Source organism: Quercus suber, unplaced genomic scaffold (genome assembly GCF_002906115.3).
Source record: "Quercus suber isolate HL8 unplaced genomic scaffold, Cork oak 2.0 scaffold_676, whole genome shotgun sequence".
Classification (NCBI taxonomy): Eukaryota; Viridiplantae; Streptophyta; class Magnoliopsida; order Fagales; family Fagaceae; genus Quercus; species Quercus suber.
The window spans coordinates 8,722-74,770 of record NW_027070117.1 but is presented as its reverse complement, the minus strand read 5'-3'; the positions used below and the strand labels follow the sequence as shown (position 1 = coordinate 74,770).

At 32.3% G+C, this 66,049-nt stretch overlaps 5 protein-coding genes across 6 annotated transcripts; all 5 read right to left on the bottom strand.

The window, feature by feature from the left end:
- Window positions 1-6,026: 6,026 nt before the first annotated feature.
- Window positions 6,027-22,706, bottom strand: LOC112016589 (catalase isozyme 1). Its single transcript, XM_065766044.1, is given in 9 exon segments — window positions 6,027-6,288; window positions 6,415-6,508; window positions 6,613-6,680; window positions 7,067-7,156; window positions 7,320-8,096; window positions 8,642-8,814; window positions 8,817-8,918; window positions 10,368-10,464; window positions 22,625-22,706. Coding segments are annotated over 9 exon segments (1,476 nt in total). The 5' UTR covers window positions 22,640-22,706; the 3' UTR covers window positions 6,027-6,228.
- LOC112031912 (catalase isozyme 3) lies at window positions 16,806-22,741 on the bottom strand. Of its 2 annotated transcripts, XM_024064618.2 has the most exons (8): window positions 22,625-22,741; window positions 22,289-22,385; window positions 18,886-19,163; window positions 17,897-18,673; window positions 17,627-17,716; window positions 17,345-17,412; window positions 17,142-17,235; window positions 16,806-17,048 (listed from the first exon to the last, which is right to left on the bottom strand). In XM_024064618.2, exons 1-8 carry the CDS (start codon window positions 22,637-22,639, stop codon window positions 16,989-16,991), a joined length of 1,479 nt encoding a protein of 492 aa, XP_023920386.1. In that variant the 5' UTR covers window positions 22,640-22,741; the 3' UTR covers window positions 16,806-16,988. The 2 variants fall into 2 exon arrangements, with proteins under 2 accessions (XP_023920386.1, XP_023920385.1); XM_024064617.2 differs by lacking the exon at window positions 22,625-22,741 and having other exon boundaries at window positions 22,289-22,418.
- Window positions 22,742-42,534: 19,793 nt separating this feature from the next.
- LOC112031936 (uncharacterized) lies at window positions 42,535-48,608 on the bottom strand. Its single transcript, XM_024064637.2, has 4 exons — window positions 48,463-48,608; window positions 46,146-46,890; window positions 45,954-46,037; window positions 42,535-42,983 (listed from the first exon to the last, which is right to left on the bottom strand). The coding sequence occupies exons 2-4, from the start codon at window positions 46,843-46,845 to the stop codon at window positions 42,904-42,906; spliced, it is 864 nt and encodes a 287-aa protein (XP_023920405.1). The 5' UTR covers window positions 46,846-46,890; window positions 48,463-48,608; the 3' UTR covers window positions 42,535-42,903.
- A 5,246-nt stretch (window positions 48,609-53,854) lies between these two features.
- LOC112031926 (U-box domain-containing protein 15) lies at window positions 53,855-56,544 on the bottom strand. Its single transcript, XM_024064627.2, is given in 4 exon segments — window positions 53,855-54,910; window positions 55,246-55,671; window positions 56,001-56,117; window positions 56,206-56,544. Coding segments are annotated over 4 exon segments (1,938 nt in total).
- Window positions 56,545-61,450: 4,906 nt separating this feature from the next.
- On the bottom strand, window positions 61,451-64,651 carry LOC112031938 (uncharacterized). Its single transcript, XM_065766047.1, is given in 4 exon segments — window positions 61,451-62,213; window positions 62,216-62,304; window positions 62,427-62,710; window positions 64,385-64,651. Coding segments are annotated over 4 exon segments (984 nt in total). The 5' UTR covers window positions 64,559-64,651; the 3' UTR covers window positions 61,451-61,776.
- Between the last annotated feature and the right edge of the window lie 1,398 nt (window positions 64,652-66,049).

Here is a 66,049-nt window from a genome sequence, read left to right as displayed (position 1 = left end):
TTTTTTTTTTTTTTTTTTAAAAATGCCCAGTGGAAGTCACTGTAAGATTTTTGAGATTCCAAGGATAATTCTAAGACCCCCACTTTCATACTCTTTTTGTTACAACTAATTTTTTTTATTACAACTAATTTATGTGACACAAAATGTGATTGATTGTCTGTTATTTTCACATAAATTCATCAATTTTTCTTCACTGCTCACGTTTAATCACATAGGATAGTTGTAAATCTTGTGACAAAGGATGTGTAAAAGTGTTTTGAGCTAGAATTGTTTGAGATTCCAAAATTAAATAATTCTAGGATTACGCACTTTCATACTCTTTTTGTTACAACTGTCTTCTGTGATAAACTGTAATTATTTATTTGTCATTGCTATATAGACCTAAAATTTTTTCTTCACTACTCACAGTTAGTTACATAAGATATTTATAACAAAAAATGTACAAAAGTGTGTGGTCCTAGAATTAAGATTGGAATTTTTTTTTTTCTTTTTTGCTGAATAAATTAAGATTGGAATTGGCATATAAGAAGACTATTCTGCGAATAAATTGTTATTAAAAGACTTCCTAGTTCACTTTAAATAACACTACCTGAAAGCTCCTCAATTATTTGAGCTGTGTGACGCCACTCCTTACCACTCGTGAAAACCACTTCAACTAAAACTAAATAGAATTAAAAAAATAAAAGAATTCGCCATACTATATATGAATCTAGGCCACTTTATATAGAAAGTTTTGAAATACTAAATTACTAATGAAACCCATTAATAGTAGACCACACAAGCTTCTTTTTTGCCGAATCAACAATCAAATTTTATTTGTTTATTTATTTACTTTTGGCTAACATTGCTGCTGAGGTTCTTAGCATCTACAACAGGCTTTTCTATCTACCCTTCCCACTTTATTGTTTAAGACGTCACTTAAAATCATTGATCTAACAATTTCTTAAACACTTTCTAAATTTTTTTATTTTGTTATAGTGACTGTTCACACCCAGAAAGTCATTGCAGCTTTATCTTTATCCATTTTTGCCAAACAACAACCTAGAAAATTGATCCCAAAATTGTTGATAACCGTAATTCAATCTAGAATCCACTACATCCAATGACACATACAAAATTGATCTATGGAAACCACATAATCCATTGCTAATTAAGACCCAAATTTGATTTTTTTTTTTTTAATAAAAAAAATGCACAATTGATCTAGGCCGCATGACCTTGGAGATGTCTCTCTCTCTCTCTCTCTCTCTCTCTCTCTCTCATTTAAGTAAGGTGGAGAATAAAGGATTTAATAAATAAAAATAAAAAGATTTTGGTAGAGAAAAATTAATTAAGAAAAAGAATAAAAACATTTATTTTAATGAAATAGAGAAAAAAAAAAATAGAGAGGCTATCGGAGGGAAAAAATTAGAAAAGAAGGGGGTTTTTTTTGGGAGGGGGGTGGGTAAAATTTAGGTAAAATTATAAAGAGAATTTAGCATTTTCAACCTTTTCGCTCCAAATTTTGGATTTTTATTCCATAAAATAAACTCCAACAAATTATTATCAAACATTCGTTTTCCTAATCAATCATCAATTATCTATATATATATATATATATAATCAGAGACCTTATGCAAGAGAGTATGAGATTCTGCTATATGGCGCATTTTATGAAAAGAATTGAAATAATCTTAAGCCACATTAGAGATAAGAACAAATTTAAAAATAGAGACTCATTATTCCTTTGGTTCAATATTTCAAGACTTCTTTTTGTTACATTTTTTATTCAATGTCTTAAGATTACTATTTGTTTCATTTGGTTCAATATTTAAGACATTTCCTCTCTCTCACACATAAAAAACTCTTTGCATTTCCATTCACCTTTTTCAATCCTACTCCTTTATATACACATGCCCACAGCCCCTTATACCATCTAATCTCAAATACACTTAGACAAAAAATGATGTCATTTACCTTCAACCTTTCAACGACATCTACATAACTCCAACATTGTAATACCATTTGATCCTAATTCCTAACCCGTATGAATAGGCTATGACCAAGGAAAGGGGCTTGCATTTTTTATTCAGTGACGGTAACTTACAATTTTGATGTTGAAATAGAACATTGTGGATTTTGTGAAAGTTGTGATTCACTTTGGGTCTTTGGGTGTTTGGAAAAGTCATAAATGTATTTTGTTTTAGATCTAAAGAAAAAAAAAACATTCTAATTGATTATTTATGAAGTTAGCTTTTTTTATTTTATTTTGTGTTAGAACTCATAATTTGTAGGTTTCTTTGTAGATTTTTTTTTTTTTTTTTTACTACTATTTTGTGTAATATGAACCATAGTGATTAAAAATAAAAATTGATGATGATTTTCCATTTTTTTTAAAGGATACGAAAGCCCAACTAAAAACAATTAAATTTTGATAAATTGATGTGTTTTTAGCCAATTTCTCTTTGTTTAATCACGTTCTCTTTATATTGATACTAACAAATGATTTCCTTAATTTCATTGAGATAATGAATTGAGTGTTTGTGATTGAGGTCTCCATATTTGGTTGTGAGAATAGAGTGGTTGAGAAAGCGTTTGAGAGGTTGCTTAAATTTATGTAATTTTAGGATATAAAAGTATTTTATTCTTTAAATTATTATTTATATATTTCATAATCATTTAATAAGTTTAAAAAATAAAATCTACATTTAACGGTAAATATTATAATATGTTAGTCTTATAGTCTTCTACAATTTTTTTTTTTTAATAAGGTTATGTCATGATGCGCATTCCTTGATGTTCCCTTCCTTTAGCCTTATACTTCAACAAAGTTTGTATTTATATCAAAGTATCAATTCATTGAATTAGCCAATAGAGTAAATGCATATATTAATTATCTATAGTTGTGCACTAATTATTTATATTAAATGAATTTATATGATTATTTTTATAAACTCTATATAAGAAATAATTTTTAGTTGGAATAATAATAATAGATTTAGAATATGACACTCTTTCTCATGTTTAGTTGCTCTGACAATAATTGACACAAAAACCACTTAAAAAATTTGTGAATTTACTAAAATTAATCTTAACCCTTTAAATTTCCTAACTCCTTTTAGTGACATGTAATATATATGTGTGTGTGTGTGTGTAACTAAAATTGTAGTATTTATTCTATGTAATTAGAAAGATAACAAATAGAATAAATATGTTTATTTATATGAGAAACAATTGATTTTTTATTTTATTTTATGTGGAGAACAATTGATTTGAAATATGATATTCTTACTTAAATTTAGTTGTTTTTGCAATAATTGAAATAATGTCCAACAAAAAGGAAAAATAAATAAATTTAGTAAGACGAAATCAAGAATGCAAAAAAAAAAATAATTGAAGGATATTTGTAATTTTTTTTTTTTTTTTACTAGGCATGAAACATACCTATCCTATCTATATGAGCCACTATATCATGCAATTTTCAAATTGTAAACACACACACACACACACACACACACACACACATAGTATGATTAAATCCCAATACTATTCTGAAGTGTCTTTTATTTTGTCTGTAAAATATCTAAAGTTTATGATTTTTTACAATGAAATTTATTTAAATTTTTTTTTTATACTTTGATAGTTAAGGGTGAGAATCTGAATCCCGAATGTCTCTATTGGAAATTGAGGTACCAACCAGTTAAGCTAAATCTTATTGAAATATTGTAGAAAACTAATAACAAGTTGCATTGTACATCGTGCAAAAACTTTGTGATAGCCACACCAAGAGAGCTATTGTAGATGAGCCATTTGTTTTTGCAAATAAAATTCATCCATCTCCCCTCTCTTCTCACTTTCCAAAAAAAAAAAAAAATAATTAATGAATATTTAATTGAATAGAGAAAAGAATGAAGAGTTTGTTAGTTTTATTTTAAAAAATAATTAGATAAAAGAGAAAAAGCGATTTTTTAATTAAAATTTGGATGAAAAATTTCCTGATTGGAAATGCCCTTAGGTTTAATTTATTAGCAATGCACTAGTCCAATCCAGTTAAAATATTACTACCCAACCCAAAAAAATTATCAAACAATCAAGCCCAAACAACTTCTACAATTAGAGAAAGAATAACTATTGCAAACTTTGCAAAATCAATATAACAAAATCTCAGAATAATAAACTTAATATAGGATGAATGACTAATTTCCATGTACTCTGAAGCATAAGCAACTGCATTCCGAATGCCTTTCTTACTCTGGTCTCATTTCCTGTACACCAAATACTATCAAAAGCATACATGCAATTTGTATTAAAAAAATTTCCAATTTCAGGTTTTTGTAGACGGTTCAACAAGTTATCTACTGCATTCAAAAACAATATTATGGACTAAAGCACCAATTCTCTTTAGACCAGCTTGCCAAACTTCTGTAGTGTATGAGCAAATCAAAAGAGCATGGGTGAACGTTTCAGCCTTAGCTCCGCAACATTCACAAGTCGAGTATCAAAGTATTTTCCGTCTGACCAAATTATCTCAACATGCTCATCACTTGAGGATTTTCAGTTTGTTATTAACCCGCACACCCCACAGTTTCCTTCAAAATTGCTCACCTTCCCTATGATTTAATGATTAACCCTGTTGTGTATTAACTTGCTGGAAATGAAGCACATTATACGCAGTCCTCACAGTATAAATCCCACATATTGTGAGAGGAAGGTCTCACGAGACTCTCTTAACTCATAAGATAACTTTTTTTTCCCTATTAGACAACTCCTTAACAATGGCACTCTCATTTTGAGCTTGATCCCTAGGCAGGCACCCTCCTCCTGGATCCCACTATTCCAATAACACTCCTATGGCCTCGGCCACTGGCCAAAATCCAATAACGACAATGATAAAGGATGAACGACTAACTCCATCACCCAAGTCTTGAATTTGTGTTGCTCTAAAAGCAAGGTTCTAATGACTAGACCAAATACCATAGAAATGAGTTATGGCAGCTATCCTTCAAGATTGGGATACACAGCTTTGGCAGATAAAAAGGCTCGTGTGACAGTTCTTCTAGATTGGGATACAGCTATCGGTGGTCTGTTCCACAACAAATTTCTATGGTCTTTGGACGAGTCACTTGATTGAAAGTTGAAACATAGTCTCTGAAACTAGCCGTAATCTTTCGCTGAATCTCTTCCATCCCTCTATAAAAATGACACTATTCCTCCTTAAAACTTCAAATGCAATCCATCATAATTGTTGCTTCAAGACTAGACACTCCCAAGTTAACAAGATCATCTGGTGGTCAAACAATAAATACAATGAACTCAAAAATATTTCCAACCTTAATTACCTCAAAAGTGAAAGCCCCATTGACAACCAAACCATGGAACAAACCAGACAAACCTTTTAAAATGAATTGTGAGATACAGCTTTGGCTGATAAATAGAGGGCTTTAGTGACCACAGTTGTCCTTCGAGATTGAAAGGTCGGTTTGTTAAGAGATGGACTAACCTGAATCTTGCTTGTTCTCACAAAACAGTTTACTGTGGGGTCGGTTTGTTAAGAGATGGACTAACCTGAATCTTGCTTGGAACATGCATTCATATCCGGTTTCTTCAAAAAAATTTATTTTACTATCTCAAAACCTAATTTATCAATTATATCATACTATTTTACAACACATCTAACATTTTAGCTTTTATTTTCCTATACAACACATTAAAATAATACACCTACACAATAAAATATATAACCCAAAAAGTAGGAAAGAGAATTTTTGTTGGAATTATTAATAAAAAGTAGGAAAGAGACCATTCAAAAATGATTTTTAAGAATACCATTGTGCTACAGAAGCATCATATAAATAAGATGCTACTGTAGCACAATTGTAAATTTTTTTACAATTACAATACTGGATAATGAACACTTGTATGGTTTTGATGCTAAAATCCACTAACATATACCATTTGCAAGACCCAATGGGAACGCATCAAATATTACTTAGCCCAACCGCACAGTATACAAGGAAATGAAAGGACAATTCAACTCCACGTAACCATAGATAAAATATGCACATACAACCGGCATTTATTAGATTGAATATCAGGTTAAATAGTGGAACATGCAAGTTTTAGTATATGATAATATTACACAAATTGCAGGATCAACACTGATTTATCCTTCCAAATGACCAGAATCCTCTCACATGTATTCTTTCTTACTGTACTCTCTCCAATTAAAAACATTGCTTGCACCACCCTTCACATGGTTGGCCTCACATTAAGGCGAGATGCTATCTTCTGACCCAGAGATTTGTCAGCCTGTAGACAATGCCAGCAGAGAATATCAAATCAGTGCAATATCAAAATTAATCCAACGCTACCATTCAAATTTTGACATTTCAATAATCACATCTATAAATTTTGAAGCAATAGAGAGAGACTAACCTGAGACCAGTATGAGATCCAGATGCTGCGGATCTCATGAGTGACACGTGGCTCAGCTAACGCATCAACCCATCGGCGGATAAATCGCTCTTGCCTAGAAAAAGATAACAAGAGACGCAAAAGAAAAAATATATATTAAATTGACATTCATACATGGTATCCAAGTATTATATTAAAAACATGGAGGAACACAGGTACCTGTCTGGTGCCCAGGATCTGTATCTCTCTCCTGGTTGCTTAAAGTTGTTCTCCTTCTCAATGATGCACTGCATTAACGAACAAATTCAGTGTGAACTCCAATTCATTTTTTGACCATATTTTCATGTTTGTTTGTCAAACTTGAACTAACTTATGCCATAAAATCCAGGAAAGAAGATAATTTCAATTTTTCAACATTCCTATTAGTTGAGGACAAGGAGAAGGAAAAAGAAACGCAACTTTATTTTCTTTTTCACGTTTCTTATCATGCAATCAAGAAGATCAAGCACATGCTATACTGCTTGAAGATGATCTCAGCAAGGTAACAGCTTTGCCAAACCAACAAATGTGTAAGGCTTATACAATTGTGAGTAACATGGGTGAACGCATTCAACAACCGCCCCCAGTCTAAATTATACTGTGACAAACAAAGATGCAATAGGTGGAAACTGACCTTCTCACGCTTTCCAGTGTAGACAGCAGGAGGAACTGGAAACTGCTCAGCATGACGAACAGGATCAAACCTCGAAGGGAAGTAATTGACCTAAAAATTGTGATCATAATAACTTTTCAGAGTAAATCTATATGAATGAAACAAGCATAAAATTGCAATACCACCTTAGCATCTTACACCATTTGTGGGCCTAAGGCACCAAGGTAGCATACAAGTCTGACTGACTAAAAGATGCAGTAGCTAGCTTAAGTACCTCCTCATCCCTGTGCATGAAATTCATGAAACCCTCATGGTGATTGTTGTGATGAGCAGACTTGGGAGCATTAACTGGGAGTTGCAGATAGTTTGGTCCGAGACGGTGCCTCTGAGTATCAGAATAGGAAAAGATACGAGTCTGGAGCAGCTTATCATCTGAGTAGTAGACCCCAGGAACCACAATGGCAGGGCAAAATGCAAGTTGTTCGTTTTCTGCAAAGAAGTTATCAATGTTCTTATTCAAGACCAAGCGCCCAACTGGCTGCAGGGGCAAAATGTCCTCAGGCCAGATTTTGGTTACATCAAGTGGGTCAAAGTCAAATCTGTCCTCATAATCTGGATCAATTGTCTGAATGTAAAGTTTCCATTCAGGATAGTTTCCAGCTGCAATTGAGTCGTAGAGATCCTGTGTGGCATGGCTGTGATTAGCTCCTCCAACCTTAATAGCCTCTTCATCCAACAAGCACTTGATCCCACAAGTGGGTTTCCAGTGAAATTTGACATAGTGCGCCTTCCCAGCCTTGTTGATCAATGTGTAGGTGTTAACACCTGCACCTTCCATGTGCCTGTAATCTTGTGGAACACCCAAATCATCAAATAGGAAGGTGAACATGTGCAGACTTTCTGGATGGTGGGAGAAGAAGTCTACAATCCTCCAATTCTCCTGAATGTGAGACTTAGGGTTGGGTTTGAGAGCATGGACCATGTCAGGAAATTTCATACCATCACGGACAAAAAAGACAGGGAAATTGTTCCCAACTAGATCAAAATTACCCTGAGCGCACAAGCAGTAAAGGTCAAGATATGAACAAAACAGGGAACTTGAATGCTTATAAACAGTATTAGAAGGTAAAGTGAAATAAATTCAGTCGTATGTATATAAAATTTATAATTTTATTCAAAAAGCGACAACTAATTCCAGGATGATTTTACACCTGGATAAATCTTGGAACATTATTTTCTTTAAAATAAATATTCACATGCTGTAAAAACCATCCCCCCCCCCCCCCTCTATTGTTTCCCAAAAAAAAAAAAAAAGATGTAACAAAATGCCAATATGAAAACTAACAATTATTGAAGTAAAATATTTATAATTTTGCAAGTACTATAATTCAGTGGCAAATCGTATTGTCGCTAGAGCCCATTTGAGGAGCAGCTACATACACTGCTAAAAAATATTCATCAAATCTACATAATACAACACACACGCACGCACGCACAAAAAAAAGACTACCACTATCATCAATAGGGTCAAACACACACAATGTCATCCAATACAGTCAGAGTATTAATAACATCCACTATTAAATGAACCCTAACCTCCCTGGTGTAAAACTTCACTGCAAATCCTCGAGGATCCCTCAGGGTTTCAGGGCTACCACGCTCGTGGATAACAGTGGAGAAACGGACAATGACAGGTGTCTGAACTCCAGGGGCTCGCAGGAAATCAGCACATGTAAGGTTAGATATATCATGGGTGACCTCGAAGAACCCTTTGCACTGGCTCCCCTAGCATGGACAACACGTTCTGGGATCCGCTCCCTATCAAATTGTGCAAGTTTTTCCACCAGATGATAGTCTTCAAGGAGAATTGGACCTGTAAACCAGAAACAGAGTTCAAATCTTAAATGCAGCTTCTCAACCCTATTTGTTTATGGGGAAAAGAAAAGTACACCTGAAGGAGACCAACAAAATTCAACATTTTCCAATATGATGTAGCTAGATGTAACTAAATATATCCTTCCCTTATTGAAACATAGTTTAGCAATATTATAAGCTACTCAATCCATTATGCCTTTTTAGAACAAAAGTACACAGAAATGAATTCCCAACAAGAAACAACCCAAAAATAATAATAATAATAAATCCCTAACCATTTGGGCCAATGAGTGTATACTTCCATTATGCTCTATTCAGGAAAATTTTCCTGTTAAATTATACAGAAAGAAGGCTTTTCTATCATTACATAACTCATCCCTTTTGTCTTACAGCATCTGTGCAAATCCCTAAATTTGAACCTAATACTGTTCAGTGCACTTTGCTGAACCATTCTCTTTTCATGAAAAGTAAGAAAACATACAAGAATGAAATACCTAAAAGTGTGCTGGTTTGGTAACGCATTTTCAAACCGCACTTTTTTAATGTACCACTTTTTAAAACTTCACTTTTTCTAGATAAAACCTTTTCAAAAAGTTGAAAAATAAGTAAATGTGATGAATTATAAAGTGAATAGTTAAGAAATAGATAACTGTCAACAACAATAAAAACAAAAAAACCCAGTTAAGAAAGGTCGAATATTTCAAAACAGAAGCTGTTCTCAATCTCATAATTGGTCCAATCTCAGTCAGATAGTCCTTAAAAATGTTTTGGATTTGAACACTAAATTAGCATCTTATTCCACAAAAGTTGAGCACATCCATCATGAAAAATCCAACACCTAGCATTAATAAAAGTGACGATATTAAACTAGGAATAATCATAGCAAGAGTAACAAGAAGTACAATAGCAATAACAACAATAGTGATGGTAAGGTGCCACACAGAAACTAAAATGGTTTGAATAATCATTCTATTTCACAACAACATCATCCAAGCCCTCAACAGTCAAGGTTATATTCTTTTTGGTAATACTTTCTAGTCTATTCTATCAAAAAATAGAACTTTATCAAAAATTTCTATTCAAATTTGAAACCCCAGATGAAAAAGGATTCAACAATTTCAATCTAGCATAAAAATCCATCACAAATACACATCCTACTCAACAGTAAAGGTTATATTCTTTTTGGTCATATTTTCTATTCTATTCTATAAAAAAATAGAACTTTATCAAAAATTTCTATTCATATTTGAAACCCCAGATGAAAAAGGATTCAACAAATTCAATCCAACATAAAAATCCATCACAAATACACATCCCACTCAATCATAAGAAAAATTTCATAACTTTAAAACACATATATATGATTTAAAAATTAAAACATTCACTAGCTCATAATCCAAAACAACAACAACAACAACAGAAAAAAATAGTGAGACCAAATTTATACCTCTGGATCCAACGGTCAACGAGGAGTTGTTGTTCCAAACAGGAGCACCAGAGTTTGTAGTCCAGAAGGGTGAATTGTAAGCACTTGAGGGACGGTACTAGTAAGGGGGGTTGGAGAGGGCTCTTATGGGGGGGTGGAGTGGGAGAAAAGTCTCCTCGGCCATGAGCCGAGGAGCATCCCCTAGTTGTAAACCGTTCTAAATACCTTTTTCAATAAAAGAGAAAGGAGTTCATACTTCGTAAACGCCGGCTAGCACCTAAACCTTCGATCCATTCTCTACAAATTCATTGTTCTGGGTTCGTTGGGCCTTTGACCCATATCCTTTGGGGCTAGGGCTACAAAAACAGACCCCACAAGTTTATATATATCTATATATTTAAATTATTAATTTCAATTTTGTTATAAATTAATTTATTTACATTCAATGAATTAGTACATAAAAAAATAATATTCCAACTAGATCACTCTTAACTGAATTGTATCTATAGATTCAGACTCACCTCACAAAGGTAAGTATTACCTCTCTATGTGTGTGTTTGCCTATTGTGTTCTTGGAAAATTTTAAGTTGTGCTTAAGTTCAAGTTATATTATGCTTGAACTTAATTTTGATATTAAACTCAATCTTAACTTGATAAATGAATGCCAAGCTCAAACTTTTTGAATTTTGACAAATTCAAGTTCAAACATTGTTTATAAGCTTAACCCAAGCTTAGATTGAATTTGAACATAACATTTTTAATGTAAAATATATTATTATTTAATATTCATGAATTAGGAAAAAAATCCAACATTTTTATATAATTTAATACATTAATTGGGACTATTTTCACATATTTATAAAAAGTATTTTAAAACTTTTAATTCTAAAAATATCAAAGCAGTCATTATTAAAATAAATATCATGAAAATCTCGAAAAAAAAGAAAAAGAAGAAGAAGAGTGTGTTGTGTGTGAAAGCTGCTAATTGCGTAATATGCCGAATAGATTAGAATGGGCTGGATTGGGGTGAGCTTAGCCACAAAGAGTCAAGGCTGTCTTTTATGGGCCCAACATTTTTTATCTTTATTCAGTCTGAGAATAAATTAAGACAAATAAAAAGATCTCAGCAAAATTAAATAAGACAAAAAATAAAGCTGAAGCACAAATCACAAAAAGTTTAGGGACACTCTCTTGCACACACTTTACCACAACTAATACATATGTTTAGCATTGATGAGATTAATTTCACAACAATGGTGGTCTTCATGTGTATGTGATGTAACCCTAAGGGTGTACATAATGTCAAAATGTGTGAAAAAATGTATGTCCAGAAAAAATTGCAAAAATCATATTGGGCCCGGTTAAGAACTACAACCTTATACAGTTATACTCTCTCTACTCTCTCTATTCTAAACGTACCCTTAATTGAATTGTATTCCAGATAGATAATGACCTAAATTTCAATAAAATTTACTCTTAACTAAATTGTATCCTTAGACCCAAACCCCCTTTCTGTATGTGTTTTGTGTACTTCTTGGAAAAATCTAGGTTGTGTTTAAGCTTGAGCTCAATGTAACAAATAAATCAATTTGAGCCAAGCAAAGCTCAAGCTTTTGGAATTTTTGAAAAGTTCAAATTTGAACATTGTTACAGGATTGAATCATTTGAATTTATTTTGTCAAATGAAGCTCAAATATTCACTACTTGACTCAACTCAACTTGATTACAACCCTAACTACCTTGAGTATTTGTGTTTGAGTTTAATTACAGGAACTTGCTTGCCAAGTCTTTGTGAATAAATGCACCTTACACAGAACAATTGGCAGCGAATGGCGAAACCTTAGAAGAGCACATTTTCTTCTACGCTGAGCCCTAGTGAATCCAAACTTCTGTAACACAAGTCGGCTAAGAGATACTACTTATTCTATAGTTTAGAGACCAACATGTCTACTTTAATATCATGAAAATTCTATGCTTGTATGTTGTGTAAATGAACAAGAGAAATACACAACATTTGCGTGAAAGAAAAAAAGCACAAAGTTTACACAAAAATATCTGAATTATAGTTGGATTTATTAATAAAGTTTGGCGTCAGTAGTCATATTCAGCCTCTCTCTTTAGGCAAGGAAAATCTACCACGTCGCATCATGCCTTGTGGCTTGGGGATTTTGGTTGCCTTTTTTATGTTTCAAATCTAGACACTAGAGATGTTAGGGGAATTTTTGGTGGTGGGTAGAAATTAGTTGAGGCGAGTAGCTTTAATTGTCTGTGTAAATTTGTTGTTTGATTGTATATGATGATTGAATGAGCAATAATATGAAAAAGAAAGCACACAAAGGTTTATGTGATTTAGCGTGACAGCTTACGTTCATGGTGTGAAAGTCTTGGACTAATCATAAATTAACTCAAAGTCAAGTTGTTTGTTCTACAAATGCTTTAGCTTACAATTGGTTTGAACCACTTGTGCCATAATATATCTAACCGTCTACATTATCATGAGAGAGAGAAGCTTGGTCTGGTTAGGTGGCTCCCCATGAGAAAGAAAAATGAAAAATTAGGTGGCATTGGGCTACCACAGCCACTGTTCAGTATAGAGGTGTATAAATTTTATACATCTATCCAAAAATATCAACCAATAAGCTAAAAACCTTGAGAGCTACTAGAGTTTTTTTTTTTTTTTTTTAATGAAGAAAAAACATCTAGAGTTTTTGATTCCTTCAATATCAAATATCTATCTATAATTTCAAAATCATTACAATTTAAACAAATGGTAAATTTTTATTAAATAAAAGTAATATAAAGTTAGAGTTTGGCTAACATCCAATATTCCAGTACACTTGACATGACATAACATGATGCATAAAAGTGTCACATGTCCTCATTATATCTCATCTAATAGAGGGAGCACTAAACAATATCTTTGTTGAAGTATAAGCTACTACTTTTACAAAAAAATATTACTACTTTGAGATTTTTTTTTTTTTTTCCAAAGTATCACCTACCATTCTTTAAAAAGGTTTATTGTTTGTACTTTGATAAATTTTAAGTAAAACTTATATAGACTTTTGTTGTTATTAAATAATGATAAAGACTTTTTCCCTTCCAATGATAAAGACTTTTTTTTGGAGAAGATCAATCATAAAGACTTAATAAAGGTATATATTGCAACAATTCTAAAATTATAAGGTTAACATTGACAAAAATTAAATTTTAGTGTTTAATTAAAAATTAAAGTCAAACTCCAAGATTTAATTATATCATTATCCATTTATTTTTTGTATGGATTACCCCCCCCCCCCCAAAGAAAAAAAAAAAAAGAACAAACAAACAAAGCATATCTTTTCTTTTGAATCCCCATCTTTTGTTTGAAGATTAAAGGCAAAAGACCAATTAAGCCTCTGAGTCTCTGACATCCACAATATTTATAGTTTAAATCTATAGAATAAATTAAACTAACAAAATGTTTGAATACATGTTTTTTTAATAGAATCGAGTTCATGTTAGTTCATTATTAACCTCTCTAAATTTAGCTCAAATTATATCTCTTCAAGGCCTATATGACTCTATGAGGTGCCTTTTGCATATGATTTTCTAATCTATTTTAGTGTTGTTCTGGTGGTAATTATTATCATTTGCATTCAGATCTTATAGAGGCAAAAATTGCAGGATTAGCATCCTCTTGCCTGCATAACTCAGCTGTTCTCTAATCTTTGCTTTCAGTTGGAACTCTTTTACGCGGTCACCCTAAATTATTACTTCAATCTTTTAGCTGTACTGTAATTCATATGAAAATTTTGTGGTCTACATGTAGGAATTGATATTGGCAATAAGCCAATAAGATAAGATAACCTGATTTTTTTGTTTAGCTTTTTTCTAGAACTTAATTTAGTGTTGTGGTTTTTTTTTTTTTTGGTTCCTAAATGGCAGGTTTCCCATAACATTTGGCAGAGCTAACAAATGGAAGATTCATTAAGGCTAAACATAAAAATGAGGCAGTTTCATTTACCTGGTCATCAGCAAACTTCACGCATTCATATCCAATTGCTTTTCACTTTTTGGACTGAACCATTCAAGATATATTAGAACCTTCATCCTTTCAACCTCTTTCCCTGCAATGGAGGAATACAATGAATTTGCTAAAAGTGTACAAAATGGAGACTGGTGACAGAACTAGAATATGTCTTTTTGCTCAATGCAACTCAACAACTTCATATTGTGTTATGCTGTTCTAATTTTAGTGACTAGTTACAGCCAACTGTTATAATAATCTTTCATGAAAAAAAAAAAAAAAAAAAAAAAAACTAACAACAACAACAACAGCAACAATGGATCAATGAGAAAGGCTTAGACACCAAAAAATGGCAACTAGAGTTTATCTTTTCTATGATCATAACCTTTTTTTCCTCTCAATGTTGTTAGTGAAACAGTAACCTGAAGCAAACTTTCATGGTTATGATTTCTCAAATGCAACAGGTTTAACAATGAATATATCTTGTAATTTATAAAATCTATCAGCATTGAGCAACATGGCACAATATCTCACTTGTAACTACAAGATTTCCTCCACAATTTGGCCCAGAAATAAAAAAGAAACCGCATTAAAGAAAGTTAAATTATGTTAAAACAACAAAGAACAACTGTTAGAAATTTAGAATGACAGTGATGGTAGGGAGATATTACAAATTTTATTACAAAAACATTTTATAATTGATGTGTCAGTGTTACCAATCACAAAAAATAATTCAAATACTTATTTATTATCACACTTAATTGGTACAATCACATTCAATGAAATTCTTTCTCAAACAAAAAAAAAAACATCCAATGAAATCCTAACGCTTATCCATAAACCAATAGGACTAGACGCATTCTTTGAAGGGCCTAGAATTTACTTTGAAAGCCCAGCTTGCTAAGTAGTGGGCCGCAATGTTAGCTATTCTTGGGATTTTTTGGGCTACATATTCTTTGAAAGGCCTTGAATTGGGCTATTCCATCTCTGAAACCCCACCCTATGGCTAGGATTGAGGATGGATTTGATCCAATCTTTCATACATAGATGTGATAGGCTTTGGGTGTTAAGGCCTTAAGGGGCAATGTTGGAGTTTTCCACGGTACTTGGGCCAAGATATTTTGTAAAAAGATGACATAGATGGGCTGTCTTGTTCGCTCGTCAGTATCACAAAGAGGCTTAAAGTTACCAAAAAGTACTTAGATGAGGAGAATTTTTTCTGGGTTTAGTTTTAATTGTCTAGCTAGTTTGGTATCCAGGGGTCATTCCAAATGATAGATGGGCTGGCTTGATGGTTTTTTTTTTTTTTTTTTAATGCCCAACCATAGCCAGGAGGCTTTGCTTCTTAGAGCTTGTTTGCAACAAAGACTAGCTACCTTAAAAAAAATTCCGGATTACTGTTTTGACCCAAAGGCGGTTTTCGTTTACAAGTTCACCTACTTCCAAATCTGTTGTTACTATGGTCACGTTTAGGTAGAGAAACTCCTTACCCTTTTTTATTATCCAAAAAATAAAGAAAAACTTCCATTTTGCTTGATAGCCCAGCAAAGCTTGGTTACGAGGGCTCTAGTCTGGATATTATAATTCTCTCTAGTGGCCCACTTCCTTGGAAACACCTTTGGAGTCCCACGCATTGCACCTCTAGAGCTTACTTAGCCCAACCCTACGGTAGGCTTTTGTTTCTGGACCCTACTTAACCCAACCTTACATTATGTCGTAGAGTGATCTTAAAAAGCCTGAAGTGTATGTATCATTTGAGATGCCAAGTACTTGTATATCATCCGAGGTATTAGACTATTAGGCATAAAAAATATACTTGTCCAACAGTCCAAGTGAAGTGAGAGCTAAATTCTTAGTTAAAGTTACTATATGTAATGAGCTTGAATCATACTATCTAATGCATTATAATGTTTTAATAAAAATAAACAAATAGAGAGAAGGAAAATAATGAAAAAGGAACGAATCATACCTCTCGTAGACTGCAGATATAGCCTTGAAAGGATATAGGGAAGAAGAAAGACAACCTTTTGCTTGGCATTTGCGGTGTCGACTAAAAAATCCCCTTTTTGTTCTGTTTCATAAGCCTACGGTTTCTGTTTTTAATTTTTATTTCCCCTTGAATTTATTGAGACTCTTGCCTCTAAAGATGTTGAGTATGTTAAGGATCACAACATTTTTCACAAAACTTTTCACAACTGCTGACATGGCCTGTTGTGATTGTTGTAAAAACATCACTTTTATCTAAATTCACCACTGACACCATTTTTATTATGCACCAATCACAACAGGCCATGTCAGCAGTCGTGAAAATTTTTGTGAAAAATGTTGTAACCCTTAACTTACTAGTTACTGAAAAGTGCCTAAGCACCTTTGATTACATCACAGCATACAAGTAAATTGACGGAGCAATTCAACTCAATAAATCATAAATAGAACTTGCAAGTTAAAAATATACAAACGGGATTTATTAGATTGAAGCATGAAGTTTAAGAGCTGCATAACACCAAAGTATAAGTACATAATATTACACAGCGATTATTGAAATAACACTGATTTCTCATTTCCATATCTCACTTGTGCTCTCTTCAACTCAAAGATCCAGCTTGCATCACCCTTCACATTTACATTCACATTCACATGGTTGGCCTCACATTAACACGAGATGCTACCTTCTGGCCTAGAGATCTGTCCGCCTGTAGCGAATTCCAACACAGATCATTAAATCAGCACACTATCACAATTTCAATGTTACCGTTCAAATTGAAGCAATAGAGAAAGAGGCTCACCTGAGACAAGTATGAGATCCAGACGCTGCGAATCTCATAGGTGACACGAGGATCAGATAAAGCCTCAGCCCATCGGCGAATGAATCTTTCTTGCCTGGGAAAATATCACAAGAGAAATGCAAAAGAAACAATACATTAAAAATGACATACATGATACATATTTGTCATCCATATATTTTATAACAATGGAGCAATACAAGTACCTGTCTGGTGCCCAGGATCTGTATCTCTCTCCTGGTTCCTTAAAGTTGTTTTCCTTCTCAATAACGCGCTGCATAAACCAACAAATTATGTTTTGAGTTCCAATTCATTTTTATGCATCTTTGTCATGTTTATTTGTCAAACCATCTCCTTAACTTATGTCACAAAATTCATGAAATTTGATAATAAGGTATATGGCTCACACATATGTTGAATCCATTCCACAACCCCATAGTAAAATTTACATTGTGACAAAAATGAAGATTCAATTGGTGGAGACTTACCCTGTCACGCCTTCCAGTGATGATAGCAGAATTAATGGGGAACCTTTCAGCAGGACGAGCAGAATCAAACCTCGAAGGGTAGTAATTGACCTAAAAATTATGATCATAATTACTAATCGGAATTATTTTACATAAATCAAAAAAGAATAAAATTGCAATACCACCTTAGCATGCATCTTAATTACAACATTTCATTTGTGGTGCACAACCGTACAAGGCAATGCAAGTCTGAATAAAAGATGCAGTAAGTAGGCTTATAATAATTAGTACCTCCTCATCCCTGTGCATGATATTCATGAAACCCTCGTGGTGATTGTTGTGGTGAGCACATTTGGGAGCATTAACTGGGATCTGCATGTAGTTTGGTCCAAGACGGTGCCTTTGGGTATCACCATAGGCAAAGATACGACCCTGAAGCACCTTATCATTGGAGTAGTAGATACCAGGAACCACATAGGCAGGGTTAAAAGCAAGTTGTTCATTCTCTGCAAAGAAGTTATCAATGTTCTTGTTCAACACCATGCGACCAACTGGCTGCAGGGGCAAAAGGTCCTCAGGCCAGGTCTTGGTTCCATCAAGTGGGTCAAAGTCATATCTATCCTCATGATCAGGATCCATTGTCTGGACATAAAGTTTCCATTCAGGAAAGTTTCCAGCTGCAATTGAATCAACGAGATCCTTGGTGGCATGGCTGTGATTAGTTCCTCCAATCCTAATAGCTTCTTCCTCCAACAAACACTTTACTCCACAAGTTGGTCTCCAGTGAAATTTCACATATAGCACCTTCCCAGCCTTGTTGATCAAAGTATAGGTGTTGACACTGGAGCCATCCATGTGCCTGTAGTCTTGTGGAATACCCACATCATCAAAAAAGAAGGTGAATGTGTTCAAACTTTCTGGGAGGTGAGAGCAGTAGTCAAGAATCCTCCACATCTCTTGGATGTTAGTCTTTGGGTTGGGCTTGAATGCATGGACCACATCTGGAAATTGCATTGAATCACGCATAAAAAAGACTGGGAAATTGTTCCCCACAAGATCAAAATTACCCTGATCATTGAGTTCACAAGGAAAAAAGCAACCACCATATCAGGATAGATATTATGAACAAGAGTAATATTTCTGTTATTACAAATTTTACTACATAAATCTTATAACCTAACATCTCTGCCTTTTATTTATTATGTTATTGGCGGTAGTTCTTCTACAAATCACGTTAATTGTCACATATATATATATATATAGTGAAATCATGAATTCACCTCTCTAGTGTAGAACTTGGTTGCAAAACCACGAGGATCCCTCAGGGTTTCAGGGCTACCACGCTCATGGATAACAGTAGAGAAACGAACAATGACAGGTGTTTGAACCCCGGGGGCTCGGAGGAAATCAGCACAGGTGAGGTGAGTAACATCATGAGTGACCTCAAAGAAACCCTTTGCACTAGCTCCCCTAGCATGGACAACACGTTCTGGGATCCTCTCCCTCTCAAAGTTGGCAAGTTTCTCAACCAAATGATAGTCCTCAAGGAGAATTGGACCTGTCAAATACAAAACAGAAACACAATTCCAAATTAATGCATGCAATACTAGCTTCTCTGAACTGATCTATATATTTTACAACATCCTAAGATATTCAATCTGTTATGTCTTTTAGAACAAAAAGAAAGTACACAGAAATGAATCCCCAATAAGAAACGAAAAAACTAATGTCAATTATCAACTCCAATACTAAAAATCTCTATCCTAACCATTTGGGTCCATTGTGTTCTATCCAGGGCCATTTTCCTGTTAAATTATACAACATGGCTTTGACTTTCCATCATTACTAAACTCATCCTTTTGTCTAACCTCATCTTCGCAAATCCTTTTATTTTTTTCAAGAGATGGGAATCAGAGGAAATTGAACTTAATTATCCCTCCAATTTTTCAACCTCCCATTTTTCAATCCCTAAATTGGGAAATTTGGAGGAATAGAAATTTTATTTTAATTAATCTTTTTTATTTTTCCTTTTACCCAACAACTAACAACTAGACCTTAATTTAAAATTTTAAAATCCTTTATGAATTCCCCAACAAAATAATCATGGTTATTGGTCGGCGAATGTTATCATATTTTTTTGATAAGTAGATAGTTGGGGAGGGGGAGGTGAGGCTCAAATCAATGACATAATATACTATAGGAAATGTTATCATTGTTGGACTATCACTTAAATTACAATTTTACTGTATAACTTATTTTGATGTGATAAAAATAATATGGGTATGATTAATCTGTAACTTAAAAAAAATGTAAAACCTTAAAAATTGACCCATAATTTTTGTAAATTAATTTATAAACCATAACAAACGAAGACTATTTTTTCTAATGTGTGAAGTCCCCCATCCCAAACATGTCAAATAATTACAAGAATGAATCCCTGACAATGGTCCCAACGTGTGTGTTCAACTTTTTAAAGTCTTGCTTTTCTAAGTACAATTATATTTATAACTAACTTCAACAAATAACTAAATAAATAAATCAGCAATAGAAAGCTGAATCTGCGCCCAAATAGACACATGTTCTTCTTAACTAATCTAGGCTAGATTTGGATTGTACTTCGGCTTGACCCAAGATGCTTGGGCTGCAGCCCATAACAAATGACATGTTTCACTTTAACGGAAAAGTCCAAAAACGTTTCCTTTTAGTTCAACAATTTTAATCTTGTTATTTCACTAAATAATAAGTATGGAACTATGGATCAAGTAATTCCAATGTTAATTCTAACTATTGGTTAATGTTATGTCACTTAATTACGTTGAGTTGAATTAATATTTTAAAAATAATATTATTATTATATATTCTTTTTGTTCTTACTACGTATACCAAAATTTATATAAATACATATATTATTTATTATTTAATTTATAAATTCATTTCTTTTGAATAAATATTAAAAAAATTGAAACTTAAACATATGTAAATGAAATAGTTATTTTATCTTTGATCATCTTAATATTTTGCAAGCATGAATAGTGTAAAAAAATAAATAGTATAAAAAAACAAAATAATTCGATTATGGGTTTGGAGAAAAAAATCATTCTATAGGATTTTTTTTTTTGTCATTTTTCATGGACTAACTAAAGCATAAAAACAAAAACGCATGAACAGTAGTAAATAAATAGTATTTTATCTTTTAAAAAATATTTTACTACAGTATTTTCAGTAATAAATTTTCAGTTTTCAGCAAATAAGCGATATCCAAACAGACCCTATATATAATTCTCTCCCTCTAACTTTCTCATTTGTTCTCCACTCAAACTTACCATAGATTTATTTGTTTAAAGGTGAGATAAAAATTGATTTTCACTTTTTATCTCACTTTTAAGTTTTAAGTAATGATAACTTTTAACAGAGATTTTCAAAAAATATGTTATTGTTGAGTGATAAATTTTTAATGGTAAATATAAAATTATGTTAATAGCGGATCTAAATGATAACGATTAAAAACTTATCAACTCAACTAATATGAAAAATATTGTCTTTAACATTACTTAGAATGAAGATTTCCGATCTTGATGTCTCCAAAAAGATCAAAAAGATGTGATGTTACAAATTATAACTAAAGTGAATATTTAAGTTTAGAAAATTGATAACTGTCAATATGATAGAGAAAAAACTGATAATAGTAAATAAAAATAATGATCATCTTTAGGGTAATTGTTAATAAATTATTTTTAAAAAATTGATGCTATTTTCATGAAAAATATAAAAAAAAATTAATTTTTTTTTCTTTTCATATAAAAAATTTTCTAAAATATTTCATAAATTAATATCTTTATGATCTCAGTTTTTTTTTAAAAAAAAGAAAAAAGAAAAAAGAAAACCAAAAACATACCCAGTTATTTTAGATCAACAACTTTATCTTTATCAAAAACGAAAAAACAAAGTCTTCCGAAAAACAAAAAACAAAAATATCAAAAACAACTTGTAATCTCACATTTGATCTAACTTCGGTCTGAATCCCTATGCATGTCATAAATTTTAAGTTTGATCACTAACCATCTTATCTCAAATAGGTCCATCAAAGTGACAAAAAGGCTCTAAGTAATAATCAGTCTATTTCACGGGCCAAAAAGAAAGGCGCATGTATTTTGCAAAACAATACTAAATCACTTATATTTTTTTTATTAGTTTGGAATAATATCTTTTTTTTTTTATAGGAAGTTTGGAATAATATCACGTGAATCATATTATAGATTATCTAATAACATAAGAGAAAAAGTTTGGGAAGAAATTAAAACAAAAAGACGTTGGGAGTTAACCGTAGCCGTTGGTTTTTAAGTTGGCCTTACTATTGATGTGATGGTTTTTTAATTGTTTGAATTAGATCACGTTGTTGAGTTTGAGTTTGGCTTTTATTTTATTTTTAAAAAATGATGTGATACGATTCGTTTTTAATTTGCTTCAATTTACACGAGACGACGTTGTATGGATTCGTATGTATATTAATAAATACAATGACCTTCTCGCCTGTTTTTTTGTACACCCTTATTTGTCGGAGGCTGCTTACCACTTCACCGATCTCTCGCAGTTTATGCTTTTAGCAAGATACAACATAGTTGCACAAAAAATTAAAATAGTGAGACAGACAAACATTATTAACATACAGAGTCTCTAAAATACCTCTGGATCCAACTGTCAAAGCCGAGGTGTTGTTTGAAACTGGAAGACCCGAGTTTGTTGTCCAGTACGGTGTATCGTAAGCACTTGATGGACGATACTGCATCATCACCAACATGTAAAAATAAAAACCATATTTAGCAAACTCTTTAGCTTATAAACCTTAATTACCATAATGATCATAATTGCACACTTTTCTACTTAAAAATACATGACAAAGATTCAAAGATCCGCAAAACACTTTATAAATTCTCCTATAAGGTTATATTTTTTTCTCATGGATCTTATTGGTGAACCAAGATCACAGATCAGAGAAACTATAAGAATTTGAATGAGTACCTTGTAGGGATCCATGGGGATATGAAAGAGAAATAGAGAGAAAGAGAATAGAGAAGTGAGGATACTTTGAGAGTTGAAGTGAGAGCGTGATCACTGCTGGTTCTTGATTTGGAATTTATAATCGAAGTCTCAAACCCGTGGGGGTTGAACTTTCTTTTACTATTTTTTTTTTATAAAAATAAAATATAAAAAAAATAAAAATATTTCATTTATCCTTTTCTACCACCGACAAACGACAAATCCATATCGAGAAATCAGTGTCTCGCTGCGTCACGAGTTTTTGAATGTCACTATCTTCTCTCTCCCTCTCTCTCTCTCTCTCTCTCTCCAACGTACATTCTAGTGTTTGTCAATTATTTTATTTATTTTTTTGGTTTCTCCACCCACCTTTCCTCAGATCAATATAAATAATTCACCCTTAAAATATAAACTATTTGAACTAACCTTCTTTGAATAATTGAAAAAATACATAAATTTTTTAAAAGAAATAAAAAAATGATGTAAAATTCCAAATTAATTATGGTTGTTAAAGTGATATGCAAAATACAAAATTAAATATTTTTAAAAAAAATCTTATTTTAGTTACAGGAAAATAATGTAAATAATTTGCATTTTAAGAGATGCAAGTATCTTATTTCAAATTAAGAAAGTGTGGGTGTAAATGTGTAATAACATAAAAACAAAAAATTAAGAAAATAATCAGATAGCCATAATATTCCAAGTTAGAAGCATAGATATTTTGTGTAACACACAACAGCAGCAGCTCAATCAATTCATAAATACAATTATCAGTATAATGTTACATTATTATGATTTTTCATTCTAACTTCTATATCCTTCTTCATTTTTCTCTTTCGGTGTGTTTGGTTAGAAAGATTTTTATTTTTCACTTTTTGGTGTTTGGTTAGAAGGATTTTAGGAATGATGAAAAATAGAGGAGATAAATAGAGAAGTAGAGAAAAAATGTTAATTTTGGTTGTTTGGTTGAAGGGAGAAAAGTCGATGGATTTTGGTGGGGCCTGGGTGTTTTCTTCCTAGGCTCACAAAAAATCAGTGTCTCCAAATCAAGTGGAAAGCACGAGAAAACTCACTAAAAAAACACAACTACAAATTTCCCTCTTCTACCCTTCTCTAAAGTCTCAAAATAAAAATTCACTACCCTACCATTCACAACATTACAACAAAAGACAAACCCATAACTTTACCATCTCTTGTTAGTTATGGTTTCAGAAAGTTAGTTATGATTTCATAAAATGTCAAAATTGCTCCTAATCTAATTAGATAATTCTTATTCTTAAAAAATAAAAAATGAGATCAAAATTGTAATTCAAAAAAATTCAAAAACTAGCACATACTAAACCCAGCATTTCTCTTTTAGTATATCTCACGCACGTTTGATACATTTTTTCCCTAAAAACTAGCACACACTAAACCAAGCAATTTGCACCATTTCAAATCCTAAATTTTAGTTTCTTAAAAATTTATTCTTGTGTATCCTCGCTAACAATAGATAAATTCAAATTGAAAAATTATATTAAACTCAAAATAATAATAAAAGAGGCTCATCACACGTGTAACAAGGCGAGTCTATTTTAACATTTTAAGAGTAAAACCAAAGAAAACCCGGATTGCGATATGAGAGAGAGAGAGAGAGAGAGAGAGAGAGAGAGAGAGAGAGAGAGTATAACACTTGGCAACAAAATAAATGGCTATTCTTGTAGATTTTGTTTTTGATGAGACTGCTATACGATTTTTGTTTTTGTTTTTTTGTTTAATGTTAAAATATAGAAAGTTAGAAGAAAAAAAATAGTGCGCGTTTTTTTTTATGAAAATTAATTTGTGTAATTTAAAAAAAAAAAATGGTAGATTGGTTTGCTTAATGGATTTAATATGTTTGTAAATAAGACAATAACATAATAAAAAATAAATAAATAAATTATAATGTTTTATATGATAGGGACATGAGAGTAAATTTATATGAACTATTTTTTTTTTTTATCCTTTCATTTTTCTCTTCAACTAAACAAATGAATTTTTCATCTCTCCACTTTTTCATCCTCCCAACCAAACATACATGAAGGAAAATAAAATCTCTTTTATAGTCCCACTTAGGGCTGTCAACGAGTTGGGCTAGGTCGGTTTTGGACCTAACCTGGACTTAACCCACAAGCGTCAGGTGGAGGCGCAAAGAAACCCGAATCTGATCGCCATAAAATTCGGCGAGTCGGTTTCGAGTGAAGGTGAGCATCGGTCATGTCGGATCGGCCGCCGGAATAAAAAAGGCATCGAAATCTAAAAAAAAGCATTGCCGGAATTTAGAAAAAGTATCGCCGTAATCTAGGAAACTTGCTGAAAACTGAAAAATATCGCTAGAAACTGCATTTTTTGGCTGAAAATGGCTGGGATTTGGCCGGGTCTGGCTAAATCCCACCAGATCTAGCCGAATATGGTCGAGATCTTGCCATATTTGGTCAAAATCTCGCCGGATCTGGCTGGTTTTTGCAGGATTTGGCCGGATTTTTTTATAGCTCTGGTGGGGTTCAAGTTGCTTGGGTTTTGGAGATGCAAACTCGCCACTCGACCCGCAGGTGTCAGTTTTTTAGAATGGAAACCTACCGCCGATCGACTAGACCTTCAGTTCGGGCCGGAATCGGATCGGCGTTGGGCAGTTTGGCTGGATTCTCGGGCGCTGATCAGGTCTGGACAGTCCTACTCCCACTTTTCTATCACTTCCTCATTTTCTAACCTTCTACTTTTCCACTTCTCCAACCTTTGAGTAAGGCAGGGAAGCTTTTTTGTTTTTTTTTTTGGGTGGGGGAGGGGGGGTGGGGGAAGCATTTTGGTTTTTGAAATGCCGACATTTGGTTCTTCTCATATCATTTTCTCAAATTACTTCAAATATACTACTATAATGATAATTAAAAAAAAAATCTAAACAGTATTATGCCCCCCCCCCCCTCCCCCCAAAAAAAAAAACTCAACTCTTCAAATGTCTAATTTATTTACTTAGAAAAGAAGAAAAATAAATGTCTTTTTCTTTTATTTTTTCACGATTTTAATAAATAAGGAGTCAAGTATTTCATGAATAATCGTTAAGGAGGGAATTGGATGTTAGTTTTAGAAGTGCATAAGCTACATTAAGAGTTATAGTATTCTTTTTGGGATGGGCTTGATGATTACACACCCATATTAAAGTCACATTAATATTGATCCATATGCATATAAATTACCTTCCGGGCAATCTTCCAGCCACTTTGGCTTCTGTTTGTGAGGAAGATGCCCTGGCTTTGTCTGTTTCCTTTTGATTAATATATATTCAAAATATATATATATATATGCATATAAATTACCTTTGCTAACTTAAGTATTTGAGAGTCCTTTGATGATCCTCAATAGCTCACTTTGTATAGTGTTTCATCTCCAATACGGATGTTTGAGAGTTCAAGGTCAATTCGTTTGATCAACTAAATCAGCACTAGATATGCAAAAAACTTTACAAAATTTTATAATTTATTAAGGCGTTTTATTGTAATTGGTACAATATTATTTTCACTTGAAAAAAAGTTGTGAATTTTTTTTTTTTCATTGAGAAAATTGGATGGAAGTAATAACATTGTCCAAGCTGTAAAGGGAATATTCCAAAAAAAGGTTATGGAATATTAATCAAGTATTGCATTGGCCTCATTTGGAAATTAAAGGCACGAAATTGGTGTGCTTGTGAAGGATGAAATTTTTTTTCTTCATTTTTCATCATTTGTAAGTAAAAAATTTAAAATTTGAAGAGCCTCTTTGGCTAAGGTTATAAGTTTTTTTATTTACAGGTTTTTAAAATCTCATTCTTCTTAGTTATAACTTATTTTTTATTTATTTATTTTTTAAAATAAAATAAGTAAATGAAAATAAACTCATTTAACATGATAGTGAAAGCTAGATTGAAAGTATCTTTGCCATTTCGAAAACAAAACAATTGTATTAGTTATAAAGTTCAAGGCTAAGAAAATATGTATGGAAATATTCAATAATAGTGACAATGAATTGGTCAAACCTAAGCGAGTAAGATGACTATTTTACCTTTCACGTTGAGTATTATGAATGAATCACTTAGTATTCAAATTAAGAAAATTAAATTGGACATGTGGCGCAAAATTAGACAATAAGTAGAGATTAATTTGTTTAATTCTTATTGTGCATTGATTTTAATATATATAATTAGATCATTCAAAGAGTGATATGCGTGGAAGCCTCGGTTGGTTCACACTCACAATTTTTTTTTTTTTTTTTTTAACTATAGGTAGATAATGTGGAAGCTCGGATTCTAATAATAGAAATGGGTCACCACAAATGATATTATTACCATTAGGCTATCAGTTGGATCACTGTTAGTTAATAGTCACATGAAAATGTCTAAGGGGAGATTTTAAATTTTAGACTTTAGTTTAAGTTACTTGAATAAGGCTGAATGGATGAAAAATTTATCAATGAAATTTAATAACAAAATAAATTCATTAAAATGATAAGATTTGAGATGTTATTTAAATCCATAACCACACAAGTATTTTTATTTAAACAAAAACCTTAGGTAGAATTTGGATATGATGATTTAAAATTCAGGGGTTTTTTTTTAAAGAATAAAAAATAAGGCATTTGAAGAACAAATTTGAATTACTTTGTATAAATTTAACACATAATGCATTAGAGTGTTGAGGATTTACTAAAAAAAACATAAAGCACCAATAATGCTATGGATTTTAAAAATAACATTTAAGTTTTAACACTTAAATCATTTCAAATTTATAAATTAATGTCTTAAACTATCTATAATGTAGAAAATTGTGAGTTTATACTTTATAAATTTATTTAATTTAAACTGATCATAAAACCTGAATTCCTTTTTCAAAATACTTAAAATGAACTTAATATTATAACTCAAACCATATATGCATCACTGCAATTTATGACCAATCAGCATAGTCTTTGTCATTGCAAGTTGCAACCTAGCTCTTAAAAGTCTAAAATCTTCACTAATTTGGTCTGTCATTTCCTTTTCCTTCACAAATTCAATCTTCACAAGTTAGCGACAAGTGCAGATGCTTGATACCCCAGACAAATGCCCCAGAGACCAGGTCATCAAGATCAGCCACACACCCATGAAGATTTTTATTATATTTGCTTTTTGTTTTATTGTTGCTTTTTTTTTTTTCTTTCTTAAATATTACTTGATTGCAACGGGACAGGTCACATGTCAACAAACCTTATCTCACCTGGACCCGCTGCAATTTCTTTGCCCAGCTTTGTCCCTTTCCTTGCTCTTTTTACACCCAGAAATGCAGACCCATGCGCGTGCAATTTTAAAACACTATGATGGTACGTAGTTTCCCTTTTTGGGACTTGGGTTGGTCCGATGTCGAGTTGTTACCGGAAAAGGAAAATTCATGCGCTTATGTAAATGAAGTAGCGCGTTGAATTAGGGGTAGTAAACTCTGACATAATTTACTAACTTGATATGACTAATTTATTTATAAACAAATTATGGTTTGAGACTAAATGAATTCGAGTTATATTCGAATTGACACAATTAATTTATTTAATAAACGGTCATGCTTGTATTCAATCTGTCTGACCTGTTTAACTTATAAAGTTACTAGTTATTTTGATATTATTACTTAATTTATGATTGTTTTTATATGTTTGTTATTATATTTATGGTTGTAATTATATTTTAATTTTAGATATATGAGAATTGATAACAAAAATTATATAGGTTAGGTATGACCTATTAATCGAATAGATTATTAAACGGGTCATTTGTATTGACTTTTATATGACATGTTAATTATATGTGTTAAACATGCCGAGTTGGGTCAACCTGTTTAGTAAACAAGTTATGTTTGGGTTGAAAATTTCTGACACGTTTGCTAAACAAGTCGAGTTTGGGTCAACCTATATAGCCGAATACTCATGGCTCAACATGACACAAACCCGACCCGCGAACACGATTTGCCACCCATGCGTGGAATAAATTTTTTTTTTTTTTTTTGGGTTAGGACTAGGTTTAGTGTCCAGTTGCATTGGACCATTCAAATGATTATTTATGTCAAAAACCTTTCCTTACTTTATTTACACCCTAAAAAGGCAAACCCATGTGTTTATGTAAACGAAGTAACGTGTGGAATAATAGTTTTTCTTTCACATCATCATCGGAATGATCCAGTACAACTGGACACTAGATCCCTCACCATTTTTTTTTTTTTTTTTTTTGTTGATAAACTGCATATTCATTCAAAGAAACTAAGGTGAAAAACAATCAGGAGTATCCCCCTTACAAGCTGCCTCAATGGCGGGGGAGAATACCGTAAAAAAAAAAACAAAACGAATGCATGGAGTTTAAAGCAAATCTAGCAGCTTCATGGGCTGCAGAATTGCTGCTCCTCCGAACCCAGCAGAAATTACAAGAAGATAAACTAGAAGATAAACTACAGATAAGACCCACTTCTATAATTTGCTCGTCTGCAAAATGAATAGCCGTATATTTAGGGGGGTTGATTTTTATTGGTTTTTGTTTAAATTCACTAGTTAGGTTACTTTATAATTTTATAATTCACATCGTGTCATCTCGACAGTTTTACAATATTTTGTCAAATTTATTGTTTTTTCTGACACATACTGAATGGTAGATATTTTGTGAAATGCACTTGGATATGAGTAGCACTTTAGGGGCAAATACCTCTAAGTTACCTAATAACTCATTCCGGCAGACAAGGTCAATTGTACGTAAGTTTGAAGGATTAGAGACAAATCAAAAGAACTATTCTTTTACTTAAAAAAATTCCTTATCAACCTTAAGTGGTTGGTTTAGTGGCTCTTAAGACCTTATAATATCCATGAAATTTTAAGTTCGAAACCTCTTACAAGTATTATAGAGCCACTTTGAAAGAATTCATTCCCGTAATAATAATTGGTGTGCTGGAGAAGGTTATACTATATATATATCTAGGAAAATAATCAAATACTTGAAGATGTCTGAATATCTTTGTTTGTCAATTTTTTTTTTCTATAATCTATAGTCTAGAGTAATTGCCACAAAATCTTACCGATAAAGTGGATCATCAAATCAAATCCAATACAGTTAAAGGTCTCCTTTCATGTGCTGCTGGACCCAGATTTTTTGTCTTTAAGCCCCTGAATGCAATAAAAAATAGATTAAGATATGGTGCAATAGTCCAGCAATCCCCCCACACAAAACTTTAACTTTTATTTAGTCTTAACTTTTTAAACTTCTAGTCAATAGCTTATATTAAAAACTAACTTTTTTTTTTCTTATAAAAAAAATAAATTTTTTAATTTTTGATCTGAACAGTTTAAAAGTATTATATGGTGATCTCAATTCAAAAAAAAAAAAAAATCTGAATGAGGTTGATTATTTCTTGAAATGAGTTTTCGCCAAGAGGCGCGTGTTGATGTTGGAGTGCAGAGCCAAAGGCCGTGTCGTGTGGCCATCTTACACAGGAAATAGGTGTGAGTGTGACTCGCTAGTACACCATAGGCTTGGGTCATTAGTTACGGCGTTGGACCCCGCCGCAATTATTGCCTAGACTATTAGGGGCCTGTTCCACAACTGAGTGAAAGCCATCATCAGTGGGCCCATCCGTTTTTGAATTGAGCCAACAATTTCAAGTGCCACCTTTCTCTTGTCTTCACCCCAATTTGTTATTTGACTTTTTTCGGATCACAAATTGTGCTCTACCCTCAAAAGCTGGGATATTTTTGCATACGCCGGTCTCATGAGACTGTTTCACTTATAAGATATGTGAATCCCAGGTGTCAGTGAATCAATTATCTTATAAGACCGACCTATCAAAAAGAAAAAAAATTGTCTTATAAGACCGACGTATCTGACTAAAATCGCCTATATCAGCTAAGCTCTTACATGCTCCTTCTTGTGATGGGTGTATGTTTTCTCCCTCTCACAAGTTGGTGGGATCTATAATTAGTAGGTCCCACACGTCTATATCAGCAAAGCTCTTACATGCTCAATTTGCAAAGTAAGTACACCTTGCGATGGGTTTATGCTTCCTCTCTCTCACAAGTTGATAGGATCTATAGTTAGTGGGTCTCACTAACTGTGAGAGGAGAGAAACATACACTCGTAATAGGGTGTATTTTCTCTATTTGCATAACAATTTGTCATATTTACTTTTTTATTATTATTAAATTTATTATTAATTTTACTATAAATTTTTTAAATAAATAAGATAATTGGAGTCATATCAATAACATATTGGTTGAAAATATTTGGCATATTTTGCACTTATCGTCTGACATTATAAGCTCCATATGCGGAAGGGAGATGGAAGTAGATATTGTGAATATGAAACTAGTTATATTTTCATTTTATGCCAAATTGTAATATGGATTCATCTCCAAAAAATTTCGGACAGTTGATAATTATTTAAAAGGGGAAAAAAAATGAAAATTAGCAATCTTTATCAAACTTAAGACTACCATCACTTGCCACTAATTAAATTATAAAAACATTTGAAGGAATATGATTAAAAAAAGAAAAAAGAAAAAAAAGAAGACCATTTGTGTCATTGACATTTTGAAGTTTGAGTTAAGCTTCGATCCACTGCTAAGTGCCAAGTGCAACATTTAAGAGTCGATGTCTATCAACCAAGTCAAAAAAAGAAAAGAAAATCAAGTTTGGCAAATTTATGACTTGCACGCAATGTACTTAACTCGGAAAACAATGTAAGAAGATAAGTTCCATATCTTCTTAACTTGATTTAGAAATAAAATATATATAATTTGGATAAAGGAGAAAAAAAATCTTATCTTTTTTTTTTTTTTTGCATTATTTTACATTTTGAATATCTCGCAATAATGTACTTAACTTGGAAAACAATGTAAGAAGATAAGTTCCATATCTTCTTAACTTGATTTAGAAATAAAAAATACATAATTTGGATAAAGGAAAAAAAATAAAAAGATGTTCTTATTTATATATATATATATATATTTGCATTATGAATATCTCGTGGTATCCTTCTGCCAATGATTTCAAATTCTCATTAATGTTGGTGATATATGTAAATTATAAATGTTTGAATTAGTTGGAAATAAAAGGGTAAGACTTAAGTCTAGTGTCCTATTGCATCGGACAAATTAAAATCATGATATATGTATGATCTTGACCAGTCTAATGTAGCAAAACACTAGACCCAAATTAAGTACCAAATAAAGAAGGAAAAAACAAGAAGCACAATTTTTTTTTTTTTTAATAATATGTTGTACAAGCTAATAGCCTAATATTAAGATAATAAATTATGATTAATAGTACAATAATCATGTTAAAAACAGCACTTTTTTTATTATCTATTACGTACAAAAATACAGTGTGTTTCTTACTTTTATATAAAAGAAAAGTACAAAAATACAGTGACACTAAAAGCTATGAATTTTTTTGCCAAGTATATAATATTTATAGTGGAAAAAATGTTAAAATAATTAAGAGCATCAAGATTCGTCATAATCGAGTCCGCGTACTGTTTTGGCAACTTGGGCTCTGTGCAGAGAGTGTGGTCTAACTTATAAAAAGCCACCCGCTTATGGTCATGAGTCATGACACGAGACACTGGAAAATTGCTAAACGTGCTAAAAGATCAAAGAATATCCATCATATATATGCTTTTGGATAATAGCATAAAAATATTTAAATATCCACGTTGGCAGACGATTAGAACGGACTGTGTGATTGTGAAGATTACCATACTTGGACTCTCTGTATTGTAGGAGGTGAGTTTATCCACATTCCAATTTCCACAAGACGATAAACTCAAATTGGCCCCCACAAAATTTGTATTTTTATTGGATCAGATTTAATGAAGACAAACAAGGAAAAGTCAGTTGCACTAATGATCAACCATGTTGGAGATCAATTTGGTGCCTCAATTATCAAACGAAAACTACACTCTGGTGGAGGAGTCTTGAGTTGTTTTACTAGTATAAACTCGGTTGCAATTTTTTTCACAACTCTCTCACGTAGTATACTGTAACTAACGGTATGTCATTTTCTTGTAAATTTACTATATATATATATATATATTTTTACAGCTTACAATCAATTACAAGAGAGTTGGGACAAAAGTTTGCTATTTTATTTATTTCCTAAATTTTCTAGAGGAATCTTTGGTACAATAATGGAGTGTGGGTTCAGGGGTCTTTTCACCTTTGGCTCCACTTCCAGCCTAGTGTAGTGGATTTAAGTGCTTGGCATGTTAAAATGACCCTTAACAGCTGTTTCTTGAAATTTGATGTTTTGGGCTTTTATATCATAATATATGCTTCACTTTCGGCACTTGTCGTTGATTGTGAGGTGTTGGAAACGGAGAGGATACCCAATTTCTTATTTTAATTTTGGCTAGATGTGGATGTATAGTATTATTTATTATTTCATATACCTAAAATATTAAATGGTTTGAACCATGTGATACAACATATATATTTAAATTTAAGAAAAGTTGAAAGTTTAATGGTAAAATAAAATCTCTAAAGATCAGATGAAAAATAACTCTGATCTTTGAAATGAACGTACACCAACTATGTTGAAATTGATGCTACAACAGTTTTGTTTCTGTTCAAATGACCAGGTATGAGTGACTTTTGGTGTTGAAATGACCTCGGACCAAATAATTTGTGTGGAAACTGATGCTAAAAAATGATATATTTGAAGAAAATACGGAGATTCATGACCCCATGCATGCAATCTACGCCATTCATTCTGACTGGAGGTTCTGATCTGAAGAAAGTAATAATCACTGTGCAGATCTAGTCGCCAATGGAGGTTACAATTTACAAGTTACAAGTTCAATCTTTTGTTGTTTTTCTTTCTCCTCTGCATGTATTAATACTGAATCAACTCAAGGCTGATGCAAGAGGTTTTACTTACCTTAAAAGTCTTAAAACTGATGTACTCTTTTGTTTAATGAACTTATTCTTCCTTTTCTTAAAAAAATAAATAAATAAATAAATAAATCTACACTTTAATTAAGTTATTCCACAGTTCCAGTAAAATTTGAAGCAAAAATTCACATTAAAAAAAATATGTAGCACAAATTATACCCGGCTAAGATACACACTAATTCTTCTTTAGTTTTTGCTGTGAAAAGAAAAACACATGGGTCATATTATAGCTCAGTTTTCACAACGAGTTGCTGCATTTTATACCATCCAAATCTAAAAGAGGAGTTTAAGAAATACTTTTAAAAAAATTTTATGAAAAAAGGAAAAAAAAAATTATTTTACAACTTTTTATATTTCACATGAAAATGATATTAAGACTTTTTAAAAATAATTTATTAACAAATTTTTTATATATGAAGATGGTTAATAGTGCAAAAAAAAAAAAAAAAAGACTAATATAGTAATATATACCATTACAGTCGCTGGAATCCTATTCTGTATTAATCTATCCTATATAATTTGAGTATTAAAACAAAACGAAACAAAACAGTGGAGAATGGAGAAGTCATCCACATCTAGCATTGTACAAGCTGAAGCAACCGTCGTACTGAGAAGTGGGAACTCTTTTATCTCTCTCCATTAGCGTGTGACTGCCCGATGTTGACTGCCGCAATCTTTGGGTGTCAAACATTAAGTACAGAAAAACCACTAATTTTTTGGACCATTTTTTTTTACCAAAAAATAACAAGGAAGTCAACATCGTTGTAAAAATCATAGAATTTGAAGAACCTAAAATAATTGAAGGGAATTGAATTTCTTTGATTTTGTGTCAAAGAAGAGGATGATAAAAAAATAAAAATAAAATAAAATAAAATAAAATAAAACCTCTTGTATATAGTATATTACAAACACTAAAGTTTTTATAACTGAAAACATGACTTAAAGTCACATTTTCAATCTATAAAAACACACAATGTTCTCCCCCAAAAATTACTCCAATATATTTATTCCTTTGTATAGTTTGGAGTAATTTTGTTTGTGGAGTTATTCTTAAATGTTTCAGCCCTTTTTTCTTGTTATCAATGCGATTAATATCCGTTGAAAGCAAATGAGCTCTTACAAGTGTTGGGTGAATAAATAAAATAATGGTGCACATGATATTGTTGGGTAGTGCCATGATTGGGACCACATGAAAAGCACATGGGCATGCAAGTAGTTCTTATTGAAGAATACACATGTTGCAATAACTGTTATTATGCGATAATTGTCAATAGTTAGGTATAAATAGAAGTCGGTTTTTCTAATAAAGACACACACATTATCCGAAAACTATACTCATTCCCAATCAATTAGACAGTTATCTTCATGCTTATAAGTCATTGCCTTTCATGGACCATTTAGGAGTAGGCATCTAATCTAGGCTTGTTTACTTAATTAGGTTTTGTTTTGTAATTCTGTAAACTTGTGACTTGTTACTTGTAATCCTTTATATTATCAATATGAATATCTATTCTATTCCTTGAATCTTGGTTGTTTTGTGTATTTAAGTCCAATTAAGTTAGGCAATGGCTAAACCCAATCTTTTTGGTGCGAATTACTGTCTCGCATAGGGTTTTCTTAGTGTGAATAGCCGAGTATTTTGGTTTGTATTTCAAGCCAAAAGAAATTTGGATGGTTCCAGATAGTAAGCAACGAACAAAAAATGAACTAGTATAAAGCTGAATAGTGGCATAACTCCTTTTGTACTTTGTGATATCTCTGAGTTGGTTTAATAAAATTTTCAAGTGGATTCACAAAAAATAGAAGAAGAAATTTCATCACTATCAGAATTGAAAAAATTGTAAAAAATTGTAGTAGCAGATACAGTTTTATATATTAAATATTATTAGTCCTCTGAAAATTATCCTTTTCCTTTTTAGAATGCTCTCAAAATGATCCTACATCACTAGTGTTGAACACAATACAAAATTTCCACTAACAAAATCAGGGTCTCACTAAATGCACTGCGTTATAATTGGTTGCTTAAAACTATTTCCAGCAACCATTGTTAGCGAAGGTTTAGCTTCTCTTGTACCTTCTTATTTTCATTCAATTCGATAATAGGGGGTGAGAGGATTTGAAAACTGGTTGTCTCAATCAGAAACACTAGGAGATAGCAACTATTTGAGGAATACAAATCGTCTGTATTATTTTCTGTGTTCTATCAATTACAACATATTATGTATTTGTTTAATTTTCCTTATAAAATAACTTAAGTTTAAAATGAAAAAAAAAAAATCAAATAAATGGCATACCATGGTGGTGGAACACAAAAAATGGTATAAGAGATTTGTATTTCAAGTTAAGTTACAAGACTTTTGGCCTTTTATCCTTTATTTGATCGTTTTAATGAGATTATGATTTTGTGTATATTTTATTCTTTTATTTGAAAAAAAAATCTTATATGGCATATCAAGATATTGAATAGTGTAAATAAGGAGAAGGTATACCCTGTTACAAATATATTTTTCCGTAGATAAGAGCATTTAAACTGGATCCTTGTCTGTGAGAATTCGAATTAAAGATAAGTCATTTTGTTCCTCAAAAATGAAAAAGAAAAAAAAAAGAAAAAAGAAAAATCAATTTAAGCTCAAGAGCCCAACTCAAAACTCAACTCGGGCCCAAGAAAATAGCCAACCCGAAGTCCAGAGGAATGATGTTACACACAGGAAATGAACATCTCAGACTCAGTACAATCCAAATACTCACTCTACAACAATGAGTCAACATATATCGATTCTATCTGGAAGTCAATAAACATAAATAAAATAAACATCCAGCCATAAGTCAAGAGTTAGAAAATCTAACAGTAAAAAACTCAAAACTATTCAGTAGTAGCCAATACATTAGTGAGATGACTACGAACGAGATTACAATAATGACGAATTATTCATGGGGTTCGTAGCGAACCCAATCTTGGACAAGGGGTCACTCTCGTATCCAAGACTATATTAGTTTAACCACTGAAACGATATATTTCGGTACCGATCAATACTGAGATATCATTTTAGGTTTATCATTATTTTTTATATTTATAAATATATATATATATATATATATATATATATATTGTATGTATGTATGTATGTGTGTATGCGCGCATTATAATCTATATTTATATATTACTAAAAGCTGAAGTGTAGATTGTTCTACGCTCCAGTTGAGCCACATCAGCGGCTACATCATCCACTTATATTCTAATTTTTTCTCTCTTTTAAAACTTTTATTCTCCCTATTCTTAAAAAAAAAATAAATAAATAAAAAACACCTCTTCTTCTTCCTATGAGTTCACATTTACTGTTACATTTTTCCCAACCTTTCCCCTCCCTTTTTTCCTCTTCATCTCCCCACTACCCTCTTCTTTACCGTTACACTTAATCAATTTTCTCTTATATTTTGACTCTTCTTCTCCCCCATTTTATTTTTGTATAAATTCGATAGCATTTCTCTCATTCAATCCATATTTTTCCTTCGAAAAAATTGTGAGTGCTCTCTCTCTCTCTCTCTCTCTCTCTCTCTCTCTATGGATTTTTGTTCTTTCTTAAAACTCTGATTAAGGTTGATGGTTTTTTTTTTAATATATGTTTTGGTATTGTATTTTTTAAATTTTACATCACAAAGTCTTCTCTCTCTCTTTTGTAGCTTTGGTTGAATTTTGGTTTGGGTAAATTCCACAATTATAGACCATTATGATACAAATTTGAATGAGTTTTTTCCTTGTCTTTCCTATGAAATCCCTTCCACTGGTTTTGCAATAGGCACAAAGGGTCAAGCGCAGACATAGTTTATGGGCTTACCATTTGTTGTGGTGATATCTTAGAGAAAGATTGCAAGAGTTGTATTGTTAATGCAGCCAACGAAATTCGGTCATATTGTCCCAATAATAAAGGTGCAACAATATGGTACTATTACTGCACATTGAAGTATCATAATTTGGATTTCTTTGGCCAAATTGACCGTGACACACTGTTCTTCGCAAATACCCCAGAAAACATGAATACTAACCAATTGATTAGACAAAAGAAAGGAGAGTGTTTGGCCCAACTCGCAGGGCAAGCTTCTATGAATGCACAAATGTTTTCAGTTGGAGACAATTACAAACTCCACGGGTCAGTTCAATGCCCTAGAGACCTTTCAAGCATAGATTGTATGAAGTGCTTCAATGATTCAATTAGGTTTATTCCAAAATGTTGTGACTTGAGTAAAGGAGTGCAAATCTTTAGTGCGACTTGTGACCTAAGATTTGAGACTATCTACCACAAAGTATAAATTTGGAAGTTGAAGTATCCTGACATCAATTCTACTATCAAAATGTAATGTGTAATTGGAATATACTTTAAGATTGTGGGTGATGAACTTTTCTACTTTAAGAGTTGGTGATGAACTTTTGTCCTTTACAACTTTTATCCAAACTGGTACACAAATTTTTTTTTTTTTTTTTTTTTTTGAGGAAGAAACTGGTAGGTAATTGAATAAGATTTGCTATAGTTCCTTAATTTTATTTTTCACTAAGCATACCTTGTGCCATGTATGGGGAAAAAAATTAAACATAATATAATACTCTTTAGGTTGCATCAATTAGCTCAAATAGTAAAATCTCTTTTATATATATATATATATATATAAAAGCTGAAGTGTAACATTTATTATTGCTACACTTTTGTTTAGCCATATCAGTGACCACATCAACTTATTTTTTACCTTTTAAATTTTTTTTATTCTCCCTATTCTTAAAAAATAAATAAAATAAAAATAAAAATAAAACCTCTTATTCTCTCCGTTAGTTCACATTTACGATTACACTTCCTCTAACATTTCCCCTCCCTTTTCGCTTTTTTATCTCCCTACTACTCTCTACTTTACCGTTACATTTCCTTCGTCATTTTTTCTTTCTTATATTTTTACTATTTTTTTCCTCATTTTATTTTTTTATAAATTCGATATCATTTCTCCCATTCAATCCATATTTTTCCCACAAAAAAACTATGAGTACTCTCTCTCTTTCTAGATTTTTTTTCTTTCTTATAACTTTGATTAAGGTTGTTGGTGTTTTTATTTTATTTTATTTTTTTATATTTTATATTTTTTAATTTGGTATTGTGTTTTTTAAATTTCCCATCACAAAGTCCTCTCTTTCTTTTGTAGGCTTGGTTGAATTTTGGTTTTGGTTAATACTTAATTTTTTTGGAAATAAGAATTTGAGTTTATAATAAAACACAATCTACATGGCTTTAAATTTGAATATGCCTACCATTTGTTTGAGTAATAAATTATTATAAAGTCTATCTTTTATTCCTTTGATTTCATTTTAATTTTGGTTAACATAAATTGTAATTTTGTGATAAGTTTTTATTAAATTGATAATCTCCTTATTCTTTAAGAGATGAGAAATTTGAAAATATTAATCAAACATACAAAAAATAATATTATGATATATTTGTAGAATAAAACATCCTTGTAGAATTTTTTTTAAAAAAAAAAATAGATAATACTTGGAGTAATTATTACTTTTTATAAATTACACTCCATTACATAATATTTATATATTCCCACGCATCGTGTGGGTCTGCGACTAGTAAATATAAAAGTTTATCATAAAACATTACCTCAATCCAGAACAAATTGTTTATGATTTTAGACTTTAGCATCAATTAAAAAAAAAAAACACACAATATAAAAAATAGAAAGCTTAATTATTCATTGCATACTAAGAAAACAAATAATACTAATAAGTTAATACAAATAAGTTACCACTCTGCCTTTACAAAAATTCAAAAATTGCAAAAATTAAAAAAAAAAAAAAAAGATTTTTTTCTGTACCAGTCAGTATTGCCTGAAATTTGCTGGTATGGTCGGTACGGCCAGTATTTAAACCCTTTACAAAACGTTGGGTTATTGGTATACGTACCAGTACAATACATATTGGCCGGTACAATATCAACTACCTTGATCTTGAACTGTAAGAGGGAATCCAATTCGATTCAATACAAATGGTAGCTAGTATTGGAAAGTTTGATTTGGGAGGATGTGGGGTCGTTTTGAATTTTTTTTTTTATTTTTTATTTTAAATTCTTTTCATTCTTCTATTAAAATCGAAATAACAAAAGTTGTCTATTTGGAAAAAAATACAAAAATTTGTGTACTAAATTGATTAAAAAGAAAAGACAAGGGATCTTAGTACAACAACATGAAAATTCACCAGTCTTGGTGCATTTTACCCAAGAGAAAAATATAAGCCATCCCAACTACCAAGTGTTCAAAGTTCTGATCATCGGGGACGTATATAGGTACTAATCATCAAGAAAAGAATGTAATAATGTCAAAACCATGGGACATTGTCATATTTAAAAGGTCTTAAACTGTAATTATAAACTATGGTAAAATACAAAAACCATCCATGATGTTTTGAGCTTAATACCAAGTACCGCAAAGATTTTTTAAAAATATCCAATTTGCTCTTAGTGACAGTGCTATGATAATTATATGCGTAATGGATTGTCTGAGTAGCTAATGACAGATAAATAATAGTTAAAGATAAAGAATTAAGCAAGATAAGCGAGTGGATTATCAAACAGTGTTAATTGATGTTTGTGCTTAAGAAACAAAGTGGATATTTTTGAAGAAGTTTGATAGGACTTGACGTTAGCCCGAAGCTCAAGAATAGTTTTGTATTTTACCCCGTAAAATATAAAAACCACTTTTTAAAGCTAATTTTAGAACATTGTTATACCCCCCGAGCGAAGAATTTTTCAAAGAGCAATTTTTAGAAAATTAGCTTATTTTTCAATGTTTGGTAATGACCTTGAAAATGAGATTGAGAATATTTTTTGGTGTTTGGTATGCAATTTTTTTTTTTAAATATTTCTTGTATAATTTAAAATATGTATATTATGTAAACTAACTAATGCAACCATTATAAATAAAAAACCAAAAACGAATTTGGTTTTCATACTAAAATTCTGATAATAGATACAATCAAAATTAATTAGTTGTTAAATTTTTATGATCTCTACCCCTCATCTTGCTTATATATATAGACAATAACGTACATACATACACACACACACATATCAACCATTTGTCTATTATGGTCAACCACAAGTCTTCATTATTACTCTAAATTATGTATTTAAATAATGTACTGCATAATATATCATTATTGCATAGTATCTGCCAACAAAAAAAGTATTTGCCAACAAATGCAATTCTCCTAAACAATTCTCATTCATTATATAACAATATTATTAGTCCTCGGTAAAGATTGTCTCATGTAAAAGTAATTTAAAGCAATATAGGTATTATGTTTAAAATCTTAATCTTTTACTTCATTCATTCTTTCTTCTTCTTCTTCTTCTTTTTTTTTTTTTTATATTTTATTTTATTTTATTTTATTTTTTGCACATTATGTACGAAAAAGAAGTAACCTCTGCCTGGAATCCATCAAACCGGAAATTTCTTAGAGAAAAAAGAAAATCGAGCTTGAAATTCAAAGCAAAGAATTGGGATTTTAGTAAAAATGAATGAAATAATTACTGCTGCAAATTTGTTCTCCTTTACAAGTCGAAGTTATTGACCGATCAGTGAAGGGGAAAAAAAAAAATCTAATCAGAGAATTGTGTTACAGAGGGGAAGAGAAACATGGAGAAAAGAGAGAAGAGAGACAATTAAAGAAAGAGATCTATAGGAAGAGTAGAGACCAGAGTTAGTGACAGTGAGGGTGTGAGGAGAGAAAAAGTGAGAAAACTTACCATGAGAGAGAGAATGCGCTAAAAAATTATGTTTCCCACAGCTATAGATGAAGATAATATTTGAAAGAGATGCAATGCGTGAGAGAGAGATTGTTTTCCCAAAAAAATTTGGAAAATAACCTATAGAAAATAAACTTTATTTTTATTAGAGTTTTCCGTTGATCAAAGATGGTTTTCCATTGACTAGGTTTTTTTTTTTTTTGGTGCTACCAAACACTGAAAAATGTGGAAAATTATCTTTACAGAAGGTTTTCTAGTGAAACAAACAGAGCATTAGTCATCCTTGCTACAATGGCCAACATTTAGAAAAGCCGGGTATTAATTTTTATGCCTTTGTCTAAAATATCAGATCAATAAGTAGTCATTGCCTTGTTTTTGAATCCCCTCCTTTAGTGTAAACAAAACTTGTTCTAATTTGAGCACATAAATAAATTTTACCAAATGAGCCAACTCACACGCATATGTTTATGGCTTTAAATCTAACAAAATAACTTGAATTAGCACAATAGTTGGAAACATATGGAAAAATTACACCATCTTTTATCAATGGTAAACATATATTTAGTTTACTACTAAGTTCAATTCACAAATATGGTATGATATAAACTCTAAAATTAGTTCAAATTATTTCCATTCAAAACCCATGCGATGCTTTATACATATGATTTGTGAACCTATACAGGCACTTTCTAATTTTTGCTTTCAATTGGAACTGGTTTATGCGTCACCCTAAATTATTTTTTTTAATCCTTCTGGCTGTGCTGTAGTGTATTTTATTTTATTTTATTTTTTTTGAGAAGTAAGAAAAATTTAATTAAATAAGGCTACTTCATGCAAGGAGCATGAAGTAACAAAAATAAATATACAAAAAAAAAGAAAAAAAGAATGGAATCAATAGACGTGAATTCCAAAGCTCGAGACCAATCTAACAATGTCCCCGTAAATAATGTTATGAGCTGATCCATCGAATGCTCCCAATTCTAAAAGATGTGACTATTACACTCCCTCCAAATAATTCACATAACACACAAGGTACCAACTAACACGAACTTGAAGAGAAGTGGGGAGAGCATTATCCATGTTTGCAGATCAGTCGTTATTCTAGATAGTAAGGTAACCCACAACTACTTTCACATGGTATCAGAAATTTTTAGTAACAGGGTGTTAAAAAGACATTACAGTCTTTGCACTCCATTATCCATTTGAGACGAAATATTTATTTTCACTATAAAATTTTTGACATCTAGCTGTAGGAATTTTGATATTGATAAGACTACCTGATACAACTATCAGTAGAAGCAAAAGATGACAAGTTACAAACTTACAATTGATAAATAAGTTCCTAATAAATATCAGGTTTGCACGGTTGGTAGAGCTACCAAAAAGGTAGATTCATTCCAAGGTCCAAGCCAAACATAAAAAAAGAAAATGAAAAATGAAGAAACTGAGGCAGATTAATTTACCTACCTGGTCATAAGCAAAATCACTAAAACTTGTTTAACTAATTTATTTTCACTTTTTGGACAGAACTTGTCAAAATGTTGGCAAGGGATTCTTTGTTGGTGAAGACTTCCCAAATATGTTTAGAGCCTTCATCCTTTCGATCTCTTTCACTGCAATGGACGAACACAATGAATTGGCTTAATCATCATCCGAAAGTCATTGATTACTAAACTCGGTTAAACTTTAATTGAACAAAAATGTAAACATGTACAATCAGATATCATCTGGGATCAAGGAAATAGAAAGAGAACAAAAAAAGGTATATGAGGTCTATGATCTTAGAAAACTTGCAAATAAACTTTTTTTTAATCATTAAAGGTCTGTTTGAATATCGCTTATTTTACTAAAACTGAAAACTTATTGCTAAAAGTATTGTAGATAAAGATAAAAGTTAGTTAAAATAGTACGACTCATGAATGGTACCAAAAAATACAGTGGGGCTCATAAATAGTAGCAAAAATAAGCTGAATAGTAAAATAATTTTAATTTTTCATTGGTCTCCAAACACACACTATTTTTTTTTTTTTTTGGGTGTTATTCAATGTTTGGTACAATTGAAAATTTAAGTAACAAAAAACATTATCCATAGTCGACAGAAAATTGTTTACACTTTTAAAAAATGTAAACAATTTTCCAGAAAAATCCTTTGCCTTATCCCTCCCACTCTTGCCCCTTTTTACTCCTCTATGCTGCCACTACCAACTTCCTCCATCACCAACCATCCGACCACCATAACAAATCACCCAGCCCACAAGCCATTGCTGCCACCAATCACTGGCCACCTGCAGCCACTCAACCGGCCTCCTATCCGGCTATCGCAGCCACCTACTGCCAGCTGCCACCGGTTTCCTATCATTACTAGTTGCACCAACCATCTGTCATATTATGATGTTTCTCCACTCCATAGTCTAATCCTTCTACATTACAAAGAATGCATAAATAGCTGGCACACAATCTAGTGCAGTAATTATGACAATACATTTCTCTTTCTGTTCAGAAAGACCATCAATAAGCAAAACTCACGCTCAATTTATAGGGTGTGACGCATTGGCAGTATTATACTCTATTGTGTCATTATCTACTCAACTGTGTTCAGACTGGAGATTCAAACCCACAGCATGGCAAACATTGTTGCATGACATGTGGCATAAGTTTACTTGGGCAGGAATCACTATTTTTGGAACTCATATAGGATTTCATCAATAGAAAAAGGATAGAAAATATTTAAAATGCAATTATATGTAGAAGAACTAAAGCCAAAATTCAGGACATCCAATTTCAATATCATAATTTGTTCAGTTGGGAAAGCTGCAATACAGGGTTAAATACTAAACAGGGTATTAACCACATAAAGCAGATCTCATAGACTTACACTGTTGATACTCATAATGTAGACAAAAGTTTCCTCACTGAATATTTCTAGTTTACATCATTTAAGCTACTCTACCAGAAGTAGAAGCGCTAGATAGAAGTTAGCTACTTAGAGGTAGCAATTCTGTGGATACATTTAGCAACCCTCGACAATGAACAATCTATTAGGTATCATCTTGATCATTTGACACACAAGAGTAAAATATGTAATTTTCTGGGTTGTCATAATTATAATCATAAGCATTTCAATTCAAAAGCCCCTTTCATAATTAACTTTCAGTTTACAGTGAACTTAGTGCTACTTAAGGTTTTATGCTAGCTTCACACACAAACAAATGCAGAAGAAGAGGAGGATAAAAAAAGGAAATGTGAAAATACCCCACAGCTTTGGGTTGATTTTAAACTGACCCCTTGAACTTCCAATTTGAAAATTTTGACCTGAGGTTAGGGAAATCACCAAATTTATCCTTCCATCTCACTTCTGTCAGTTTTGTTTGACGGAAAGTGATTTCGCTCATCCACATGATTTATTTTCAATAAAATTAATTTTAAAGTAAAATTTAATTTTTCAAAAATCCATTTTTTGGTTCTTCTTCTTGATCTCATCCTTCTCTCACTTTATCTCTTCCTCATCATCTCACTTACATGATTTAACTATTTAAGTAATAGGCCCATATGGAATTGGTTCTCATATCAATATTTCTTGAGCTTTGTGCTACCCAATAATTACTCCATGGCAGTGTTTGGTTGAAAATATTGGAAATCTAAGAGGGGTTGGGCTTCAGTTGGCAGCAGCTGGTTTTGGAGGGAACGGTATAGGCTAACAATTTTGGCATTGTTGTTGGCTGATTGGGGGCTTACCAGAGGTGGTTGCAGCTGGGTGGACCTCGGTCATGATGATTAATGGCTGAAAATGGAGAGTCAGGTCATGTTATTGGGTTTGCTAGTGGTGATTGTGGTTGGATGCCACTGCTTTCAATGCTCCTTTACCAATGGTCAGCTCTAGAGTGGCAACAGTTTGGTGGTTTGGGGCTTTGAGTGAGTGGGTGATGAGTATATTTTGTGGGTTCAATCATGGCCAGCCAACTTTGCCCTAAGTGGTGGCTACTTGGGGTTCGGCCAAGGGGATTTTGGCAGTTTAGAATGATCTAATTGGCAGCTTAGTAATTTCAGCTGTGGTCTGAGTGTTGTGTGTTTGTGAAGTTTGAGGCATGGGTTTGAAATTGAGGCATGAGACAGCAATGCAGCTGGGCTTTGCTGTGGGTTAAGGTTGGAGAGTTGCTGTGTACGGCAGTCTCAGTGAGAAGATAATTGAATCAATAACATGGATTTAAAATGAAATTTTTATTTAATTTTACTTCAAAATAAATTTTTTTATTAACAATGAATCATGAGTACAGGTGATCACTTTCCTTCCAGCCCATCTAACAACCGATTTAGCAAATTCCCTAACCCCAAAAATTTAAAAATTGTAAATTATAAATCAGAGGTCAGTTTCAAATTGAGCCAAAGTTGGAGGGGTCCTTTTGCATTTTGTGAAACCAAACAGAAAAGAAAAGATTCATGCTGACATTTCATGTATAAGATCTTAATATAACACCTAACTCCATACCTTATGTATTATGATACGTTTATTGAAAAAATAATTGAAATTTCATTTCCTTAGAAGAATATAGTACTCAAACGTTGCTATAAATTCATTTAACTACCTTCCTCAACTGATAGCTGGATTGATCTTTTCTCCAACTCAACAGCATGTCTGCTAAGCTCAAGAGGAGACAAATGACAAAGCCCTGAAATTCACAAACAAAAGAAAACATTTTTGGAACTGTCGGGAAAAAAAAGATTAATTTAGAACAGATAATGTTCTACAGCGGCACCACTGGACTACAGTGTCTTACTTTGGATGTAATCTCTCTGATCATACTTATCACAGTGCTTCAGAAACTTCTGCACATGAAGGAGCTGTTCTTTCCTTTTCTGATCAGTGCTCCCCTTAGTATCAGCTAAATGAGGAACTTCGTACTCAGAAGTAAACCTAGGGTGATTGGATTCAGCAGCTGGCAAACCATTACCAGACTTTTCGAGAAAAACAGGAACTGATTGTCTATCTGGGGAAAAGGCTATCAAAGAAGCCGTAGGAATTGGTGCAAATGCAGATAGACAAGATGTATTTTTCTCCTGCTTGTCAGAAGGTTGTTGAGCTAGTTGTGGCTGATTGTGGAAATATTTTCTTGAATTTGGAAACCTGCTTTTATTCTCAAATGTCTCTTGAACTCTTGTCCTGCCTAGTTCTGAATCAAAATTCTTACCATCGTGTGTGAAATGTTTATTTGCTCTATTACTTCTCCAGGACTGGTGATAAGGGGGGTTTGAAGAGAATTCAGGGGTAAGTCTCTTAGCCCCAGAGACCTTAACAGCATTGGCATCATGTCTTCCGAGAACACAACTCTCTGGATCATTACGTATTAAGCTCCTGCTATCATTCTGCACATCTCTCAAAGCAGTCTTCTTCTTGCCTATTGGTGATTGCTTACGGTACAAAGGCAAATCAGTCCCACAATAGCCCAGCCCATTGTTTTTAAGAGTAGAGTTAATCATTTGTGGAACCAGCAGTACTCAGTATCCTGCCTTAGCTGGAGAGGCCTAAATCCAAGTTGAAATATGAAATCATTAAGGATGTCCTTGCAATGAACAAACCTTATACATCAGACTTACAGAGACTACACAGGAAAGTGACCAAGAAGGTAGTTTACACTTCTATACAAATATCAACAGAGTCCCTAATAGGCTAATACATTTCAGTGCTGCCAAGACAGCCATATCATTATCAAATTGAAAAATGAAAATTAACACTCTTCTGCTGCACAACTTGAATATTAATTACAACATTCACTTATTGTCATAAAGGAAAGGTATGTACACAATAATAATAACAATGTAATCTTCTTCTTCTTTCTTTTTTTTTTTTTTTTTTTTTTTAAATAGCATAATTTCCTCCACGTGCTAGTATAGTGAAAAGGGTAAAAATGAATAAACTGAACAAAATCAGGGTACGTATTTTAGTCTAATGCAACTCAACAACTTCATATTGTGATCTGCTGCTGTAAATTAGCAACTAGTTACACCCAACTACTATAGTAATCTTTCGTGAAAGGAGATACTCAAAAATGCCAACTAAATACAGCTAATCATTTAGCTACTCTGATATCATAATCTCTTTCAATGTTTTTATTAATGAAACAGTAACCTGCAACAAACACCGATGCTTTCAAAGTCTACAATGCCACAAGTATAACAATGAATCCCATAAAAATCCAATACAGTCAGTAATGCCACTGAATTAATTTTTTTTTTTTTTTTACATACAACTCCTAAGGCCAATCCATAAACAATTTCGACTCGACACATGGTAACATGGTAGGAGAAAGACTGATTTTTTTTTTTTTCTTAATGACGTGGAATCTCACCAAGACAAAGTCCTTTGGACCATCCCTATGGAGCAAACCACAGATGCACAACCCCACCCACCAGAACCGTGTATTAGGTAATCCAGAGGAACTCCTAATAGGGATCAAGCCCAGGATATTTGAGTCTACAGCTCATTCCAAGCCTCCAACTACTAGGCTGAGTCTGAGATAGACTGATATTCAGTTACACAATTACACTATATTCAGTAACAAATTATATAAGTACATGTTTGTTTACCTATACCATATATATATATATATATAAAGCTACGAATATTATAATATAATATACCGCAGCTAATTTAATTTGTTTTATTCGTTCAATTTGAGAGCAACTGGCGGGTTTATATTTCAAAATTTCATAACACAGCTTATTCTTAAAATAAATATATATTAAAAAAATGGACAACAATGGGTTTTATTTTTATTTTTTTCGGGTCCACCACGGGACCATTGGGCGCCTATGAGCTGCTGAACTACACAGAGAATTATGATTATTAATAATTAAAAAATAAATAAAAATTGTACATTAAAAAACAAACGGTGCTGCAAGTTTCTCCCGAATGCAGTATTCAAGAATACAAACTAAAGTAGTGAGCTGAACCTTAAATATCAGAGAACAAACCAACCCAAACCAAACCAGAATCCATACTTTTATTTTCAAGTGAAAAATTTTCAATTGAGGGTTTAACTTTAACATGGCAAAAATAGAGTAGAAATAACAGATTTGGAGGAAAGAAATTAGTACCCTTTCAATTCAAGCACAAAGCAAAGCTTTGACAACCGACCACAACCAGCGACTGAGCGAGAGAGAGAGACAGAGATGTGTGTGTTTTTTGTTTTTTTTAAAAGAGGCAATGTTGGCTCCTGCGAAATGTGGAGGCGTGGAGGTTTCTTTCTTTTTTAACTTTGTTTTTTTAAAAAAAACATGTAGCAGGAGGGCCCACCGTTACATTCGGGGTAGACTGGTAAAAGTAAAGAGGTGGGCATCGAACGAAATCTTCTTGTACTATTTGTAACTGTGGATAATGATATCTTTTTTTTCTTTTTCCTTTGTTGAAAGAGGTATATATCGACTCCATTTGAGTCAAATGTCATTAATGACCCTGGCTTGTTTGGTCAAATATGCAATATAATAAGGATGACAATGAGACCGATAGAGATCGGATCATGGGTGTTCATCTATGTTAGAGCTAGAGTGGATAATGGAGGTATTTAGGTATGCCTGAGGGTGTCCACGGATTGGGTTGGGTTAAGTTGATTTTGGACTCAACCTAGCACTCAATTGGATCACGTTAAGTGGTAGAGGATGAAACTTGACGTCAACCTAGCAAAAATGATAGCTTGAATAAGTGGGTGTTTAGGGGTAATAGTTGGATTCATTCGAACTAGCTATAAACAACAACAACAACAACAAGCAAAAACGTCGAAGTTTTTAAGATCTCCACCAAATATAGATGAAGATATAACTGAGAATGCATATGTTATTGATTAGGTCAATTTGGTCAAATTCCCAAGTGGGAAAACTTTTGAGGTAGGTTTTGAACTATGAGACTTATCACCGACCTTAGTTGCTATTAAAATTGTTGGACCGTAAGCTGTACCATTCCACCTTAAAACCAATTGGTGATGAGAAAGATACATCAAATCTTTTATGACCTTCAACATCACACCACACGGGTTTGTTTTTAGAGTGGTTGTAGGGAGTCAAATTGTGGTCTGCCCAACAATCCCTCCCTCACAATGACACTCCTGTGACTGGAACCCATGACCATGGCTTTGATATCATTTGTTAGACCGTAAACTGTGTCATTCCACCTCAAAACCAATTGGTAATGAGGAAGACATACTTAAATCTTTTATGGCCTTTAACATGACACCACATGAGCCTGTTTTTAGAGTGATTGTAAGGAGTTAAATTGTGGTCTCCCTAACAGAAACAAACCAAATCTTGATAGGTCAATCTGGGCCGAATAAGACGTCATCAACATTGATGAAATTGATCAATTAAAACCAAATTGTTGTTAGATAATACTAAGTTCATGTCATCATTTACAGCTTCTTTCCAAAAACTAGATTTCTTGAAGACGTTGTTTCACTAAAAGTTTTAGAGTCACTCTATGTATAAAATGCAATATGTATTTTGTCTTGGACTACATTTCTATTACCTTCTACTAAGTATACAAGAGCTTGATATGAAATGACTTTTGGACCACAATTTTTTTGTTTTTCTTTTCTTGTTCAGTGGCTCTTACAAATTATGTTAGGTTGGGTTGTAATTATTTTTTGAATTTTTGGCTGGGTCAAGTTTAGTTTGGCAAAAGTTTCAACTCATGTAACTTCATCCAACTTATGATATTAATAGTTTGAAAAAATATATGCATTTTAATTTTTTTAATTTGAAATTTTTTTGGTATTTTATAACTTTATTTAAATTTGTTAGTTTGAATTATTTTGGTATTTAAGACTTAGCTTTCATAAAATTGAAATATTAAGCTCAATTGTGTAAATCATAATCATTTATTGAATAATGAGCATAAATAGTTGAATAAAAACCCAATCTTTTTATTAGACTTGACAAAATGACCTCGACTCAATGACCTGACCTAACCCATATTGGTTGGATTGGATTTTAGAGATATCATGAGTTTGGTTGGATGGGTTGGAGATATTTCTCAACTCAAGGAGGTTGGATTGGGTAATTCAACCCATGCACATCTCATAATTCCACTATAACATTGGACTAAAATGTAACAATCTATGAGTATTCAAAATTTTTGCATAACCTATAAATAAACTTTTCATTGCTCTTAGTCCTAACTTAGTCCTCTTTGAATCTGAAACTTTATTAAAGGCTATAAACCTCTATACTTTAAAATAATTGAGGTTTTTTTTTTTTTACCATTCCAAAGCTCATATAGAGATACTTTTGTTTTCTTAGGTGGCGTTTGGATCAGAATGATTTGCGTTTTGCGTCTGTGTTTTCAGCTTTTTTTTTTTTAATTTTTATTTTAGCCGTGAATGTTGACTTTCTGCGTGAATAGTGCACCCGTGCACAATTCATGAGACCCACAAACAAACATCACTTTTTAGCAACTTTTTTGTTAAAAATAAGTCACATGATACTATTCACACATTCAAAAATTATTTTACTACAATGTTTTCAGTTTTCAATTTTCAACTGTATCCAAACGAACCCTTAGATGAAACTCTATTGCATACATGACACGTTGTGAGGAAAGCTTCTCCCCATAATTTAAATGGCAACTTTTCACTTAAAATCATGACATTAACCAAGTCTAACAAAAGTCTGAATTTTCCTTTTTATCAAACTATTTTGTTGAGGTGTATTAGGATCATATTTTTTGGTGTATTATTGCATATTCTTCACAAAATGTAGTAAACTCATGTGAAAGTCATTCTTCACTCTATCACTCCTAAACGTTTTAATTTTATTGTTTTTTTCTACATTAGATTTATAACATTGAACGTGTTAAAAGATTCATCATTATTTCTCATAAGTACACATACCCTTAAGTGGTTCCTCCCTGTAATAACCTGGTGTGTGCGGGACAGGAGGATTGCACATGCCCAAAGGAATAGTCAAATACTCAAAGAGATCTAGATATCCTTGTTTATCAAAAAAGTAATCTATAGAAATCATCACTAAATGTAATAAAATATGTTTATCCTTTGTAGTTAACACGATTCAATCCGCATACATCAGAAGATACAAGTTCTAAAATTTGTGATTTCTTTGTGATGTGGGAAATGGTTTCTTAGCCATTTTTGGCTTGTGTACAAATTTCACACTTATTATTTTCATCATGCTTATGAGAAATTAAACCATACGTAAGATTGTTAGACATATATCTCAAATGCTTAAAATTTAAATGTGCTCAATGACCATGCTAATGCTATAAAGATGATGAATCAATGCTATAAAAAGAATTAGAAACATCGGTTAGCAAAAAGAATTAGAAACATCTTTATAATAATAATAATAATACTTAGTTTGAACATGTCATTAGTGTTTGAACTGAGTCTTATCATTGTACACATGCACCATTGCACTGGGATTGGAAAAGCAGTCATTTGCACTTCTGTGATTATATTAATATACACTCCACTCACTATGGTTACAATTTCTTTAACAATAGTTGTTGCATTTGCTTTACTTTCGTATTGAGATTTTTAGATTTACTCTTCTTAAAACTGTTCCTACTTTTGTTTACTTAAGTGCTTTGTGTTTTATTCCCTTTGCCTTAAACACTATTAACATTCACGTTAGAATCATAATTGGTACCGTCTCTTATTCTACTTTCTTCTTCGATTCAAAGATGTTTATCAAACTTTTCCAATGTTTAATCTTTTGTCACATGCAAAAGTTTTTTCCGATGACTATTCCAACCTGGTGGGAGTATTGCAATGATTGATCCCACTTGAAACAACTAAGAAATTTGAATTGATAAATTACAAAGTTTATTAACAATATTTTGTAATTTATGCAAAAGGAAAAATTATCAACCATTTTGAAGTCAAAGTACTTTTGAAAGATAAATTTGTCTATATCTATTTTCTCCATTTTGTACTTTGCCTCTCCAAAGCATTCTATATGTTCCTTGGTATCTTCAATGGAGTGAAAGATCATAGAGATGATCCAGTAGAGTATTCAAAATGTGCCCCTACACAGAGTCATCTTCTTTGCATTTCATCATTTGAGCCTTGATTACATCGTAGTTTTAAGAAAATGGTTGCAAGTCTGATCCAACATATAGAAAACCTTCAATGTAATAAGAAGAAACTTCATTTTGTCATGATAATGGGTGAAATTTGAACCATCAAAATTCACCAAATCTTGAGTCATCACTTTCAAACTTGTTACTTCAGTTTTTCCTTACATTTCTATCAAATACTGTCTTGTTGGGGAAATAAGGGGAAAACAATGGAAGAATGAAATAACAATAAGGGTTTTGAGGCACATAATAATTGTTACATTTAAGATGATATTTGCCCCCACTCAATTGAGTTTGTTAAAGGGTTGTAGACAAATCAGGTTTGATATATAACTAAGCCAGGATTCTACAAGTAGCAAACTCGGAGATTCTTGTGAATTTGTCCATATAGTGAGTCAAAAATTTGTAAAAAAACTAAATATAAATGATCAGTTATAATCAATGAGGAAATACCATTGAAAGGGACATTGGAGAAGTCACATGAGAAGAGGCATATACTTTAAAATGTTATTATGACCATTACTAGTTGCTAGGTATACAAAAAGTTCACTTTCCCTCAGGTTTTTTACACAACTCTGTAGATAACTTTTCATTCTGTCACAATTTTGCTCAAGTGAAATACATCTCACTCTAGCAAACTTTTCAATAAAAATTTAAATAATTAGATAGTAAGTTTGCTTGGCACTCGATTGTAACTCACTCAAGCAAAATTTTGTAAACTAGTCTCCTTTAGTTCTTAATCATTCTTCATTCTTCCATTTTCAAACAAGACAACTATTGCAATTACAAACACATGTTCCACAATCATCCTCTACAATGCCTTCTGAACCTAGATGTATCAAAAAACTTATATAATGCATAATTTTGATTTGAACTAGACAACTAACCAGGCTTCCATTTTTTTGTGGGGGGGGGGGGGGGAGGTGGGGTTTCTAGTGTAGCAATGGGAGTATCTTCACCCTTGAGAGAAATATTGTGGCTTGGACTTGGAGAACTTGGTTGCCTTGGTCACAGGCCAAGTTGCATGGTTGTGTTACATAATGATAAACTAATTCAGTGGGCAGCTAGAGAACATCAAGCATCCAGAAATGAAACAGAAGTTGATTTTGGACTCCATGCTAGCTATAGTGTTTTGAAGTTAGCTGTTGCACAAGATCATTTTAATATATGAACACAGTAATGGATATTTGCTTAAATTAGGGGCAACATTGGAGAAATAGACACTACATATATGTTACACACTAAATAGCATATGCTCTCAGCTATCATAAATATGATAAGTAAGAATAATTAGCCAAATATATGAACAATAAATTCAAGATTATAGGCAATTATGTGTTTCCAATTAATATAAAGATTTTACTTTAATCAAAGAATAGCATAATCACCAAATTGGAAATAGCTTTAGGGAATTTGTTCACTCGTGCTAATGAGCTGTAAAACTGCATTTGCTTTCCTTTGTGCTCTGTTGGTTCCACTCTTTGCAATCTCAATCAAATGCTCATACACTCCAAACTGAAGCGCTGCCAGTATGAAAGATGAATTGTTTGATCCCAACTCAAGAAGAACTGATGTTGCGCACTCCTTGTTCTTGGGGGTTCCTTTTTGGATGAATTCAACAAGATCTTCTATGAATGAGAGCTCTCCAATTTCTTGCCGTCCATCTGGATGTGATGCAAGAAGTAAGAAAATGGAAAGGGCCTCATCAACCATGCCTAAGTTTTTGTCCTTCAGTAATTGGCGTAAGGGAGGTATAATGCCAGCATTAATGGCCCTGGCCTTATTAGTTTCATTGAGAGATAAGTTGAAGAGTGCAGTTGCAGCATCTTTTTTACCTCTAATTGTCCCATTCTGCAATAGGGCTACCAATGGTGGAATGCCATCTGATGATCCCACAATTATTTTGATCTCATCCAACATTGATAAGCTAAATAAAGTTGCTGCCGAGTTCTCTCTAGCCTCATTACTTCCTTTCTGCAAGATTTCTATTATAGCTGGAATGGCTCCTTCTCTAGCTATGAGTTTCTTATTAGCCTCATCAATGGACAAATTCAATAGAGCTGTTACGGCATGCTCTTGAATTTTAGAGTCTGGATAGGATAGGAGTTGCACTAATGGTAGGATTGCTCCATTCTTGGCAATCAAAACTTTGTTCTCAGGATTCTCTTTTGAGAGCATACGGATCTTCTTTACAGCCTTTCTCTGCAACTCTAAGAGACTCGAATATAGATTTTCAACCAAAGAGGAGATTTCCTCTTTGTGTTCAGGTGAGGAGCTTTCCTGGATTGAAGAATCAGGCTTCATAGGAAGCTGAAAATTGTTCTTCTCACACCACTGCAAAATTATATTTTTGAGTGCAAAATTTGGTGCTATTGACAGGTAAGCTAAAGTTTGCCTGGTCTTTGGACAGGTCCGGTGGTTGGAGTCAAACCACTTTAGTATGCTTTCCCTCTCATATGTCTTTGATGAACAATGAAGTAAAAAAAGTTTAAATAAAAAAGAAAGAATTATTAGTGTCTATGGTGCTATAATAGTCTAGTAGCATAAATCATGCACATGCTAAATAAAAAGGATATAGAGAAACCTTCAGAAGGGGGATAGAGAAAAGGAACCCGCATTGTAATAAAATAAATTCTCTCTCTGAGGATTGAAGTTCTTAAAAAATTGAACTTAACTCAATACAGCCATTTTGTAACAACTACTTGTAGCTCTTATATTACACCTATGAAATAACTAATTTAACTACTATATTATTGTTTTATCCTACAAAAATCTGTGTGGCACATGATTATTACCTGTCCACTGGCAACAATTACAGGATCTGTCATTATTTCGAGTGTGATTGGACAAAGAAATTCATGAGGGATCAATAGAGATGGACATTTCTCAAGCATTTTAGGCATGACAGGATCATCAAGAACATTGGTTAATTCCATGCCTGCAATTTTTTTGAATTTGTTAAGAATTTCAATGATTTGCTGGGTAGTATCTGCATGTTGCCCTCCTCTTTCTCTAACAAGGTTCCTTACAGTTATTGTCTCTATCTTAAGGTCCTCAACGGTATGTAGATCAAGCTTTTTTGTTAACCGTTCTATTATGGCACTGTCAGCATTCCGATCATCCTTTTTGGAAAACACAACCATCATATCCATTGCTAGTTCTATATCCTGTGTATCTGTTCGCCTTCGTGCTCTCTTGAGTTGCATGCACATCAGCTCAATCTGAACCATAGTATAAGTAAAAATTAAAATTTAACGATAGAAGCAAAAGGTAAAAAATAAAAATAATAATAAATAAATAAATAAAAACTTGATAATGCCAACATTCTGAATAGATGAAGCAACGTACTCTAAATAATTTGTGAGAAAATATTTTCAAATGTGTAATTTTCAATATAATAACAAAATTGTTAAGAAACAAAAACTTGAAACAATACCTCTTTGATATAACATTAAGAATATGGCAACTATTTACTCAATCATTTAGTAGAGTTCAAAACATATAACAGACCAATCATAAGCTACTTTTGCAACAAAATGGACATATATACCTATTCTTTCAATTCATCTGAGACATCAATTTCAATGCTAGGGAAATCTCCCAAAGCTTGACTGAACTTATCATAAACTGTATGAAATCTTATCATGACTGCCTCACTTTCCAATGCCTAAATTGCAAGCAAATTATTAGGATATGTAAACAGAAGAAGGAAAAAAAAAATTATTAGGGAAAAAAAAAAAAAAAACTCAACTAACCAGATAAATCTTGCTCCCCTCGTTACACATTTTCAACAATTTCCTCGCACAAAGAAGCACCTTCTTCAAACTACACAACCAAGCAATACCTATCTTCAGGATTGGCGTTTCAAGGTCTCTGATCTCTTCTAAAAGAGGCAGCAACAACTTGATGCGCCTAACAATGCCACTACAATCTTTCTTATGTGTCCTCCTGTAATCTCCGAATTGAGCCACAGATTCAATCACACCCACTATTTCTTGAACCACATGCAACTTCTCCACAAGTTCTCCCCCTACTCCTCCTCCTCCTCCTCCTCCTCCTCCTCCATCTTCTCTCTCTCCATTATCCATCACCATGACCAGGAGGAGGGTTGAGGGAAAGAGAAACGTGAAGAGAAAGAAACCCTAACCCTAGTTTCCACTAGCATTTCAATGCTCTGTAATGTGTTTCTTGGTGGGGGGTGAGAGAAGCTTTTCGCTGGCTTTTCGAGGTTTAGGTTTTTTGTGCAATCCACAAGCGTTTAGCGGAGTCTTTTACCGTTGTACCTTAAAATAGAAACTATGTTTTTGAAAGTTTGTTACTTTCAAGTTTCACACTAACACCCACGCGGTATTTTGATATGTTTAATGAATATCCTTATTTTTAGGAAATATTTTTAGAAGTTTTAATGAGGAAAGAAAAAAAGCAATTCACTTATTTCATTGACATATTTTTATATTTTTCAAGAAAATTGTATTAAAACTTTCTTAAAATGGTTTATTACCAAATGAGTACTAGTTAAATCTTAAATATTTTGAGTAAAAATCTATAACTATATGTTGGTAAATCTAACAATTGAAGTAGAGAAATTCTAGGGAGACTAAGTATAGAGTCATTTGTTTTACCATGTACATAACTATATAGTATAATAATATACTCGACAATAATTGCATTAATTCATTATTCATGTAAGATTTACACTGTTAACTAAACAAATGTGTACGATTTTATATACCTTTTGCAAATTTGTACAATATTGTACACATTTTCGTATATGAATATTACAATGTAAACTAATAATTTTCCTAATATATTGGAACACATACTATAGTTGTTTGTTTTAACTGGTACTCACTTTTGTGTTGTATTGTCTTTCAATTCAAGATATGATTTGCATCAAAAAAAAAAATAATCAAGATATGTTTATTATGCAGAAATTTGAAATACATAGGAATAGTTGATTCTTGATAAATAGTGAAAATTCAGTTGTTTAACTCAAATTTGAAAAATAACAATTCAATGAAACATGAGAAATTCTGACTCCCATCTCATAATTAGAAAATGTCAAGTGACAAATCTCACATATCATATATGTGTGATAGGATAAAACTTAGTTATATTTCAATTGAGAATTTAAACTTTGATTGCAATATTAACCAAATTTTAAGCTAAGTATAAATTATTAACCAATTTTGTTCAAATTATTAGTTTATGGTTAAATATAGCACAATCCAATATTACTAACAAAATAAAGTAGAAATTAAACTGCACAACACATGGTTATGAATAGAAAAGCCTAATAAGGAAAAACTCTCCATGATTTACCACCAACCCTTGAAAAAAAATCCACTAATAAAATATAGAAGGTCTTTTAATTTAAACCTTAATTCTAGTTGCTATCTCTAGTAATAACTTACTGATGTGATTACATGCAACTCAAACCCGATTGGACTTGTTCATGCAAACACCCAGTCTATGACTCCAATCGTGAGCATCTTGAAAGTTGAAACTTTTTACAATTGCAAATTTATGTTAATTGTGCAGTTGCTTTAGCTAAATCACCTGTCTTTGGATATGCTTTAAGTTGGCAGTGAACAGAGTAATTAGTGCAAAACCCTAAGCATACAAAATGCAACACTCTCCAACATCGATCTTTTTGATCGACTAATATGTTTTCTTAAATACTCTCCGTAGTAGGGAATGAAATCCAAAGCCTTTTGTCAATCTATGGGCCAGAATTAAAATCAAGTCTATCAAGGCTTGATCAACCAGGACATGATGGAGAGTCTATAGCTAGGATAGATACTTTCGTCCTCTTAAGCTCTTCATGAAACTTGGTCTCGATCTTCAAATATGTACTTTAACATCCTAAGAGGCTGTTTGGTTCACTAGTTTTCATGACTCAATTCTCTATTTCCATAACTCAATTCTCAAAAATGGTGGGACCTATAGCAAAATACTTGTTTGGTTGCACAATTTCTTTGTTTCTATAACTTTGTTTTCATTTCTCAATTCTCTACTTTTTGAGTTATGAGTTGTGGAAACTGAAAATAACTTTTGGCTGTTTTCAGTTTCCATAACTCATAACTCAATGACATTTCTGTAAATAACACTACATGAGGGACCCATCGTCAGACTTTTAGACGCAACTTTTGACCATTTTTTTTTTTCCTTCTTTCTTTACTAGGTTCAGTGTGTGCCTCTTTTTTTTTTTTTTTTTTTTTTTTTTCACACTAGCTTCTTCTTCTTCTTCCTTCACTGGGTTCGGTAATTTGATCTAGGGTTTTTTTTTTCCTTCTTCTTCTTCTTCTTTCACTGGGTTCGGTGATTTGATTTGGGTTTCTTTTTTTTCTTTTTCTTTTTTCTTTTTTTTAAAGCTTTTTTTTATTCTTTTTCATTGGGTTCAGTGATATTGAAAAAAAAAAAAAAAGAAGAAGTTGCACTGGGTGACAGGTATGGGGCCCACAAATAGTGTAAAAAATATTGAGTGATGGGAGTTGGGTGATGGTGTCCAAACAAGTGTGTTATTTAAAGTGATGAGTGATGAGTGATGGAAATTGAGTGATGAAAAAACAGCAACCAAACAGCCTCTAAGACTCTTGACATGAGATACAATAAGCACTTTGACATGATTTAGCAACTCTTTAACAAATGTAGACCTAACAAGTTCTTTAGGCATAGTAGATTAGGTTGCCTAATCAAATTTAGCACATGGTTGCATGCATTAATCGATAAAACAAAAAAAAAATATATATATATATATATTTCTTTTTTTCCCCATAAAAATTAAATTAAATTCAATACAATTAACTACAATGCTAGTCAAATTTGACCTGTAGCTAGAAGTTAGTTTGGCTAGCTACAAGCTAGTCCCAAAAAAAAAAAAAAAACTATGTATTTATACATAGGTTTAGTTTTGGATTTGTTAATAAAATTTTAACTAGACTAGTGGGATGATTAGTACATTGCTAATTAATGCTCTTATTGGGGGATAAAATGGGTCCTAAAAAGAGTGGTATTTTTTTTTTTTCTCTTATTCATTAGTGTATATCATCTGTACACATCACCCATTTCATATTTTAAATGTAAACATCAAGAATAAAAAAATATGTACACTGTATACAATAATGAGTGTGAAACAATATTTTCTATTAAAAGAATGTGCTACAAACAAATTTGGATCCAATAACACTACATGGTCTTAAGAGTTCATAATACCACATTATTAATTCGTTCAAGCAAGCTCGTAAGTCCATAAAAGAGAATTCATAGTACCACATTATCATTTCATTCAAGCCCCCAAAACACAGATACCCCAAAAAAATAATTCATGAGACAGCCGAATAGGCTTCCAGGGATCTAAAAATTCCTACGGCTTTGCAATCAAGACATGCTAATTGTAATAATGGATTTAATCTTACATGGTTTACAACTAAGGCGCAACAAACTCACCTCTGAGGGCGGAACAAACCAACTGTTATCCCCAAAGCTCTTGAAAATGTAAAATGGTCTTTGCTCCCAAAGTGTTAGTTTAATCAGTTGAACTTTAGAAAACGCCCTATTTTTAATTATCACGAACTGAAAAGTGACTGTTTAGTTTGGCCAGGAACGGAGCCAAGATTTTCTCTTAGGAGGACTAGTGTATGAAAAGAAAAATAATTATTCAAAAATGTGAAATATATTAAAATTCTAAATTAAATTAATATATAAAAAAAAAACTATTATTGATTCAATATTAACAATTTTAACACATAAAAAAAGATGCAAAATTATTTTTTTATTATATTTTAATCAATCATTTATGATCTATCACAACCAAATTTGATGTTATTTAAAATTATAAAATTTATCTATGATTGAGTATGTATTAAATGTTACAAGAATTTCCCTTTCAATGTATAGAAATCAAAGAATTTGTTAGAGAGTTATCTTTTATTTTGTTGCGAAGCATAGTTTGACAATATTCGTGACTCAAAATGCTTGTTTCATAATTGTAGAGAAAATTGAAAGATTAAATAGAAGTACATTCATTCTCTAATTGAAATGGCATGAAGCACGAAAGTCAAAAATCATATTTATTATAACTATTTTCAATATTTTTCTTACTAAATAAGAAAGTTGTGTTGTCAATTAAAAAAAAAAAAAGGGTAAATTACACATGCCACCATTTTGATATGCCCTTCAAACATGGAACTACCATGTGTTTTATTTTGTGGCACTTACCTCTTTTGTATTTTGTTTTATGAAGCATTTTTTCTATTTTGAATGGAATTTGATAAGATAGTATCTATAATTGCCCAAAACAAAACCAATAAAAAATAAAAAGCACTCAAAATAATTGTTTTGGTTGAACCAAACAACAACAGCACTCAAAAACCCAAAATCTTAAATTTTTACTTTGAGTCTCAAACATCAAACAAGCAAATTGTAATGCAAAACACATAGATCAAGTGATCATTTTATTTTTTATATTCTTTTGGTCAATTTTCAATTAGGAAGGACTAATTTTTATTTGGGGGGTCAAAAACTTTTTTTTTTTTTTTTTTTTTTTAACTTTCAAAAAAAAAAAAAAATATATATATATATATATATATATTAATGAATTAAAAAAAAAATGATGAGAATTTTTTTTTTTGGCTAAATGAGTAATAACTTCTCAGCACTCTCCTCGGCTGCTATTGGCTTCCAATAGTAGCATAGGAACTGTGTTCACTGACACAATTGTCAAAATCCCATCTAGCCAAAAAAAAAAAAAAAAAAGAAGCCAAAATTCCAGAGGCAGATCGTTATAGTCTAACAGAAAACGGATTTGGATCGGGTACATTACTCTACCGCAATGAGATAGAAACAGAAAACTGAGAAAAGCATATCAAACCAATGGGTGACAGTTCCCATAAAGTATTGTAGGTCAACTTATTACATTTTCTTCTAAAATGTTCAAGCATTATAACCTTCTGGACTCAACCAACAACATTAATGTTCTGCCAAATATAAAAAGATTGATAATAATAATCACAGTTGATGACTTGCATCTAGTATGAGTAAATGACTTTGAAAACTCTCAATGGTCAGACCACCGCATGAACAGAACCATGGACGATGGTCAGACCAAATATGAACTTTTTATAGGAGCATAAACTGAAGTTTGGCCTCCAGAACAGCAGTAACACGCTCTAGAGACTTTCCAATTAAGCTATGCTACATCTTAAAACTGAACAAGCAATTACAGAATGATACAGAATAGTAAATATCATCATTTTGTGAAGCAATAACATGAGCTTCACCTTTAAGATAGATACACACCAGATCTTATGTAAATTAACAAGCATTTAGTTATTTATAACTAAGCCATCATTAAGAAAATTTCTCATTATCATGAAAGCCTGTTCTGCATCTCCATCTTCTTCAGGAGATGCAGGCCGGTGGGCAAAGCCATGACCTCTTTCCCTGAAAACCACAACCTGAGATCCCCTACCTATTGTTGTCTCAATATCCCTTAAGACACTGATGGGACAAAGTGGATCATTGTCCCCTGAAATAAATAATACGGGAACCTTTATATCAGATGCTATAGATGGGTCCATCCTTGTACCATAAAAGGAGACCCCAATGCCAAAACAAGCGTCCTGATCTCTGGCCAGCACCTCTATCACTCGGCCACCTCCATAGCAAAAACCAATTACGCCAAGCTTCTTTGAGATTCCAGCAGCCACAAATTCATCAACCATCCATTTTGTTGATGCAGCAATGTCATTTGCCATCCTTTGGGGTCTTGACTTGCAATCCACTGTTCAAACATAATCTTTGGTCGGTCCTTTGCCCATGGATCTCCACGAAATAAGTCTGGAACTAGAACACTGCAGATTGTTTAACCAAAAAAAAAGTGTAAGGGCCTGAAGAGTCTGTTCAAAGAAAATTTCCATGGCATGATGACAGAAAGTACTATGCATGCATGGTACTTTAAGGGTAAGCAACATACTTGTAACCATTGCAAGCAACACGATATGCAAACTCTCTTGTGGAAGAATCTTCAAACCCAAAAATATCAGACAACAGCAGAATGCCACAACCATTATTATTTTTCATTGCCTTGAAGAGACAAGCATTGATGCTATCAGCACCCTCCCCAATTGAAAGTTCCAATCCACTTACCAATTCACATGCTTCGTCATCTATGCCATCTTCCACTTTCAGCAAGCTACATGATACTTTGCTGATTATATTCTTCATAAACAATCTCCGAATATTTACATTGCCTTTCTTCTGAACAACATAAACTGAAACTTTGCAGTTAGAAGTTGCAGACTCTTTACAAGGGGAAGAATAAAAATCCCAGTGTGTGTGTATATATATATATATATATATATTAACAAGAAGTGAAATTCTGAGAGTTTGCGAGACTCTAGAAAAAAATCAGGACCAAGAGCCCCTTGACTCAGTGGCACTTCTGATTCTCTCCACAAGGGAGAACTCTGGTTTGAACCCCAGGGACAAGGTATTCTCAACACTCAACATACTTTTTTTTTATTTTTATTTATTTTTTAAGGGAAATAAAATTTATTCCGTAAGAACAATCCAGATACTCCAGAAGTTGAACTTTATGGACTATTATAAGAAGAAGAGAAAAAAAGACAACAACAAAAGAGCTTATTTTCATTTTTATAATTTGGTTTCTCTATTTTGTTGGCAGTGTTATCAAAGAACAATTGCAGCAAATTTTGAACTGTTGGATGTAAGGATGAGAGAAAGAAGTTGACTTGAGAATTTGCATTCAGGTAATTGGACTCTTTTTAGTTAAATTTTGGTTTAATGATATTTTGATAATTAAATTTAGGGTGAAGAGTTATGGGCCAAACCTAAACATTACTAATTGCCAAATGTGTCTTTGTTGTAATAAAAGATTAGCACTATTGGGAGAGATGTAACTCATTTAAGTAACCAAAGAAATGGCAATCAATCAAGCTTAGATATAACTAGTTACTATGCAATATTGACCATGGCATTGTATGAAGTGAAGTTGTGCATCCAATCATTATTAACTTTCAATAAAACAAAATATCTTATGGGGTCATGAAACAAAAGATACCCATATTTAAATTATAAGAAAGTGTATAATACCCCAAAATAGTGAATAAATCGCATTAAACATTGAAGGTTCAACAACAAACATGATTTTTCTTACTCACGCCATGCTCATAGACTGATAGGGGTATCAAATTAAAGAGCCAGCAATCCCAATTCAATATAAAGTCATATCTAGCTATGAAAGTGAATTAATTTCTAGTTTACATATCAATTATACTATCCAAAATCAATGCCAAAACTGCAGGAGTCTTGACATTATCATCTTCCCTGTATGTAAGTAAGCATTGCCAGCATTAATTGGTGTTCAAGTGCAAGTTTGCTTTGGTAGTATAACAAATTCCAGTAGATTTTTCTTAACCTCTAAAAAGCTCTCCTTTTTTTTTTTTTTTTTTTTTTTCACCTAAAAAATACACACCCCCTTTCCCTTTTGTGTTATGGTGGGTCCAAGTGAGGTACCTTGTGAGTGAGTGTGTGAATTTTTTTGGGGTGAAAAGTTGGGTGCCTGTAGCAGAGTTGTTTTAGTAATGAAACCGTTAAATAAAAGATATGAAAGCGAGACAAACCCATCAGCCGGTCTAACTTACTAGAATAAAATTTCGGCTGAATATTGGCTCTAGTTTATATTTGACTTCAAACTGAATTGAATTAATATATATATAGATGGCCAATAGAGTTTTGGTAGACAATCAATTTAAGAGGCTCCAATATTTCTAGCAACTGAATAAGTAAATAGAAGTGGGTCTAAAATTTCATTAGAGTTTCACCAAAAGCAAGAGAGTAAATTGCAGCTTCCATGGTAAAGAAATGAGCAAAGAGATTATACAATACAAAGTAAGCGAAGCAAAAACGTACAGATGATGGGAGCAGAGGAGAAGAAAATGGTGGAATGAAGCAATAGTTGTAATTGACTGGCCTTCTTCTCAAACTCAAAGAGCTGCTGCTGATGCTGCTGTTACTTCTTCTTCTTATTGAAGCATAAGTTCCTGTTGAGGCTAAAGTACCCATGTCTCTGCAATAACTTCCCATATCCACCAGGATTGAGTTTTGACTCTCATATTCTCACCAAAACTACTACTTATTAGATATCTTTTTCCCTTATTTAGATATCAGAATTTCTTTCTTCCAACCAATACCACAAGTCAGACTCAGTGGGACCCACACTTTTGTTTTAAGATATTGTTTTTTTAACTTTTTTTTTTTTTTTTTTTGGAATGCAAACGATGGAAAACGTTCTAATTTCGAATGCATATAATGATATAAATAAAGATCTTCAATCCTGTTTTGTCCGCTCACCCAAACCATGGTTACAGCGGGAACAATTAACCAACCCATGGAACCATGAGGTTAAAAGAAAATTACATTCTCAAAAAAAAAAAAAAAAAAAAAGGTTAAAAGAAAATTATATGGGATTGCATTAAAAAAAAAAAAAAAAAAAAAATTACATGGCTGAACATGGTTTTCACATGGGCCAATATTTTCGGTGGCTCAAAAAATACTCCTACTGAAATAGAGACAAAATTTGAAGACAATTTAGTAAAAGTTCAAATAGGAGTGTCATGAACTAGTTTCAATAAATGAACAAATGCCCGAAAAGATATGATTTCAATACCATAATAATAATATTAATAATTTTGAAACGACACGCTATTGACAATAATGAAATCTTTCCTTACAGTAACCAAACTGAAATGGTTTGTAAAACAAAATTCAAAACATTGGTGTGAAGGGTAGCGTTGTGCTGTATGCATTTGTGGTTTTTTTGTTTTGTTTAGTGTTTAGTTTACGCTTCATTTACGGTCTTCAACATTCTAAGACTCTTAACATGAGTTACAATGATACTTTGACACAGTTTATCAACTCTTTTTAACAAATATAGCTATAACAAGTTTTTTACGTGTAGTATATTAGGTTCTCCAATGACTTTAAGCACATGATTGTATTAATCGATTAAAAAAAAACAAATTTATATTTTCCCAAAACAATAAAATTCAATACAATAAACTATAATGCTAGTCAAATTTGACCTGTAGCTAGAAATTACATTGGCTAGTCTAAGAAAAAAAAAAACTATGTAGCATACATGGGTTTTTATTTTTTATTTTAGATTTGTTAATAAAATTTTAATTAGACTCTCAGGATGATTGGTACATTGCTAATTAATCTTCTTAGTGAGGGATTTAATGGGTTTTAAAGAGGAGCATTGATTCTCTCATATACATTAGTGTACATCATCCATACACATCATGACATTACCCATTTCATATTTTAAATATGGACATCAATTAAAAAAAATTTAAAAAAAATGTATACATTGCATGAGAAATTTGAATATTATATATGCAAGGTGTATAACAATGAGTGTTACACAATATTTTTCGTTTAAAGAATGGGCTACAAATAGATTTGGATCCAATAAAACTTCATGGTCTTAAAAGAGTTTATAGTACCATAATTCATTCAAGCTCATAAGTCTATGACAGAAATTTCATAGTAACATATTATCATTTCATTCAGTAC

Bases quoted from the DNA above. Each gene is read 5' to 3' on its own strand.
- LOC112031912 (XM_024064617.2), bottom strand. From the start codon at position 22,403: ATGTTGGTGATGATGCAGTATCGTCCATCAAGTGCTTACGATACACCG. The intron at 19,164-22,288 runs GTATTTTAGAGA...TGTATTTGACAG, and splicing joins TTTGACAGTTGGATCCAGAG to GTCCAATTCTCCTTGAGGAC. The intron at 17,236-17,344 runs GTACTTGTATTG...ATATTTTCCCAG, and splicing joins AGATCCTGGGCACCAGACAG to GCAAGAAAGATTCATTCGCC.
- LOC112031936 (XM_024064637.2), bottom strand. From the start codon at position 46,845: ATGATTAACTCTACTCTTAAAAACAATGGGCTGGGCTATTGTGGGACT. The intron at 46,038-46,145 runs GTAAGACACTGT...TGTGAATTTCAG, and splicing joins TCAGAGAGATTACATCCAAA to GGCTTTGTCATTTGTCTCCT. The intron at 42,984-45,953 runs GTAGTTAAATGA...CGTCCATTGCAG, and splicing joins CCAGCTATCAGTTGAGGAAG to TGAAAGAGATCGAAAGGATG.